At 34.5% G+C, this 68370-nt stretch overlaps 1 protein-coding gene across 1 annotated transcript; it reads left to right on the top strand.

Annotated features, from left to right (window-relative positions):
- Window positions 1–695: 695 nt before the first annotated feature.
- Window positions 696–38521, top strand: NT5C2 (Cytosolic purine 5'-nucleotidase). Its single transcript, XM_012938701.3, has 17 exons — window positions 696–1049; window positions 1089–1162; window positions 1211–1328; window positions 1782–1877; window positions 1914–2002; window positions 2037–2185; window positions 4417–4496; window positions 4607–4667; window positions 6991–7029; window positions 16183–16284; window positions 20068–20134; window positions 23527–23749; window positions 28253–28313; window positions 31399–31456; window positions 33139–33357; window positions 34144–34276; window positions 36486–38521. Exons 1-16 carry the CDS (start codon window positions 976–978, stop codon window positions 34272–34274), a joined length of 1641 nt encoding a protein of 546 aa, XP_012794155.2. The 5' UTR covers window positions 696–975; the 3' UTR covers window positions 34275–34276; window positions 36486–38521.
- The last annotated feature ends 29849 nt before the right edge of the window (window positions 38522–68370 follow it).

The raw sequence follows: 68370 nt of genomic DNA on the forward strand, positions 1-68370 counted from the left end.
CACTTCTGGACATCTCCGTAAACACCTACTTAAGTTTAGTGCCAATACAAACCTAGAAATTGGAGACACAACATATCGAAACGGACTGTAGGTGCAACTTCTACTCCTTAAGAGTTATCGACTGCTGGAATTCTCTCTCGGCCGAGCTAGTCCAAGAGTTTTCCCAGGAGTCCTTTAAGAGGCAACCTGATCTATTCTTAAGGTTGTAGTGTCAGTATTATATTAAGCCTATATATCTTATTCTAGCTTTCGGACATTCCTTTCTATTCATTCTACTTGAGTCATATTTTGACCCTGTCAATCACGTCGGGCTCACCATTTTAGTGGCCCGTGGATCTGTTTCCTATTTAGATTGTACGAATGTTTGTTATCGCCTATTTTCGTTATTCGACTTATTTAATTCCTTTGTTGAATAACGTGATTTAAGTCGAAGATTATATACGAGAATAGGCGATAACAAACATTCGTACGATCTAAATAGGAGTCAGATCCACGGGCCACTAAAAGGTCTAAGGATAGTATCATACTATGATTTACCTATTTCTTTTTCCTGTTTTATCGTTAATATAGCTAGGTTCCTGCCTGGAGTTATTCGTGACCCCTCGCTACCAGACACGGAAGCCTGCTAAGCGAAAGCTTCTTCCATTCCGTTCACAACCATTTGAACCATTTGAACCATTTGAACATTAACGGCTCAAGAGTTCGTTACGAAAGACAGTATCGCTGAAAAGTACATTTCCGGATGTCAGTAATACTGTAAAAAACATTTAACTAATGTAAATATTCATTTATGATTGATTTAAGAGCATACTGACATACGTTCATTATTGCATTTTATTTTGTTTAATCCTTCCACGACTCCACATTATCTTACTCAACACCTTTCGAAAATACTCTACATTTCCATTTCCCTCTATTGACTGTGAGAGATTCCCTTGTCAAATTATCACTTTAAATTTATTTTTCTACAATAAAATGGATACTCCTGAGTTGACTGAATATGAATCTGTACCAAGTATTCGTGTCCATAAACGTGAGACAAAGCACAGGTAACCAGTATTTTAAAGAAATAAAGTACTATTCTTCAGAATATTTGTCAACCGGAGCTTGCAGCTGGACAAGATAAAGTTTTTCGGATTCGATATGGACTACACTCTAGCACGTAAGTCTCATTCATTTTCTTTTTAGAAACAACACTTCAAACACATAGAGTATAAATCACCACAATATGAAGAGCTTGCATTTAATATTATAAAAAACCGGCTGATAAAACTGGGCTATCCTCCGAAAACTTCTGATTTTGTTTATGATCCCTCGTTCCCGCTGAGGTTAGTTGAATCGAGTATTAAGTATAGTGTTTGTGATGTTTCCCTGTTGTTAATGTCAAATTTCCTATTCACGTACTGCAAAGTCATGTGACTCATCTTGTATTACATACTCGGCTAGGTGAACGTCTGTAACTACAATAAGTCAAAGGAAAAATGTCTTATGTTGATCTCTTAATGGCCCATTTTGTGTGGAGACAAAATTCGATTTCAGGTATAGTGTATAACGATTGCACAGATTTCCACATTTTTATGGCTAGTTAGCTTCTTAGTTTGATTGTTCGACTTAGTCTTTATTTTTCCGAGTCCCATATAACATTCAAAAATGCAATAAGGTATATTCCATCGACGTCCGCAACTTTGTTTCATTCATTAAACTCTAAGTGTACTCGTAGTTGGATGATAATTACCTTTCTTTTCATCTGTTAAAACCTTTTGTATTGTCTTGTATTTTAGAGGCCTATGGTTTGATCGGCTTTATGGTACTCTGTTAAAAATGGATCAGTTTGGCAATATTCTTTCATGTTTACGTGGATTTAATTTTATCCAAAGGTAAGTAGCCAATTTAAATGTCTTTATGGCATATAGGGAAGAACTTCGATCAATGTATCCAAATAAGTTTGTGAAGTACGACGAGAAACGAATTGAAATAATGAACACTTTATTCAGTCTTCCAGGTAGGAAAATTCTTTAACCAATTTACCTTTTTAGAAACCTACATACTCTCATGTATAATCCATATGTTCGTCAACGATCCTGATTATATAAAAGTTGAGCATGGTGTCAAAAAAGGATCTCTGTATATGTCATACGCTTCAATTTATGAAGACGTAAGAACCGCTTGTGACTGGATGCATAGAGTAGGTGGAAGTATAAATTTTTCAAGTATTTCTTTCAATTACTTGTTTTTCATATCATTTTAATGATGTTTAATTGGGGATATCTTGTTTACATTTTTCATTTGTCTATGGCATTCAATGAACCTATCTCTGAGTCAATTTTTTCTGGCCTCTTGCTAGTTAGTTGTAGACTATCATCTGACCAACCGTAGACAGATTTCATCTTGTGCTGGACAGATATTTGGAAGTGTGCATACACATTGAGTAATAATATGTAGTTTTTGGTTTCATTATAATTTCATTGTCATACGTGGTAGACTGTATATATGGTTAATGCTTAGGGAATATATAATTTGGTGACTACCTTTCACATTGACTTTGATTATGAATACAGTGGGTGTGTGAAGTTAAAATTGGAAGGTGTTAAGTACCCAAGGTTAACTTTCCAATAGGGCGTACTTAAACGTCGTAGTTTCACGAGACTTCCGTTAAGAATCATTGTTCTCTTCCGTTTCATTTCAACAATAAATCAAAAGTCATTCAAGGTAATTTAGAGGAGTTCTGTCCGTTTATCTGAAAATATAAAGTAATTTCGAAATATACTTACAGGTTAGAAATTACTTGGATGAAACTTAATCGGTTTATGTCTCATAACTGCATTCTTTTTGTCTATCCTGTCCCGAAAATATTGCATATTTATTATTGTGAGTTGTCGAATCGCACGTCTTATTGTTATTTATCGTTACTAATATTGCTAATATTCCTCTGATGTTCGTCTTAATAATTCCATCTCAATGTGTTGATATGTGGCAAATTAGGTTGGTGTACATTTATACTGATGACTAGGTGACTGACTCGATAATTTAATTTTTTGATCTTGATGATTGTCTAGGATAAATATTTGATGTATGGTGTACGGATAATTTGACTTACGATGTTAGGTAAATAAGTAGTGCACATGAATCCATGAATTCTCTAAATTAAGCGTACTTCTCTATTGTATGTTATCTTTTTAACGTTTCTGTTTCAATGTCGTTGAGGAATCTCAACGATCCTGATACTATTGGTCCACCTTTGGTCAGTAATTGTAAAATCAGTAGGAAAACGTACGTTGGAAGATGTTCCAATGAGAACACGCAATTCGAAGCACAAGTAAACGTCATGTATTTATTTTCCTTATTGGATCCCCACTTTCATTCTAAAGTTCCATAATCTCCATTCTGTTGATCGATAGCGAAATTTTGGCACAAAAAAATGTTTTCCTTGTTTTTTGGTAGACTAATATATTCCATTAGTACATATGTTTATTAATTACTTCATTGAATTGTGTCGGCTATGAGACGTAAAGTAATCGTAAATAATGGTTAGGAGCCTTTTTAAAATAGTTTAAAACCATTTGTTGGTGTAGGTGTGTTCATCATTTTTCTTCCTTTGGATTTAGATATTTAGTACGTTTTTTTGTTTTTTCCTCTTCCTGAAGCTTTTATTCATGTGTTGGTGTTGTTTTTAACTACGCGTATTTGGTTTCTGTCGTGTTAATTTTTCGATATTCTCTCATAGTGTGTTGATTTGCGTTGATGCAATTCTCATCAGGTCTACATTGTTTGCTTCCCAAATAGTAAATGGTTGTAGTTAAAGCGGTCTGAAGTATCTATCAAAGAACTTCTGTTTAAACTTAAACGTCCGACACTAACTAGTGGATAGGGAAGAAGACAGATGGGTCATACTCATTTATTTTAATGAATTCTAAGTTATGATTAATTAACTTAGTTCATGAATGTATCAAATGGCGATAAGATTGGTAAAATATAGATTCTGCCAAACTCAAGTTATTACTGGAACAAAAGCTCAAGTTAACACATTTAGTGACAACTCCAAAGTACACTTTAACGTCACACCTAGTTGGAAATAATTAGCTTAGCGCACGAATATTTCAGTTGACTAGAATGAGATTGCTGGTGTAGTTCGACAAAAATATTGCTAAGGTCTTCGTATTAGGTTTAAAATAATGATAATATTTCTCGATGTGAAATTCGATCATTTTGACTTCATTCTTTAACTGAGTTTCTTGTCATATTACGCTATCATTGAAAAGCATTCCACTCAACTTATATTTAATAGTTCATCATTATATAAGTGTTCCTCGATAATAGCATTGTGGTTCCAATTTATTGTGGAATGAAACAGATTCACAATTTACTGTAATTTATTGACACATACACCCTTTAACGTTTTTGTAAATTTTGTTGCAGGGAGAACTAAAACAACGTACTTTGGCAAATATTAGTGAATATGTCGAAAGAGATCCACGTTTATGTACTTTGTTAGATCGGTAAATTTATTTCATTCTATCTTAATCGTATGCCTAATTTATTATTGAAAAGGATCGGACTTTTTTAAACGGTAAAATATTTCATTCTGTTATTTTTTTTCTTATTATAGGCTACGAGTGAATGGTGCAAAAGTGTTTTTGTTAACGAACAGTGACTTTGAATACTCTCATGTAAGTTGTTTTCCTCTTTTTTTACCATGAAAAATCAAGTATTAATTATTCTAATCAAATAATAATAGTATTCTGATGTAGTTGAAAGCTATTGGTTGGTTCTACATCATGTATTTTTATCATTAATTTTCCAATATTTTCGAGTGATGTGACTTGTCTTGGTGTATCTTAAAATATGAATACAGTGATCTTGAGTGCTGTTAGAGGTATGTCACCGGTTGTAGCTGACTGACTGATCTTAAAATATAGTCGATAAGTTATGTGCGATACGCATTTGTTCTTGTTTAATTAAAGAACAGTGATTTAGTTCGAATTGTTGTTTCCCTTTTGATTTTCAACCAAAAATGGTTGGAGACTTTAAATTTCCGTGTGAATTTCCATTTGATGTACGTTTAATTTCAATCATTAAAGAAACAATTCTATAAAGTCTTTACAGATTAATGTTTTACACCCCAATATAGACCAGCCGTTATTTTTCTACCTAAAGATACTTTAATCTACATAGAATACATAGACAGTGTGGTTCTTTTCAGTGAAAGCAATCAGCCAGTCAGCTACAATGTAGGACTAAGCACATATATGCATCACTCCGAGTTGCTACACCTTATTAGCACAACAAAATGAAGACCGAATCCACAGAAGCTGTTACTTCAATGGTAGTAATATATAAAAGAAAAATTGCGTATGAGAATATAATACAGGAAAAATGAATTAGCTCGTAGAAAGGAAGGTATAAAGCAATTCTAATCTCGCGGTTTAAGGGCAGACAAAGAGTGTATACACCTACGCCACTGTGATCGATTTTGAGTCACCTCATGCAAAGTCTCCAATTATTAGTTACGATAGTCGCGCAAACTCCAACCAAGTAGTCTGTATCTACCAACATAGCTAAAACTAGAAGTTAGTAGTTTTGTGGACTGATATCACGTTTTGGTTTGGCTGCCCCTAACTTTCTTCCAACCATCATAACACTAGTCAACATTGCGCGTCGTAGTAATCGGTGTTCAGGCATACATAACACGTGGCCCAAACATCTCAGTCTGTGAAGACTTACAACTTCATCAACTGATTTACCATCATTCTCTAATACTCTGCATCTAAATTTACCCGGTGAACCCAGAAAATGCGAGCTATATTTCTGAGACATCTGTGATCAAATACTGGTAGCTTACGAATATCTTCGACTCTTAATGGCTACGTTTCGCAGCCGTAAATTAGAACAGGACGAACTGCCGCTCAGTATACTCATTCCTTTATTGATAGACGGATATATTGACTTCGCCATAGTTGACATAAGTTGGCAAAAGCCAGTCGATAAGTGAACTTCTTAGTAGGAGATCAATGCCAAAAAGTTCAGTCAACGAGAACATTGTTTTCAGGTGTAGGTCTATAATGAAATTAAACAGAAATCAAGATAGTGGATAACCTTGCTCGACATCACTTGAGGTTGCAAAACCAAATGAAAGTTTGCCATAAGCTCTGACTCGACTAGTAGTGTTCGAGTAACGAGCCTTCACAAGGTTTATATACTTCTGAGGTACACCTTTCAACGACAGATACGTCCACAGAACCTCTCCGTCTACAGAGTCAAATGCTGCTTTTAGGTCAAGAAAAACTATCGTTGATCATGTCTGTGTTCTAAGATCTGATGAATGGTGAATATGTGGTCGATGCAGCTGTTTGGGAATGGTGGGTAGTTGTAAAGTAGCTGAAGGTTAGCTAAACTGCCCTTAAAGTGTTTCGCCCATCGTTCTAAACGTCTGGACTGAGAAAGGGATTGTGAGAATGCGAAATGTACCTTTGATGCAAATGTCTGAATGTTTTTTAAAGAAATCAAGGTAATTGAAGGTATCCCATACTAGGACGAAACGGCCGTCCAGTGCTTCCAGGTTTTCAATGGTGGTCTAGCTTCAACTGACTCATGATTTCAATCTGTGAAAATTGAAGGTATCGTCAGTTATATGCTGATGTGTAGGACCTGGGACATGTTTGGTTACAATAAGTGTAGTTCTAAGCCAAGCATGTAAATCTGTATTTGGTTTTTGAATTACATCAATTAACCAGGACTCTTACATTATTGTTCATAATTTGAAATTGCTCTTTGTGTATTTGTATCTAATTAATGAATATAGTTCCAATTTCGGATCATCATTAGATTGCTTTTGTGTCGTTTTACATAACTCATTGTTTACAATATTCTAGAAATAAGATTTGTTAAGAAGAGATTCAATTTTTGACGTTCTCATAGGAATTATAAAATAATATGTTGGTTTCCCTATAAAAAACCTTGTGAAAACTTATTTCACACACCTTTTCATTTTAGGCAATTATGAGCTTCATTTTGGGAGGTCCAAGACCTGATGTAAGTTTTAATGATTTTCATTGAGTGTTTTTTAAAGAATGACTATAGTTTAGTCAGACAGGTTTTGTGGAAATGACTCTTTCGAAGGTTGTGTTTTTCACAGATTGATATCAATTGAAGTACCATTGAACTTTCCGTGGTTCTGTGGTGGTTAAGCATTCAGTTCATGACCTGAAGGTTCTAGATTCTATCTCTGGTAGGATCGTGGTTGAATGGTGCGGAGTCTAATGCTAGAACGTGACACCTGTTTTTTCCTCCCTGATTGTGGTTTGAGTTTGATCTATGACAAACACAACCTACAAATAATAATAATAATAATATTAATAACACTAGAATAAGAAGTAAAGGTTCAAAATAGACGTGTTTTGCAAAAAGTTGTTTCAGAGATCTTTACGCTTAAGTTGTAGTTCATCAGTTACCATATACAACAATTGCGTTTACTACTCAGTTAATCAACTGATTTTTCTGTTTAACACATATTTCGTACTAACGGTTAAATAATCTAACTCCAACTTTTGCATTTCCCATGTAATATAAATTGCCACATGATATTTTATTGTCATACAGTTTATCACTCGCTTTTGACCCTAACTTAATGTATTATGATGTCATCCAAGTACTTAAATCTGAAGTAGGTGGAATGATTTGAATCATTGTCAGCGAAGTCTATAAAGTGACATCAAAGTGGTGGCAAGTTTGATTCCGTTGGAATGCCGTAACGTGTTTATTATTATTATTATTATTATTATTATTATTATTATTATTATATTTTGATCATCCGATTGGGTAGTATTATGAGTAAAGCCTATAACTGTCCGAGTGTCCTTGTTCCGCGTTAGCGTTACCATTTCTGTGGATGGTTGTAACGATCATTTCTGTTAAATATTCTCTAAAATCAAAGTATATCTAGTACGAATACGTCCATATACTTAAAATTTAAATTCGCCGGTCGCTGTAATTTATGTTGCCAATATGGTCAGATATAAATGTATTATATGATGTTTAAGTAATGTTTTTGGCGGCGTTTTCTTCTCTGAGCTAGATGGTTAAAATGTGAAGTTTTCATTGTTCTTCTAAGTAACATCATTAGCACTAATTTCAGGTAAAAATGAGTTATTCGAATTTATTCACATCTGACTGACAGCTTGTCCTACAGACCTTGATCTTGAAAGATTATTGTTACGTATTGTTTGTATATTTGTTTATTTTTGCCTGATTGAGGTCAAAGGGCAGTAAATAATATCCAATTACGTTCAACATCGGATAGTCATGCTTTCAGTCGTATGTGAGGAAGTTCGAACAATTCACTTCTGCCTCAACTATTTAATGATAATGTTGTTCAAAAGAACGATCAAAGCTTCATAAATAAACCATCCAGCTTATAAGACGATATTCTACAAAATTCATTGATCTGAGCTACAAATCTTCCCCACCTGCTATATAAGGTATTTATAAGTTCCATATACCTGTTATATGTAAATAACAATGCTTAGGTTTGTGGATGGTGTCTATAAAATAGATTAGCATTATAATTATTTTATTAACCTCAAATCAAAAATTCGCCTTTTTATATCTGAAAAACATGTGATATAACTTGAATTTTCCAACAATTACCAAAGTAAGCTTACTTATTCGATATTATGAAGAACAAAAGCAACTTGGTATTCAAATAAACATTTTCTGCACTGAACAAATGCAGATAAAGACAACTAGTGCAGCAACGGGATCACTAGGCCTCGACATACACAAAGGAAAAATCAAGATCCTCAAATACAACACGGAAAATACTAACCCAATTACACTTGGTGGCGAAACTCTGGAGTCCTTCACGTACCTGGGAATCATCACCGATGAACAAGGGAGATCAGTTGCAGACATAAAGGCGAGGATTGGCAAAGCAAGGGTCGCATTCCTACAATTGAGGAACAGATGGAACTCAAAACAATTGTCTGTCAACCAATATCAAAGTCAGAATCTTTAATACGAGCGTCAAGACAGTTCTACTGTACGGAACTGAAACTTGGAGAACTACTACAACCGTCATCAAGAAGGTACAAGTATTTATAAATAGTTGCTTACGCAAGATACTCAACATCCATTAGCCGCATACCATCAGCAACAGCCTTCTGTGGGAAAGAACAAACCAGCTTCCATCTGAAGAAGAAATTAGGAAAAGACGATTGAAATGGATAAGACATACATTAAGAAAATCATCAAACTGCATCACGAGGCTAGCCCTAATTTGGACTTTTGAAGGGAAGCGGAAAAGAGGAAGGCCAAAGAACATATTACGTCGGGAAATAGAATCAGATATGAGAAGGATGAATAACAACTGGAAAGGATTGCCCAGAACAGGTGAGTGCTGGTGGGCAGCCTATGCTCCTCCAAAAGAAGTAACTGGCGTAAGTAAGCACTGAAGTCATGAGATTTCAATGATCTCACAAACAAAACGAAACATTGTAAACAACTATTTGATCTCTTGTTTCTTTTTTTTTCTCGGAATTTTAATGATATATTGAGTTAACAATGATGTTCTCATCATAAAATATTAAAATAATGAGTTGAACATCTTCAAGCAAGTTTATTCATTTAATGATCAGTTGATTTATGACTTCTATGACCTTTCAACTAAGAGTTGAAGTCATTAAATCATATAATGAAGTAAAAGAAGAAATACTGTTTGTATTACTTGTACAATGGTTTTTTTTTTAAAACGACACCATCAAATATAAATGGTAACATTAGATGATTATGAAATATTAAAATGATTTGTATATAAAATCAAACAAACAACTGAATGGACAAATAATTAACAATAAACGATATGTAGATAGGATAAGTTGAGGTTAAAGATCAGTTGAGAAAAAGAGAAACAAAACATTCAAAGAGTACAAAGGAAAAAAAAATCATCTAAAGCAGAGGAACATGTTATACAAATGGACAAATTATAAACAGTAAAGTAGTAATAATGGTCAAAGTTAAGATAAAGACAAGGATCAAAATTGATCTAATGAATAGTTCAAAGCTTTAATTATTGTTTTATGAAGAAATGAAGAACAAAGAAAAAAAACATTTCAATGTTTAACTAAATTCTATAAACAATCTGTAATTTAATACATTAGTACTATATAAATGATAGAACGATGGGACATTTAAGTAAATCTATTATTCGGAAGATTGTTTTAATTGTCCTCATATTTATTTTCAACTTAATAAATAATTTTCTGAGAAACATTCACTTCTACTAGGGCATATTCATACAGGATAATTAAAAGTTCTATATTTAATTCACTAAAGATATGTTCAATGGTTATATCGTTAAAATGGACTTGAAATTCAAGGTGAAATCCTTAACATTGCTACACGAGATAAAGTAGAAATATGTAATCCGAATTGATGGCATTTTATTACACAGCTCTGTTATCACGGCATGTTAATCAACTATTTTATAAGAATCGAGTTGTCCTTAATAAACAATATAAGAAGAAACTAGATAAATGACGAAAGCGGCTTAGCTACAACATTATAACCATTTCGGAGTGATATATATCGTGTATTATTATATGTATGATTTATTTATTCTAATAAACATTGGTACAGATAGGCACTAAAATATATATGCGCCACACGAATCATAACGTTTTTAAATGGGCTGGGATGCTACTTGGATACCCAAACCAAAACAAGTGGTTTTCTTTGATTCTAATCTAATCTTCAAGTCAATTGACCAACTCTAGATGCCGTCTCATGGTAGCCGATGGCTAAGAATGGGTTCATACCCCATTTGTTTTCTCGGGATTCTGGAGCCCACGTTCTCCGGTTTGAAATCAGGGTTTTCTGACTCCCCTAATTCAGTCCGCCGTACCCACCAACCCGATCAAAGTGCCGGACATTCGTCCTCTCGATTTCGTAAATAATACCTCTGCTGCAAGAAGGTAAGGACTACGACTTTTGTGACTGGCTATGTACACATGACTATATAAAGGCATTTCGACAAGAGCAGACTCTCACCTTCAGCTGTACTATAGCATTCGGATGTCCTGTAGGATATATGAGATAGAAACCAGTATTTCTTAATAGGAAAACTTTAATGTTATGATTGTGAATAAACAATATAGCGAAAGGTGATTCCATTCCAGTTATAAGGTACCTGTATTCATTCCATTTTTTGTTTTCTTCATTTTCTTCAAAGCAGTAAAAAACTTTCTTACAATAATTGCTACTTTTCTAGTTTGAGTTATTATTTATCCATTTTCATGCTTCAATTATGAAATTAATACCATTTTTAGTTCCTCCTTTTCTTTATTCAAATAAATGGCCTTTAGTGGGGAGGATTTTTCCTCTCAAAAGGCCTTACCACCGGAGACGGAAATCCGTGAGGTAAGGTGAGGTGTGACATTTTTAGGGTCAATCTTTTCTAACCCCTTCCTCCCTTGTGAGAAGGCAGCATTGCTGCAGATGCTGGTTGTCCGAGCGAAACACCTTACTGTTGTTACATTCTTCTACATTCAGCAGTGCGACTTCGCCCTCAGACCTTGAGTTCCTACTTTTAGTCTTATCGTTCTCCAATCGACCTGCCTGGCATGGTAGAACTTGAAGGAACATATGTTCCAGCAAATATAGCACAGTTGGGTTATCACGATAGGCAAGGCCGACCACCTTGTCAAGGTAGCAGCTATGGTCGGGTAGTCTTTTATTTTTTCCGACATGTGCCCTTTAATATATATAGTTTAGCGTCAGTAACTGTAATTTCTTAATAATAATGATTGTTCATTATGACTACATTAGCAGGTTTTCTATGTTAACTAGTAGTGACTAGGGTTTTGAGGAAAACATAACTATATAATTTTCTTTATTAAACTAACACTATTGTGTATAAAATAGGTCATTAGAAACACAATTTGTTTTTTTTTAAATAAATAACGATTAATTGTAAATTACTTTCAGGTAGGAAATTTGTCCTTCAACAAATATAGAACATATTCTGTGATTGATTGATTAGGAAATAGTGTTGATTTTTTTTATAGAACCTATACATTGAAATATATAATCACGTGTGCGTACTTTTAAAAAATACTGAGGAGGGGAAAACTTAGTTTTTCATGAATTTGTATTGATTTTGCGGTGACATGGTGGTTTCCTTAGAGCGCCACGCCCCGAGCCTTCGATCTAAAGATTTAATCCACAAGGCAGTGGAGCAACGTTAAAGAGATGCAGTCCCGTGGTAACCGGTGACCAACGATTGGTTCATACGCCAATTGTTCCTTCAGGATACTGGAGCCTATGTGCACCATTGGTTTGGAATCTGGGTTTTTCAACTCCCCTAGGTGGATCCTCTGTATCCACGATCCCACTTAAAGCGCCGGACATTCGCTTTTTGTCCTTTCAATTTGTAAACAACACCCTTGCCACGGGAAGGGAGTCAGTAGGACTTCTCTGGCAGTGGTTGTATGCACGTGGCCACGTGAGAGCATTTCGATAGAGAGAGAGAGAGAGAGAGCTGACTCTCTCCACTCTCGGCTGTGATAGGGCATTTGGGTACCTTGAAAAGAATAGTCTTCATTTATATAAAATATGATTCGTTATTACCACTATTGCGTTTTCAGTAATTTTGGTTTAAAGTACATTAATGTTTAAATAATTAAACATTTTCTATCGTGTAATTTCTAACTCGTAGCATTGAATGAAAGCTGAATAGAGATTATATCACAATAATAATTGATCACTTTCCATTTCCTTATAGTTCCATTAGTCTTAGAAGTTTGTAGAACAAGCAATTGTATATATTAAGTAATTCTATGCAAATTGTTAGTTACTGTTATACGTGTTAACAATATTTCCATTGTATTAAATATATGTTTAATCATCTTAAGTAAATGGTCATAACTTATGTTATTATTTTGATGGGTATATGTCATGTAATCTAGCTAATTTCCTGTTCACCTTTTCTCATATTCAAATAGTTTAGAAGTGATGTAGAATAAGTTTAAAATTAAATAAAAATTATTTCATAGTTAAGAGTTGATTTTTTTATTTTCAATACAATATTGGGTATAGTTCATTTTTGACTGGCTTGTTTGAATCTTCCAATTGATATTTAGGACTACAGTTGATCGGTCTTTTATTGGCATATGTACATCCTGTACGTATCGTCTCGATATTACCTTAAGTCACAAGCATTATGAACAAAGATGTGTAGTGGCTAGCTGTGGAGTACAGGACGCGCTTTTCGTCCTATTTTGGACTCGTCAGCTAGATATCCCTGCTTCCCAAAGTGAACACCAACTTTGAAATGGCAGTAAATCCATCTGATGAGTCCTAAACAGAACGAAACGTGCGTCCTTGATTCCACTGCTGGCCACCATCCATCTTTGCTTATAATTTTAGGTATGTTATTATCTAAATTAACGATTAACAGTAAAATTCAATAATAATTTTGCTCATACGTCTATATTATTTCAGTGATAAAAATAAACTTTGAAGAGATAAAACGTAATAATTTTTATGGTTATGATATGTTTGATCATAATGTCTTTATTCTATTTTGTCAAAAGTTACCACTACTACTACTACTACCTACTTACGCCTGTTACTTCTCGTGGAGGGGCATAGGCCACCCACCGTTTCATTTTGAACTACAATTTGTTAATATTTGTTCACCAAGTCGATATATATATATATATATATATATATATATATATATATATTTAGAGAGAGAGAGAGAGAGAGAGAGTTGTGGCTTTTTTTTCTTTTCAATATTTAGTCATATATACAAAAAACACATTTCTTCCAACCTACTGTTGACGTGTTTTGTAATATATTATGGATCAGTGTCTATGTGGTTAAGGCATTCTACTTTCAACCTTTAAGTTTCATGTTCGAATCCGGTACCACCACTTACATTGGTTCAGGGAAATCGAGTGGTATATCTAGTTCCCTTACAATAAGAGTGTAACTTGATGCCTAGTATTTGAATCTGCGTCTAGTACGTAACCTAATAAAGAGGTCTGAAGAATATGTTGCACAAGAATCAAACCTTAATGACCTCATGTCTGGTGTCGCTAATCCTCATCATCTAGTCAGTTTTAGTGAACCCTCTACTCAATGCGCGAAATATGCTTTAAATAGAATCAGACTGATTGTTGCTTGGGTATATGAGGACCCAACGTTATTTCGCGGGGGAGGACGGACGCAGAAAATTTTAAAGTCCAGATATTAACTCCGGATCTTTCAAAAAAGGGGAGGTGTTAGGATAGTCGGGAAAAATATACCAATAATTATCGTGTTAAGTCTATGGTGGCCTTGGACCTTAAATGTACATTTCTTATTGGTCGATGTTTATTTCACTTGTTAAATATTTTGTAAATGTTTTTTCCTATTTTATGGTACGATGTGGTATGCTTGATTGGTATATAAACAAAGTATGTTTGAAATATAATGATTCATAACTCAGAGGCTGTGACTCGTGTTCTTGACTCAACTGGCTGGGACAGACAGCGAAGCGGGACCAATCAGGGCACTAGGTCGTCCGTTCGTGTTTACGTGTCCACTGTCACAGAGGCGATCGATAAATACGCTGCTTATCAAAACCTGCAGTCTCACACACGCGTTACAACAATAATGTACAAATCTACATGAACTGTTTGTTTCTACTGATGATGGTATGTTTGATCATGATGAACCATTCTTGAGCTACATTAGGTATACGTTTTTTGTTTAGTTTTAGTGTAATACTGTTTCACTTCAGTTGAATAGTATGAATAAGAGTAGATATGTGGAAAATTCCCAGCACATCTGAAGTTTATGAAAGTTTTTCCATTTTTCGAAAAGACTGATATTAACTAACCACCTTTTGAAACTGTAGACAGTGAACAGCTGTTTTGTTCTAATATGGAACAAGTCACATTTCCGTCAGGAACAACTGACCGCAATAATCTCAGGCCTTGTTGCATGATAGAGTGAGTTACTTTTAAGATCAAAGAATCTATTTCTACTTGTTCACCTTCCCAATTCCAATCACATTTTTACAAGAAGAAATATCTGTTCAATATTATGTGTTAATCAATGCTGATCTAGCGAGTCACTTTCTAATTATCCACTCCAACTTGAAAAAAGCTTGTTGCTTTGACTTAAGATATTTATCATTATTTTTTTTGGGGGGGGGTCATCCAATAGAGCTTAATTTATATCCCTTTTTCTTATTCAAGTTCAATGCATGTTATTTAATTTTCAATGATGTATCATATTTTTACAATCATATTACTGAGTAGTATATATCCATGAAAGACGAAATGAATTCTGTTTATGTATGTATTTTTGAATTATCACTTATTGTATAGTAAAGTACTTGTGAGTGAAAAATAATGTTTCATTTCGTTAAAAAAATGTTTTGTATTTTAACAAACTTTGTAAAACAGTCTCTGCCTATCACAATATTTTCTCTCAAAGTCTACTCTCTTTTTGGTTGTGTGTGTGTGTATGTGTCTGTGAAGCTAATCAAATTACACTTTCGAATGTCACTATTTATTCAATATTCGTATTGTATAATTGTTGCTTAGTACTTTACAAATTAACTGACTGGTGATATATTAATGTTGACATACTTGTCATTTTGAGTGACTTATCATATGATATTGCAAATGTTCTCTTTTAGGATTGATGGATAATATTTATATTTCATAATAAGGATTTTAAAGTGTTTTCTTATCTGAGCTGTATGATATAAGTTGCAAAGCTCTCTCATTGTCTTTCTAGACAACATCTTCAGTATATCCTTCATAAAAAAAGGAATTCAGGTCAGGAGAGAATGCAGTCTAAACTAATATACTAACAACCAATCGAATAACATGTCAAAAAGAGCTAGCCTTTAGTTAATTATGGGAAAAATACTAATACTAACTTACTACTTACTGATCATATTGTCTTGAAAAGATATGCTTCACAACTAAATTATTCAGCTCAGAGAACATAACATTTCTATAACGATGAATGAATTTCGTAACATTTAATATTTGTCAAACTAGTTAAAGTGTAATTATAACAAACCAACGTAGATGTATTCTTACAAAAAAAAAACTTTAACAGTATGACTAGAATAGTCGATATAAATGAATGCATACATATATTCCTACTTTGTTTTTTTTTTATTCTAAGGGTACAATTCGTAAATGGACAAGTTATTTTGATTACATTGTAACTGACGCAAGAAAACCAGCATTCTTTCAGGAAGGAACAATTTTAAGAGTTGTTTGTCAAGTTAGTTGAATTATTCTCATAATGAGTTTTTGTTTTCTTTTTCGTTTCATGTCAGAAACATTGATGATGATGATGATGACATAAATAATTTTTTCCGGTTAGCGTTTTTTAGTTAGTTAGCTTTCTACGGGATGGGGTCGCTAACCCTATGCCCAACCCTCCTCTTTTATCCAGGCTTGGGACCGGCATTATCCCAGAGGGGCTCCAGGCGGAGTTGTCAAAAACATTACATTGATAAATTCGACAGAAATCTTTAAATTACGTCCCAAAATACACTAAAGTTGTATGAGGAAAATCGTAATATTGTAAATCGTGTTGCAAAGTATACAGTAATATGATGCTTGATATAATTATGGCATTTTAGTGTTAGAGATGAGTTGACCATAACAACAATTTTATTAAAGTTATATTCACGTCATAAAGTGAGTTGTTACACTTTGTTAAATTATAAAACTTTCATACATTGAAGACTACTAAAATTTGTTTTTAGTCATCGAACATTTTAATGTCATTTTCAATATAGGGTCGTGGAAACTGTTGAATTTCATCAAAGTCATGAGCCGATCTAAGTAAGACCACCATTTAAAACCTGGAAGCACCGGCCGGCCACTTCGTCCTAGTGTGGAACTCCTCAACCGTGGCCAGTGGAGTTAATCCGTACCAAGTTTGAGGCAGACAATCGAAGATAATCGCGCAATGTTTTAGATTGATTGAGCTTAGACATTGATACTGCTGGATGCCGGCTTAGTGGTCTAGAGGTCGCGACTTCTGGATTCCATTGCTAACCGCATTTTTACGTTCTTGATCTGTCTACCCGACAATATGCAGAAGATAACTTGTATCGATCTAGATTAAGTCCTTGAACGATAGGCTAACTGGTTTAACCTTGAGGTTAGAATGCTTGTGCTTGAAGTGAGGTTGACTGCCTTGGGTAGAGAGACGAAAACCACTCTGTCACCTGACAAGAGAGAAAACACCAGTCAACCGGGGACACTACTCGATTTATTCTCAATTCCGATTCAGATTAATGCAAAAATATATATTAATTAATAGATGAGCAACATGACCACAACGTACAAATAATTAGAGAAATACAATAATTTTAATAGTTCAATCCGTGAGTTAATTGGAGCTAGGCCACCACGGAAAACCTGGAAGCACTGGACGGCCGTTTCGTCCTAGTATGGGACTCCTCAGCAGTGCGCATCCACGACCCCGCCTCGATCCAGGTTTTCCATGGTGATCTGGCCTCGATTGACTCATGAATTCAACAATTAAATTACTATAATATCCACAAAAACCCCTATTTGATTAAAACACAATTGTGCTGAAAACTGGGCATTAGTGTAGAAAAACAGGGCACCGATGGTACCGTTTAAATCACACAATAGCTTTTGAACAGAAAAGGGTATGGCAGTGAATCATACATCAAACGATAGCTTATAGTTTGCCGAATGAACCAGGGACAAAAATAAATGTTGGTATTTTACAAGCTTTAAATTAAGTGAAATAACGTCCCGAAAAACAACTCCCTTTGTTTGTCATGGCTTCTTTGTTTCTCTGTTCACATCATGCACTTTCTCTATTCTACATAAATATTGAAAGAACTAGCTTGCATTTTTTTAATTATGAAATTTAATACCATTTTGTTCGACAATCAGTTACTATTCATATTGAACGTAGAGTCTGTTGAATACAATGGTCTTGAGTGCTGTTAGAGGTATGAGGGCGGTTGTCACTTCCTGGTTGCCCACACCTTAGAAGGGTTGTTCTGGAGGTACCTGAAAAGGAAATTTGGAATAGAGGTGGTCTTAATGATCTGAGAGCGTGACCGCAGTGCCCAAGGGACAACTGCTTGAGGTCGGTCACACACGACATTTTTATGAGTAATTTTTGTGTTATCTCCGTACTTGATGAGACCTTACCACCGGAAACGGATATCCGTAGGATAAGGTGAGGTGTGCATTTTCAGGGTCGACCTTTTCTAACCCCACCCCTCCTTGTGGGAAAGCAGCGTCGGTATCATGCTGGTTGTCTGAAGGAAACACCTTACTACCGTCGCACCTTTGTACAGTCGGCAGTACGACTTCGCCTTCAAACCTTAGGTTTGTTGCTTTTTATCTTACCGCTCTTCAACTGACCTGTCTGACATGGTATTACCTTGAGGAACGATTGTTCTAGCCAGTATAGCTCGATTGGTTTATCACGACAGGTAAGCCCAATCACCACGTCAAGGTAGCAACAACGGTCGTTGTAATTGACTGACTGTAGAATCTGATACAAGATGCATAACAAAGGAACTGATTGGTATAAATATTGTATTAGTAACGTAAAGTTATAAAAATATCAGTCACTTATGTACACATTTAATGTCGGTCATTTAATATGATACATAATGGAATTATTTGCACAATAGTTTTATATAACACATATTAGTCATTATAAATGTACATGATGATGATTATTTTGTAATAAAATCAATTAATGTATTCATTAGAATTTTGTATTCATAATATAAATGGTATTTTTAAAGTTATTTCAATTATTTGTCCTCCTGTTATATCATAAGTTTTGTCCGGATTTTCTAGTTTATCGAGTTTATTAAATTGATTAATATGTTTGTTTTAAATCTCATTGATGTTTAGGATTGTATTTGATCAGTTTTTTATTGACATATTTACATCCTGTTCAGATAGCTTTGATAGTGCCTTAAGAGTCACAAGTATTATAAACAAAGATAATATCTAGCTGACAAGTTCCAAATAGGAAGAAACGTGCATCCTGGATTCCACCACTAGCCACCATCTATATTTGCTTACAATGATTAATATATTGTTTGATAATTAACTAATTAACTTATTTCACTGACATATTAATTATCTTATACAAAGATTCAATGTCAAGTTTAGATATGAGTTGATGTATAGTACAGATATCAATGAATCGTTTAAATGAAAGGCAAACAAGAATATCATCTATAATACATTTATTATAACTGATGAAATTAAATGAATTTTATAAATGAAAAAAAATTTCTGTTTTCTATATATTTCAATTTAAGACCAATAAATCGGTACTTAATTGATTAAAGCATATGGATTTTAACCATTTAGTTGCTGGTTCACAACTAGCTTCAACTATAATAATATAACCACTCATAGAATTGTAATATAGCTCCAAAACCGAATACATGAATTCATGCTTATTAATTAAATTTTGTAAGCAATGATGGATAGTGACTAGCAGTGGAATCCAGGATGCGCGTTCCATCCTATTTGGGACTCGTCAGCTGGATGTGCCTGCATCTCAGAGTTGATTTTCACTCTGGGACTCGAACCCAGTACTATTCGCTTCAAACGCCATCGCGTTATCCACTTAGCTACTGGGTCGTGATAGCCACTTGCTTGTGTAATGGGGTGCATTTCAATTCACTGCTAACCACTATCCATCATTGCTTACAAAAAGCTTGTGAATTAAGGCAATATCGAGGCATACACACAGTATGCACATATGCCGATAACAGACTGATCAATTGGGAAGATACAAGCCAAATAATATCAAGTGAATTATTAACTAAATGTTGTGTAAATAAAAATGGTAATTGATTAAAGCTATGTACATGACTAAAAACTCTACTAGATACCTTTTCAATTGTTATCAAAAGCTGTTATGACCAGTAACGTTTAAATTATTTTATGACATATTAGTCATTTTTATTTGTAAACATTTATTATCTTTTTATTTGCGTAACATTATTTCTTTCATTCAATTTATTTTATAAAGGATACTGGGCAGCCCAGTATTGGTCATCATATGGGTCCTTTAGAAACTGGTCAAATATATTCCGGAGGTAATTTGAAACTATATTAGTTTAATGCATATATATATATATATATATATATATCATGTGTTGTGGACCGAAATTGAAAGTTTTATTCCTTCCCATGTGTATATAGTTTTTTTGTAGTCCAGTAATTAAAACATCCCAAGGCTAAAATTAAGGAATAACTAATTCCGTTTGATCTATTGGATAACAAAATTGTTAACTGTTATTTTAAGTCAAGGAGTATGAATTCATTTTAGGATACACTATAGTTATAAAATGATTGTATTATTAGTCCATATCACTTATTTGTTTAACCTCTATTGAACCATAATCTATTTGAATACTGTAAAATGTATCTTTTTGTTTAAAAAAAAGAAGATCCAATTATGGAAAGATTCGTGGATAATTATTCTCAGGATGTGTGAAAGAAATTGTAATGTCATAAACAGTTATCAAGTGGATATTGTAACCGAGTTAAGCTGTTCATTGTAATAAAATTCATTTCTAGAATTTCTCAATGTGATAATTGTTGCTTTTTACATTGATATACATAACTGCTTCGACTAAATATACCTATTTGTTCCATAAATTGCTCGGAAGTGTTTATACCTCATGATTCATAATGTTTATTCATTGTTGATACTACTTACAAACAAAGTATATGTACAGTAATTTTCTCAATTACTTTCTATTTACATAACTTTATTAAAAGAAGAAAACATACTCATAATGAATTCTTGTTAGCTATTCTTTCCCGGGCTTTTGACTTTGCTGTATTGCGGAGAGTGTTGAAGGCAGTTAGCAAGATGTGTGGTGAATCTTTCGAGGTCATAATTAATATGGTTGTGGATAGACATCTAAAGTCTTGAAAACTCTTAGCAGGTGTTATCTTATCAGATACTAGCCATCCCCTTCACTCTTATCTTTCTCCTTGTATATCTTCTGGTAGAACGAGACGTAATTACATTAAAATCCATGCACGCAAGCAAAAGTATAAAAGTTCTATAATACCTTACCTAGCAAATATACTCTGTGATGAACAGGTTGTTCGAGTTAACCTAGTCAATAGCCTGCATTCTTAGCCGTCTCTAATTTGAAAAGTTGTACAGTTTTTTCGGTGCTTTTTTGAAAAAACCTTTTTCATTTTTTTGGTATTTGTTACTGTGTTTCTTTTTGTTGCGTAAGTAACTTGTTTAAATACTCTGTGCTGAGAATTCTATATTGTACCAAAATATAATATTGAATAAAGCCATTAATAATAATAATAATAATAATAATAATAATAATAATAATAATAATAAGAAACGAATACAAACTTACATTAATATGGTATAATTTACATCCTATTAGTTGTTTGTATTGAGCAGTTTATACATAATTAAATTCTGCTGTACATTTATGTATCTAATTAATTTTTCGAAAGAATTATCATTCAACCACCTGATGGGAAGTAGAATACTTCCTTCCCTCCTCCTCCGCAGGACATTTAAATTCAAATTGTCTGCCAAAGTTGTAGTATAACTAATTTTTACTATGCTTAATATATCTTAGAAAACTGTTAGTATTTCTTTAGTAAATACTGAAGATGTTCTTTCTTTTAAATCCTGATTCCTGAAAGATACCCCATCTATCTATGTTTATTTGGTCTGTGATGATAATATATTTATCTTTTTACGATAGGTTTGATTCACAATAATTAGGACCGAAGTTACATTTATTTTGATAGTAATCTCAAATGGGATGTTGACCTTGTTGATGAAGACATAATCTGATTTATTTAATAATGAAACGATGTACTTAGTGATGAACTTTACTTTTCTTAAAACTTTCTACATTTAAACTAACGTGAGAATGCATAAATATGGATGACAATTTGAAATTTATTATTTTCCGAACTACTTTTGTTTAAATTCATAATAGCATGGGGATTTGTGGAGATTGTAATATTTTCAGTTGAATTTACAAGTTGATGTAAGCTACAACACTACTAAAAACTTGGATGCGCTGGACGGCCGTTTTGTCCTAATATGGGCCTCCTTAACACTGCTCAGTGGTATAAAGGTTAAGTGTTCGCGCGTGAGACCAAAGGTCTTGGGTCCGAGTTCCGCGTGCAGGATCGTGAATGTGCACTAATGAGGTGTCCCATAGTGTGACGAAACGGCCATCTGGTGCTTCCAGGTTTTCATTATTAGTCTAGCTTAGATTGACTCGTGAATTCAACTGTTGAAATTCATAATAAGCCAGAGATCTCAGCAGAGGTGATGACCAGTAACGTTCGATCATCTCGAGTATCATATAGTTACCCACCATATAGGACATTTAGAAATGGTTGCGCAATATAACGAATTCATTGAATCTAAACATAAACTATCGGATACCAGTCAGCAGAACTTTATTACTCGTCGTAAGACCCGGAAGTCCTGAGTTCTAGCCCTAGTAGGGGAGTTGTTCTTGCTCATTGCTGAAAACTCGTCGCATTCTGGTGTAGAACCATTATCTAGTGTTTTCTGATTTTCAGTGATTGTTTAACTGAGGTCAATATATAATACAAACTATACAATTAAAAAATCTGTACAAACTCTCAAATAAAATATTTATTCATTTTCTCATTCCACTATCATAAAAATTATATGATAAAAGCGGTTCTTTCGAAATCTTATCATAACTCTCTTTATAGTAATTACATTTGGTAAATAAGAATCTGTTTCATTTTGTTATTTAACGTGTTACAAGCAAAAAAATACAATGTATTTCAATACTTACTTACTTACTTTCGCCTGTTACTCTCAATGTAGTATAGACTGCCGATTGGCATTCTTTAACCCACTCTGTCCTGGGCCTTCTTTTCTAATTCCATCCAATTCTTGTTCATTTTTCTTATGTCTACCTCCATTTCCCGGCGTAATGTGTCCTTTGGTCTTCCTCTTTTCCTTTGGTCTTGAGGATTCCGTGTGAGGGCTTGACTTGTGAAGCAATTGAGTGCTTTCCTCAATGTGTGTTCTATCCACTTGCAGCGCTTGTTCCTGATTTGTTCCTCCGCTGGAATCTGGTTTGTTCTCTCCCACAGTAGGTTGTTGCTAATAGTGTCCGGCCAACGGATCCGAAGTATTTTGTGTAGTGAATTGTTAATAAACACCTGTATCTTGTGGATGATGGATTTCGTAGTTCTCCAGGTTTCCTCTCCATACAGTAGAACTGTGTTGACATTTGTATTGAAAATCCTGACCGTGGTGTTGGTTGACAGTTGGTTTGAGCTCCAGATGTTTTTCAGTCGTAAATATGCTGCTCTTGCTTTACTGACCCGCGCTTTTACATCTGCATCAGAAATGCATTTCACTAGGGGCCCTTTTTTTTCAAAAGTACACATTTACTATTCAATATTATAAAATGTTATCATTATTATAATATTGTTTCAGGATCATGTGAAGTTTTTTCTCATCTAATTGGTGCTCGTGGTAAAGATGTTTTATATGTTGGTGATCATGTTTATGGTGATATATTAAAATCGAAAAAAACTGTCGGTTGGAGAACATATTTAATTATACCAGAATTAGCAAATGAAATTTATGTATGGAAAAAAAAGAAATCATTATTTGATGAATTACAAAAAATTGATAATAATCTAGAAACAATCTATCGGTTAGTTAATTTAATGATGATTATTTTTTCTTTCTGATGAAATTTTTCGAAAAAGCAAAAAAAAAAAACTGATTAAACTTTATTTTATACACATAGTCCCCTTTATTATATGAAAGAGAGCAAGAAAAAAGATTGATGTGGTATAATAAATGAATTCATTTTATTATTTCGTTAGGTTCTCATCAGCTGCTTCCAGTCTAAAGTATTTGAAAATCTACGTTATTACAGATGAGATGACATACTTATCTATACGAGGGTGATTAAAGATGAATAAATGTATCATGGTATAGCGAAGATTTCAATCAAGTTAATAAGGTCATAAGAATTTTGTTTTGGATAAATAAAGTTTGTTTTTTTGAAGGGGGAGTTCCAGAACATTAACATAGTGATTAGAACTCATGGAGTTAAAAAAAATTAGATGATTGTGTTACCACTAACTGTGCATGCAAATTTACATGTATCTCCCAAAGCAATTACGCTGATAGAACAGAAAGGAGAACCTACGTATTATTTAAAGAACATATTTCGACAAGTTTAAGATCAAATGGATTAAAAGCATTCAACAGTGCCATCGCAAGACATCTCCTTGACACAGAACATGAAGTCGATACACTGAAGTTTTTCAAGGTGATTAACAAACAAACTCCAACCTTTTGAAATTTGCCAAAGCGATAGCAATCAAACGTTTCAAACCAGATATATGTATATAAAAATAAACAGTAATAAATCTTTCTTTTCCTGGTAATATAACCACCCCCTTTTATTTTTTTATTTATTATGGCCTTCATTATTCTAACTCTTTCTGAAGTTCAAAATTACATCATTCATAACTGACTGATTTTAATTAATATCTTTCTTTATTACCATTAATCTATTGTCAGTTACTTCATTACATTTTTTTTTAACTCCATGAGTTCTAATCACTATGTTAATGTTCTGGAACTCCCCCTTCAAAAAAACAAACTTTATTTATCCAAAACAAAATTCTTATGACCTTATTAACTTGATTGAAATCTTCGCTATACCATGATACATTTATTCATCTTTAATCACCCTCGTATAGATAAGTATGTCATCTCATCTGTAATAACGTAGATTTTCAAATACTTTAGACTGGAAGCAGCTGATGAGAACCTAACGAAATAATAAAATGAATTCATTTATTATACCGCATCAATCTTTGTACTTGCTCTCTTTAAACTTTATTTGTAAAAAGCAAGAAAAACAGTTTTGTATTGCTTACCTGCACTAGTTTAAAAAATATTTTTAGCATTATGTACAACATAGACTTCACACAGGATCGAATCTATGAGTTTTTTCTCGGTGAGTACGTGATACATTCCGGTACGTATTTCAAACTAGTCATATTTTTCAAATTCCACTAATTCTGATATGAAGTTATCGTTGTATATTACTGTTATGACGTGTGGTGTCCGAGAGCTGATACTGATACACATACTTCTTATACCCTAATCTGACGTGCTTAAGTTAAAAGACTGAAAATGAGAAACAATTTTATTGGGTACCCGAATCAAGAAACAACTATGCACTCGTTTATGCATATATGATTTCCTTTGAAAAATTAAGAAAATATGTGATTTATGCCTAATTCATTGTAAACCAAAGTCATTCCTTGATCAATTACATGCAATATCATTTCTGCCGATTCCTGATTGGTTCACTGCATCAAATTCTATAAAGGGTTTTCAGTTTCATGTCGATATTCATGACTACAATTTATCAGGCTCCGTCGCCATATGGCTAATTATCTAACGGTGGAATCCACGACGTACATTCATCCTGTTTGGTATTTGTCGTTTAGATGTGTCTGGATCTCATTGTTAATGTTCGCACTGAAACTCGAATCGAGTTCCTTTAACTTATAACACCTTACAATTTTATGCAAGTGCATCCAATTGACGAGTCCCAAATAGAGCGAAACGGATATCCTGGATCCTATTGATAGCCACATATAAGTATACTAAACTTACTATACTGTTCTGAACTGAAATGAGGGATGGGATACTGCCCGGGCGCCCGAACTGAAACAGGAATGGCTATCTGGACTCAGCACTCAAGTCGATAACGCGATATCATTTGCAGAGAGCAATGTTGGTTTTGAGTCCTGGACTGAATACCAATTCTGGAGTGTAGTTACATCCAGTTGATGATTCCCAAATAGAACTAAACGTGTCTTCTGAATTCCACTGCTAGCCTCATCTCATCTATTTTAAACCAAAATTCTAGTAATCTCTTAATAAATTAATGTTAATTGGAATATTGATATATGTTTTAAATAAAAATGTTTTTTGATTGAGATCATGAACCGATTGATGTTAGACTACCATTGAAAACCTAGAAGCACTGTACGGCCGTCTCGTTTTATTGTGAGACTCCTCAGCAGTGCTCATCCACGATCTCACTCGCGGGATTCGGACCCAGGGCCTACAGTTTCTCGTGCAAGCGCTTAACCTCTAGACCGCTGAGTCGGCATTCGACAGTGTTAATGTGTAACCTCAACCAATCGGCGCGCTTCTGAGGAGTCCCACAATAGGACGAAACAACCGTCCAATGCTTCCAGGTTTACAATGGTGGTCCAACACCAGTCGGTTGATGACCTCAATCAAAAAGCTTAATAATCTCCACAACCCTATACTGAAAAAGTGTTTTTATTACTCAACAATGAGCTTGTAATTTTGAATGTGTTTTTACTAAGTATTAGTAATAATAATTTTAAAATAAGTAAGTATCATATGGTTTCTCTTTCGAGAATATCTTCCAGAAATTATGAAAATGTTTCCTCATGCAAATGGAATATTGTATTAAATGAGAATTTCTTCCTTATTGAATTGCGTTGAAATGTGATAAATTTCCATTGTGCTTATTGTTAAACTGTTAAACATTTTTTAGTACAATAAAAAAAGGATTAGAAATGAATGAACCACACAATATGAAACCATAGTAACGTATCAAAAAATGTAATATAATGGGAATCTATGTCAAGGCAGTTAATAGCTTCGATCGTGAATCATATGTCATAACGTGTCAAATCCGTTGACTGCCGTAATTTGTGGATTTCGATCAGGAAATAGATGATAGCTCTATGTTACTATCTTTTACATCACAATGCCATTTTATAAATTGATTATTTTTCCACATCTTCCACCCGGTTTTACAGTTCAGGCAAATAGTATATCCTATGGAATCCACTACGGGGGCATTCGTAAAATATATCCTATTCACTGATGACTAGGATGCAGTTGTTAGGAAACGGGTACTAGGTAAGGATGGAATATCAATTGATTAAGTAGTGAAACTTCATCAGTTGAGATGGCTGGGACACATGTTACGTATGCCCAACCACCGACTGCCTGACGTGCGATGTTTTATGATGTAGGAGTAGGTTGGAAGAAAGCTAGGGCTGGCTAGACCAAAACATGGCACAAATCCATGAAGTCATTGACAAGTAGACTAAGCCATGTTGGTAGGTGTAGACTATCTGGTTGGGATCCGCGAGACAATAGCAACCGATGGTTAGGGACCTTGAATCACATGACTCAAAATCGTTTGCAATGGCACAGGTGCATCCACTCTTTGTGTTCTCCAAAATTCCTCATGTCTTTATTTTTTTTCTCTTTCAAAATTTATTTCACTGTATTATACTCTTTGAATAACATCTTCAAACCATAATGTTTCCGATTATTGCTTATACTTTTACTATCTCGACCACTATGTAATTTGAATCGAAAATTGTATTTCTGTGCTAATGCAGTGTGGTACGGCAACTCGAACTAATGTAATTACGTACGAAGTTCTACATTGTTTCTTATTGACTGAGTCACTGATGAAGATTTCTTGAGATAGTGACACTAAGTCACTTATCATCGCTATGTTTGAACACATTTTGTTAAACTTAAGTATTACATAGTGTAGCCATTAGAAACCAACAATTATTTAAAGAAAGCATTGATTGGAAGCGGGGAATTTCAAGACATATCCTTAATTCATAGTAGAAAAGTTTCACAAACTTTTAGCATCAGAATCGATCTCATCATTTTACATCTCAATATAGAATGTTAACTTTGAAATTTTTTCTTGATCTAAGTTATTGTGATTTCTGTGTATATTATTACCATATGTGACTTGGTGAACTATTGTTGGGTTTTTTTTACGAAAAAATCTATCGATTTTGTCTTTTGTTTATTTATCAAACAACAAATTATGTTAATATATATATAAGTTTTATGTATTAGGGAAAATGGAGGTTGCTTCACTTCGTTATTTCACTCCACCTCGCTACATATACTCTAATCTCATCCTTTACAAAGTAGTATCAATTAACAATGATGACCTAGAATATTTTCCAATGTTATTTCACAAATAAACAAATGGATCAAAGTTCTTGTTTTGTTGTTATTGTTGCCTTATGTCGATAATAATAATAATACATGTTTTCTTTCTCATTGCATAACTTTCATTCGACTTTGCTAAATATTTTATTAGTGATTTGAATATCTCATCGAATATAAGACCGGATGTTGGAGATTTACAGAGAAAAATTCGGGTAAGTGAATGTTTGGTAAATATATATTTTAATGGTATATCAATCAGTTCTTGGATTGTAAAGCTTCCGTTTTCAATAGGGACAATCTTTTCATCATTTATTTCATGTAAAAGTGAACATTTCACAATTGTTTTTGTGGTTGGCTGTGTTTGTAAAGTTCTATGCTCGGATTAAACAACTATTCAATGCTTCCAGGATTTCAATATTTTTTTGTAACTTCATTCGGTTTTTGATCTTAATAATATCAACCAATTTCCACAACCTCCATACTGATGATTTTCATATGTTCACTAGAGATCGGCTTCAAAAGAAAGTGAGAAGCAATTGTCATGAACTCAGAATACAGTGGTCTTGAGTGCTGTTAGAGGTATGAGGGCGGTTGTCACTTCCCGGTTGCCCACACCTTAGAAGGGTTGTTCTGGAGGTACCTGAAAAGGAAATTGGATTAAAGGTGTTAGTGACCTGAGAGTGTGACCGCAGTGCCCAAGGGACAACTGCTTGAGGTCGGTCACACACGACATTTTTATGAGTAATTTTTGTGTTAGCTTCGTACTTGTTGAGATTTTACCGCCGGAGACGGGTATCCGTAGGATAAGGTGAGGTGTGCATTTTCAGGGTCGACCTTTTCTAACCCCACCCCTCCTTGTGGGAAAGCAGCGTCGGTATCATGCTGGTTGTCTGAAAAAAACACCTCACTACTGTCACACCTTTGTACAGTCGGCAGTACGACTTCACCTTCAAACCTTAGGTTTGTTGCTTTTTATCTTACCGCTCTTCAACTAACCTGTCTGACATGGTATTACCTTGACGAACGGTTGCTCCAGCCATTATAGCTCGGTTGCTTCATCACGATAGGCAAGCCCAATCACCACGTCAAGGTAGCAACAACGGTCGGGTTGTCATGATCTGTTGGAGCTTAGCTATGTCTGGTGTGTGAGTTAGAGATAACCATCGCAGGTTTTATTTTTATTATGTTATCACCTATTAGTTACCTATTGAATAATTGAAGAGGAATTCGATTTGGATTTATTTTCATGCTGTAAATAGCACATGTGATTATTTAAAAGAAATAATCGTCCATGCGGAGTTAGATCGTATGAAATAGAAAAAATAATGATGATATTAAAATTATTTCGGTTAGTTGTTACAATTTTTTATTTCCTCAACGATTATCATGCGTAATTGATGAGTGGTAAACGATCGAGATCTATGATTATTATTGTTATTGATATCATTATTGTTATTATTATTATGAAATATCAATAACCATATATGTTCATAAGTTGGTTAAGTATTAGATGAAATATAAGTAATTCTTCATGTGAGTTTTATTGTATTTACAATTGATCAACTGTATGTCTATCCCCCCCAAAAAGCAAATTAAATTAAATCATCAAAGTTTAGAAATGTATTTGTACCACTATGAATTCGATTTACCAGTATGATGTTATTCATTTCGTGATCATTATTGTTCCAATTAAGAGATTGGCTAATAGATTGTGAAACATTTCTATATACTTTATTTAAATAATCAATCAGCGAAGGGATCTCTTTTCAACGAATTTATTATCAAGCTGTACAATCGTATATATATATATATATATATATATATATATATATATATATATATATATATATATATAAAATTTTTTTTTGTTAAAGTACTAGTTCCGTGAAGAAATGTGAATACGAATAATCAAGATGATTTAATAGAAAGATTGTAATACCAGATTACATAATATGAATAATAGTAATAGATTTAATAAGTTAGTGAAAAATTATCACATGGATGTAGTAAGATGACTTAAACGTTTTTATTACAATAATTAAAGGTCATAAATGTATGAAAATAAATAAAGTGATATGATGAGTACTTATGAATAAAATAATAAGAATATGAGACAAGGAGGGATGCAGTAATAATAATAATTATTATTATTAGGGCCAAAGTATGTATATACGATTGTACACTTACTTACTTACTTACGCCTGTTACTCCGAATGGAGTATAGGCTGCCGACCAGCATTCTCCAACCCACTCTGTCCTCGGCCTTTTCTAATTCCATCCAATTGTTGTTGATTTTTCTCATGTCTATCTCCATTTCCCGGCGTATTGTGTTCTTTGGTCTTCCTCTTTTCCTTTGGTCTTGAGGATTCCATGTGAGGACTTGTCTTGTGACACAGTTGGCTGCTTTCCTAAATATGTGTTCTATCCACTTGCAGCGCTTGTTCCTGATTTGTTCGTCCGCTGGAATCTGGTTTGTTCTCTCCCACAGTAGGTTGTTGCTAATAGTGTCCGGCCAACGGATCCGAAGTATTTTGTGTAGTGAATTGTTAATAAACACCTGTATCTTGTGGATGATGGATTTCGTAGTTCTGCATGTTTCCGCTCCATACAGTAGAACTGTGTTGACATTTGTATTGAGAATCCTGACCGTGGTGTTGGTTGACAGTTGCTTTGAGTTCCAGATGTTCCTCAGTTGTAAATATGCTGTTCTTGCTTTGCCGATCCGCGCCTTCACATCTGCATCAGATCCACCCTGTTCATCAATGATGCTGCCCAAATACGTAAAGGTTTTTACATCTTCCAAATCTTCTCCGTCAATTGTGATTGGATTGGTGCATTCTGTGTTGTATCGGAGAATCCTGCTGTTCCCTTTGTGTATGTTGAGACCTACTATTGCTGAAACTGCTGCTACAGTGGTCGTCTTTTCCTGCATTTGTTGTTGCGTGTGCGATAGAGGAACCAGATCATCTGCGAAGTCTAGATCGTCCAGCTGCATCCTATCTGTCCACTGTATCCCGTGCTTTCTTTCAGATTTTGACGTCTTCATAATCCAGTCGGTCACCAGGAGAAAGAGAAAGGCTGAGAGTATACGATTGTACAGCTTGATAATAAATTCGTTGAGAAGTGATCCTTTCTCTGAACTTTGTGTTGTTAATGTTTGATGTTTAAATGGGAATTATTTGTCAATTAGTCAATAACTACTGATAATCTATGTATTACATATATAATTGTATATGCTTTTTTTTAAAAATGTTTCTCTTTTGTTCATCCCGTTTTAATGAATCTATATATATCAAGGCTGTGGCTCAACGAATGGAAGAATCTTATGGTGCATTGGGAAGTATTTTCCGAAACGGTTAGTTTTGAAATCAGTTATTTTCTCTTCTCAAAAATGTTTATCGTATTAGTTATTTAAACATCCAGTATTCTTGTTAGTACTATAACCATCATATACATTAGGTGATGTTTGTCAAAACACTATAACAATAATTTTATGAAAAACATAGTCTTTCAATAATTACCTCTGACTTAAGTAATGATGATAACGATGATGGTGAAATTAGGCAACCACAAATTTCCTACAGAATATCATTACTACCTATATGTTTAATTGTTTATAATACTTACACACACACACACACGTACACATACAAAAGCAAATTTATACTATATATCAAAGAGTAAAGATAGTTCATATTACATTATTATTTAATTTTCTTACGATTTGGTGTATTCAGTGTCTGACTTTAACCTGTATTCGTATAAATCATTCCTGTAAACTTTGTGCTTTTCTGTTCCTGGATTAATTTATTGTCATTTGTAAACTTTTTTCTAACAATTTAGTATTAATAGCTTGAATGTAGCTGAATTGAATTGATAGTAAGAATGAATTTAATGTATATTAAATTCTTAGTTGTTCTTGTTCCATTTCAATTTCATATAGATTATCGATTGTTTAATTGTATTATAATCTTGAGTTAAACCTCAATTATTATTCGTTGGTAAATATGTTACATTTATTTCAGTCTCCATGACATATATACACATCTATTTTGGGCGGTTGTTTGAATCTAATATTATAATCCACTATTAACCTAACCCAACCACATACATTACTGAGAAAATGAAGAGTGAGCAAGAAGCTTTTATTGGTCGACCACAAACAAAATATACGCACTAACTCGTTCTTTATATGTATAAGAAGTTATGAGCAATTCAGAATCTCAGAATTCGGGGAAAGACAAAGAACAGATGCACCTGCGCCACGGCAAACGATTTTAAGCCATGTCATTTAAAATCTCTAAGAGTTGGTTTTGATGCTCGCGCAGATCACAACCAAGTAGTCTACACCTATTATCATGGCTCTATTCAATTGTCAATGATTTCATGTACTGATGCCATGTATCGGTTTGGCTGCCTCTAACTTTTTCCCATCTTATTCCTGCACCAGAAAGCATCACTCGTCAAGATAGACAATAGTTGGACATACATAACACATTTCCCAACCACCTCAGTTGACGAAAATTCACTTGCTCATCAATCGATTTCCCACCTTTACCAAGAACTCTATTTCTAACCCCAAGCACTGCTTACTTCTTGATCCCAAAACTTGCAACTAGTCGGCTCAAAAATCTTGCCTGAAAATATATTAAGCATGATTATTATTTATTTGATAGTTTAGCATATATAATTGTAAAGGATTTTAGATCAGCATTATTATGCTTCCTTCTGATTGATTGATCCCCAATTAACGGCCAATATCGTATTTGTACAGTTCGTTAGTAGTGATAGAATTTCACGGATTATAAAGGATTATGGCCATTAGTCTAGGTAATTCGACATTAAGTGTCCTGTTGATAAATACGTTAGACAATTGCCATGTTAAGTATTTCTATTAGTGAGTTGAGTGTTTTGCTTTATAATGAAAATTAACGTTTAGATCATTGAAATATGAAAACACAACGTACACTATAATTACTCATTATTTATAAGTCTCTTTTTTTCTGTGTCATATTATTGATTTTTATTATATTTCAGGTTCTCGTCATACATTCTTCTCATCTCAAGTATTACGTTATGCCGATTTATATTCTTTCTCTTGTATTAATCTGATCTATTATCCTTTATGTTATATGTTTCGTGCACCAGCTATGCTTATGCCTCATGAATCAACTGTATCTCATGGTGATTCACCAAAAGATAGTTTTTCCGATTTAGATGCTTTACCGTGTGGAATTCGTCGACGTACTAAAAATGGTAATTTATACTTACATAGATTGTATATATATATATATATATATATATAGTCTTACTTATAAATAATATCAGTATTACATAAGTTTAACTTTAAAAAGTTTCCAATTCGTTTGAACTTTCTGCTTGAATGAAGAGGTTTACTATTTTACAAATCGTATATTGTAGTTGAGAAACGTTCATTATCTTTGTGTGCAATATCATTATAAAAATGAAACTCTTGATAAAATATATGGGATGGGTATGCTATTTAAAAGACTGTTTTAGCGGGTTTGTTTATGGATTTCATTAATAACAGATTTTATTTTGTAAAACTGTCGAATCGCATATATGTTTATATCTTCATGGTTTCTAAATAACATTTAGACCTTTCCAGCATCCTCAATGAATTTTCATTCAGAAATATAATTCATAGCAAATTCTATGAAAGATATGAAGAAGCGATTCATTTTGGCATGATTCACATACCCTTTCACTCTAACTTAATTCTTGTTTACAATGTGATCATGAATGTTTATAGGTTTGTTTACTGAATTGTATACCTTAGAACCATTTATTCATAGTGTTTATACGTATAGGTACGATGCATATCAAGTTTCCGGAATTGTTCTTCAGTATACCTTTTTTTCATTGCATAACTTGCTATTTTGTAACCTACAAATGAGTTTTTCCTATAATCCAACTTTAGACTATAGATCTTTTTTTTTCTAAAGAATTGAAGGTAACATTATTGTTCAATTATCAAAACTCTCATGTTAATTGATTTTCTTTGATTATTTCTATTGAAAGAAATCACTCCATTATCAACGGACATAAATGGTCTTAACTCTACTTTGGAGAGTTCACTTTATTGTAAGAGTAATAATAATACTATTTGTGAATCTGATGAAGAACAGGATGATTCACTTGATTCCGATTAAAGGTTAGTGATTATTCATTTGTACGATGAAATTAAAGGTATATAGTGAATTTTTTCTCTCAAGAGGTGGTAAAAAATACTTCAATTACAATCTGATGTTAATAATGATTGTTCTAGATGTAAGTTGTTTTTAATGTTGTATTTTGTTGTAGTAATTTTTAAGGGATTTGTAATCATTTTCCGATTTCCGGAAATTATATTACCTCTAATCTTTGGTGTATAACCAATTCTCCAAAGGGTTAGAAGGGTCACGTATGTTAACGGTATTGAAACTAAAGTAGGTATCATTAAAGAAATCTCGGAGTCAAGTAGCTAAATTGACCTCGGTCCATGAAATCATTGGCTGTTAACCTGTTACGTAATTTTATTAGTGTTGACAATCTGTTTATGATCAAAGCCCTAATCACGACCAGCGGTTGAAAATTGTGAGCAATATTGATTATAATCGATCATATCTGTGCAGATGTATCCATTCTTTGTATTTCCTATAGAATATTTTATGTTACTAGTACTCAATTAAAGATCTGTAATCAGAGCATCGTTTGTATATTTTGTGACCACCGACTTTAATCACAAAGTAATGAGTAAGGATGGCAAATCGATTGCTTAAGTAGTGAATCTTCACAAGTTGAAGCTGTTGGCAAATATTTTACGTATCCCTAACAACTGTCAACGTCGTCGGGTGGGTGATGTCGTTTCGTTTAGTAGTAGATAGGGGTAGTAAAGTGGGAAATTTCATTTTCCTTGTTCGTAATTGAATGAGGTCTGTTAAGTAATCTCAGTTGTTGTAAGAACGCTTAAAACAAAGATTAAATTATCAAAAGTCGTTTATTTTCCTGAAACTACGTTTGGTTTACACTGAACTAATGTTTCTGTCGTCTGTTAAGTCTTAAGGTTATTAAGTGTAGGTATTAGGTACTTATTCCAAATTTTCATTCATTCATCTATCTGTCTAACCTACATATGAGTATGTATATTCATATATGTTTCATTATAGTGTTTTTTCAAGAGGTTTGTTTTACATTCGTTTGATAATTGGTTCACCAACGAGGGAGTTAGAAAACCCTGATTCCAAACCAGTGATGCACATGGACTCCAGTATCCTGAGAGAAAAAATGACATACGAACCTATTGTTGGTCACCGGTTACCATGGGACTGCATCTCCTAACGTTACTCCACAGCCTTGTAGATTAGACCTCTAGGCCAAAGACTTCGAGAACCTGTTAATGAAATCTAACAATCATATAGTAAATGCTTAATTTGCAAAATGTCCATCAATTGTCTTAAAATGACTCAGACTTCAATGTTCTTACATTTCCATACAAATTGCATTCTGTTCCCATTCTTTACTGTTCGACCCTTTTGTCTCTTTGCTACCAGACATCCTGTTCCTGACTAACATCATATACTACTTATGTCGAGATAAGTAGCACACACCACAATAGTAGTAGTAGTAGTATTTGGATTCAGTCAGTCAGTAAGTGGTCTTGAGTGCTGTTAGAGGTATGAGGGCGGTTATCACTTCCCGGTTGCCCACACCGTGGAAGGGTTGTTCTGTAGGTACCTGAAAAGGAAATTGAATTAGAAGTGGTCTTGGTGACCTGAGAGCGTGACCGCAGTGCCCAAGGGACAACTGCTTGAGGTCAGTCACACATGACCTTTTTATGGGCAATTTTTGTGTTAGCCCCGTACTCGTTGAGACCTTACCACCGGAGACGGATATTCGTGGGATAAGGTGAGGTGTGCATTTTTAGGGTCGACCTTTTCTAACCCCACCCCTCCTTGTGGGAAGGCAGCATCGCTATCATGCTGGTTGTCGGAAGAAAACACCTTACTGCTGTCACACCTCTGTACAGTCGGCAGTACGACTTCACCTTCGGACCTTGGATTTGTTGCTTTTAGTCTTACCGCTGTTCAACCGACCTTTCTGACATGGTAGGACCTTGATGAACAATTGTTCTAGCCAGTATAGCTCGATTGGTTTATCACGATAGGCAAGCCCGACCACCACGTCAAGGTAGCAACAACGGTCGGGAGTATTTGGATTAATATTGATAAATTATATTATTTTGTTAGTTCACATGTATTATATAGTGTTATCCATTATTCTTAGTATGGAACTTTGGGGATTATTGAATTTCATTAAAATCATAAACTTTATCCAATTGATTGAACTTCTTCGTTTATTTATTATCTTTTTCATTTTTCTAGTTATTGAACTTCACCAAATTTTTTTTCTCTCTCACAATTGGTTCTATCATTCTTATCAATGTAAACACGCTTAAGGAATAAAGAAAATAATAATAAAAGAAAATTAAATTAGAGAAAACTGAAAAGAAAAAAAGTGTACATGCACACACACACACACCTACATACATACACATACACATACACGCTCAAACAAATAAACAAACATAATCGCTTATTATATAAATGTAAATTTGTTAGTCGAAACTTACTACCTACATTGCCTGATCATTGTTAATGTCTATTCCATTTAGTCAATATACACATACACTTTTTATTGTATTTCTAGTCCGATTCAATATGATGATTAGTAGAATGAATATGATAATTAAAGCGAATGATTTTTGCGTTGTTTTTTCTTATTATTTAATTATTTATTTATTATTTTTATTGATCATTGAACAATTGAAATCCTGCGGGTTTTTTTTTAAAAAAAAACATCTAATAACAATGAATTCACTGTTGATTTAATCATTCAATGGAATTTATTTTTAATTCAAATCATCTTGATGATTGATTGATTGATTGGTGACGACGCCTTACTTACTTACTTACTTACTTACGCCTGTTACTCCTGGTGAAGGAGCATAGGCCGCTCACCAGCATTCTCCACGCCTACATTCTTATAATTAACCATTTGATTTCATTATCATGATTAATAATTAGTATGATTGTTTTGTCACTAAGTGATGATAAGAATGTTTTACCTCCAAAAAAAGATGATTGTTTTCTCTTAATCCATCTATCTATCTATCTCCATCCGTCATTATTGTTTACCGATGAAGAAATATATCAAAAAAAATAAAAGGAAAAAAAAAGTAATCCAATAGGATGGGAAAATTTGGTGAATTTATTTCAAATATATATATATATCTATATATAAGAAATGATTAGTTATTTGGTGCTTTACATAATTGATCTCATTGTTTCAAATCATCATTCAACTCAATATATATATACATATATAAACGAATTACCTTTCACTGCTGCTTTCTGTTTTATGACTTGATATGATTGTTTCTTATTTCATTGAATATTTACAATCAGATAATTTATATGGATGAACTGCTGAATTTATTTGTTTATTTTTTTCGCAAACATTTTAATTGTTGTTATGTAATTTCTTTCTTTTGTTTTTCTTCTTCTTCTTCTTCAAAAAAAAAAATCATTTGGATATTTTGTCTAATTGCTCAGTGTTACTAATTATCCCCCCTCCTCATATGTGTTGGATGATGGGTGGGTGGGGGGTTGCTGATTTCTCGCTTTTTATATTGAGTTGTAGTGTAAGTAGAAATACACATGTTGTTGTGTTTAGCAGTCAATTGTGTACTTTAAGTTGGTTTTTCTTATTGATATATATGTTATCTATCTGTTTACATTCATTAGTATTTGTACTGGTATATATATTCTTTAGTGTGATCAACATTTCTTCCATTTTCACTTACTATAGTTATCGCTTATTTCTGTCTCTCTCTCTCTCTGACCCACTCACTTGTTAGCAGAAATCATTACATGAGCTGTTTATTCTTTTGTTTTTCTTCCCTCTTCCTGTTTCCTCGTCATATTTTGTTCTTATTCTTCTTCATTATTTTTTGTTTGTTTTGTTTCTGTTCTCTAATGATAAAATTTATTTTTGAATCATTTTACTATTTTGTTTTTGTATTCCATAGTAATGGAATATCTTCAGAATAATTCCTAATCCTTTATATGTCCCTCATCTTAACAACCAATATTAATATCGTTCAGAAAATAGGAAGCATAAACTACAATGTGTCAATATATGGTGTAGATCACAAAGTGAATACTAACACCAATACAAATGTAAGCGTATGAATTAATAAGAGAGCGAATGAGTCATTGATCTATATTAGTAACTAACTATTCAAGTTAACAAGATGAATATGTATAAGTAGACTGTAACATGTGATCAAGCCTACATGCTCATAGAAGCATGATATTGATACCATAATATACAAATTGTTACTGACCTAATGACTCTGTTAATTATAATAATTTCACAAGTTGAAATCATGAGTCAATTGAAGCTAGTTCACCATGGAAAACCTGGAAGCACTGGAAGGCCGTTTCGTCCTAGTATGGGACCCCTCAGCAGTGCGCATCCACGGTCCCGCGGGATTTGAACCCAGGACCTACCGGTTTCGCACGCGAGCACTTAACCACTGGGACACTGGTGTACGGTGGCGCAACTTCGTGGATTGGTTGAAGTTAGACATTAACACTGTTGGATGCCGGCTCAGTGGTCTAGTGGTCAAGTGCTCGCGCGCGAAACCAGTAGGTCCTGGGCTCGAATCCCGCGGGATCGTGGATGCGCACTGCTGAGGAGTCCCGTAGTTCGACGAAATGGTTGCTCAGTGGTTCCAGGTTTTCCATGGTGGTCTAGCTTCAATTGACTCATGATTTCAACTTGTGAAATTTCTAAAAAATCTCCACATAACCCATTCTGATAATTATAATAATTGTGAATAATAGCTTAACAAAGTGAAGTGTTCACAGAATTAAAAGTGGATGTTGTGCTATAATGATTCCATCCTGTAAAAGAAAATACTAGTTTCTGTATTTGTAAAAAAAATGTATTAAACAGGACAGAATAAAAATGATGTTAAAATATGAGGTGAAGCTATGGTGCAAGTAAATATATATCCATGTATATCTACGTCCGTGAAGCCATATAAAATAATGATTAAAAGAATCTGGTAGTTTTTAATAGATTATGCGTACAGTCATGAAATGATACAGAATGTGTCAAATCCAATGTAAATTTAATGCACGTACACAATATGAAAAAGTGTGGAAGATTAAGGGACACATTCCGTTAGAAATTGGAAGATGACATCAAAATAATGAATATCAACTGGACAGTGTGCATTCTATGCTCCTCGACTAGGGGTAATAGACGTTGTAAGTAATGTACAATACGAAGCGGAACATGCTCGCCAGCATGTTCTACCAACAAGTGTAAGATATAGACCGCCAATCAACTGCCCATTAGCATGGAAAATAATACGAAGCGGAAGAAATGATAATCGAAATGACTAATTCAGAATCGTTGATACTATTTTACTCTTAGACCTTATCTAGTCATTACTAGGCTTTTCATTTCTGTCGTTGATGATTGGAACTCACGTCTGGGTGGAGAGATAATTTTTAAGGGATCTAGGTGTACTGGCTGATCACTTCGATAAACGCTGCTTTGAATCTGTTGTTGCTAATTACAAACACAGCTAAAATAATTATTAATAAATCATGTATGTTACCTTAGTAGACTTTTATCAGTTAATTAAACTGGGATGATTCTTTATTTGTGTCAATCATTATGGTATAAGTTCAGTTCATAAACATTATGTAAGTCAATAGTTTCCAACTTGTGACGCCATAGGTTTCGTGTATTATAAAGTTGAGTCTAACAATTACTTTCACTGCTCAGAATAATAATCAGTTGCGTGGACATTCGGAGATTTTTAGGCCTACAGCCTAATGCTTTATTTGTGTAGTCATAGAAACTAGGGGAACATTTTATAAAGATCATTTCCCACTCTTCAAACAGATACGTTGGAGCGTTTTTCCAGGTTTTTTTTTTCGAAATACATTGCATAAATTCTGAAAGAAATGATGGAAACGATAATTCTTTTTAGTAAAATGTATTTAGATGTAATAACAAGATATTTTTCTGTTTACTAATAAGAATAACTTGTTAGTTGGTTGGAAGTAGTCGATACAGAACTCTAGCATAGGCATCGTTCTAGTCACCTTTCATCATCTTGACGGAACTGACGTACACTTTAACGCTTGAAACCGTATAACCCAGCCTGACAGTTTAATCTGATGACTAAGATATTTACAACAGATTTGTGTTTGTCTAGCTCTTATTGCTCGTTCAGTTCTGGCTATGACATTAGTTTCTAACCATTAACCTATCAATTCTAAATATTTCAATCACGTAGAAGGTTAATAGTGATCCGAATAGCTCAATGGTTGTATCAGGATTCATGGTATAGCTTCCTAAAGAATGTCATCTAACCAGAAACATAGGTCCAAGTTTACCTGCTGACTATTCCCAACCATTTAACATTACACCTCTTACACACGATGTTCAATTAAATAAAAATTGGACATCATATTGCTCCTCTTTATCTCTTGTAGTATTTATCACTAATCTGTAGTTAAATTATTGTTCTGGCATATGATTCATAGCACTTTTTTTCTATCTAGAGCGTAGACACTTGATACACCGCGTAAAATGTGAGCACTCGAACGCTAGAACTCTCCAAGTCACAAATGAGAAGACAAGTGAGAAGGAATGCTATTACAAACAGTATTAATTATGGTGCAAAACTGTGAGGCATTTATAGTTTTTCGTAAAAACGAAATCATCATTATAGTCCTCCACTCCGCATACAGGAGGTTATTAGTATTTGTCCAATAACGAAGCTAGACGTAGGGATTTTGGAATATTCTTCCAAAAGATGGTTGGATGGAATATCTTCGTCTTTTTCTGAGCTTCTTCGAGCTTCCTCGAGTTCACTCGTGGACTGTCCTCACATATTTTAATTTAATCTTTATTTATCATCATAAAAGGATCATATGAGAAAAGAAATTTCGGACAGTATAGTATCAATCATCTGTATTATTATAGGATTTTAGCTTAATATTAATTATAATTGATAATTGACATGTAACCTTAGTAACTGTTTAAAAAAAAATGGATGAAAGGTCATTCTGATAATTACTAAGTTATTTATCATCAAATATCTTTGTAATAAGTTGTACATGTTTAATAAAACTGTGTAGGTAACCGCGTTCGGTAGACAAAATTATTTAATTAAAAAAACACAACTTAAAACAGAAAAATCTATGAAAGTAGAGATTTGGAAAAATGATAACGTGAAAGTTTGAATAGACCACTATCACCTCTGTATAAGATACTTACTGACATACACCTGTTACCCGTCGTGGAGGAGCATAGTCCATTCAGCAGCATTCTCCTCCTCTGTCATAAACAATCCTTCCCAGTTACTATTCATTCTTGTAATGTTTGCTTCTAATCCTGGCTCAATGTATACCTTGGTCTTCTCCTTTCCGTTTCTCTTCAAAATTCCAAGCTAACGCTTGCCTCGTGATGAAGTTTGGTGATTTCCGCAACGGAAGTCCTATCTACTTCTATTGTTTTTTTCCTGATCTCCTCTTCAGATGGAACCTAGTTTGCCTTCTCAATAGTATATTGTTGCTCATGATGTCTAGTTAACGGATATTGAGTACCGTACGAAGACGATTGTTTAAAAATACTTGTGCTTTTTCACTGATGTTTGTAGTAGTTCTCCAAGTTCCAGTTCCTCGTGTAGTAGGACTGTCCTAGCGTTCTTATTGAAAATTCCGACTTTGATGTTGTCTGGCAGATAGTCGTTTTGAGTTCCATATATCCTTGTGATTGGGTTAGTTTTCTCCATGTTGTATTACAGGATCTTGGTTTTTCCCTTGTGCATGTTGAAGCCTACTGATTCAGAGGCTTCTGTATAAGGTAAGGATTCATAAAAACTATGATCACTATTGGTTATTATCAGAAATACGAAAGAGGTAATTTTAAAAACAGTTAAATACTTTTTTACTGAAGGATTTCCTCATGTGAAAAAAATTCGCGTTTACGTAGTTGGTTCTGAGCGAATACTTTCATTGTGCGATGTCTCGTAATATTATTAATGTGTTCTTCAACAAAGTTTGTGAGTCTACTTGTTTACAATTCTTTGAACACAACTAGCGCTTCACTCTATTAAATAACTCTACACAATTCATCTTTGAATTCTATCTTAATAGTTTGATGTTTTGGTCCCACCATCCATAGGCCTAAATGGTGTTGGTTCCATTCCTGATGGGATCGTTTATCCCTACTACTCCAGAGTTTCGTGGTAGAACTATTACTGAATTACTTACACCTGTTACTACCAATCGACCATAGATCGTCCATCAGCATTCTCCAATCCACTACGTCCTGGGACATACTTTCCAGTTCTCTTCAATTTTTATTCATTTTCCTCATATTTGTCTGTCTCCATTTCTCAGAGTAATGCGTTCTTTCGTCTTCCTCTCCTATTTCGGCCTTGAGGATTCTATATGAGGGCTTGATTTGTGATACATTTTGGTGCATTCCTCAATGTGTTTTCTATCCACTTTCAACTCTTCTTCCTGATTTGTTCCTCCAGTGGAATCTGATTTGTCCTCTCTCACTGTAGTGGTCGTTGCTAATAGTGTCTGGTCAACGGCAGAATTTAAATGGTTCGAATTATTTTTTTTCTGGTTAGCGTTTATTTAGCGAATTAGTTTTGTACGAGATTGGGTCGCTAACCCCGTTCCCATTCCTCCTTTATCCGAGCTTGAGACAGGCAGTAGCTACAGATGGGCACCAGGTGGTTTTATGATAGAACTATACAGCTTTCCAAGTCACTATCTCCGCAACATTAAGTCATGATAATTTAAAATGTATTATGGAAGATATATATATATATATCAGAAAGGACTGACAGATCCTGAGTTCTGATCTCATGAGGCGGGATCATGGATGCGCACTGTTGAGGAGTCCCATAATAGGACGAAACGGTCGTCCAGTGCTTCCAGGTTTTCCATGGTGGTCTAGTTTCAATTGACTCAACCATTGAGTTATATATATATAAGTACAGTTTTATTTTCATCAATATAACATCCGAATATTTTTATCACAATAGTTTGTCTATTTGAAATACTCTCAAGGTTATCAATCAAAATAATTAGGACAACATAGTTCATTAAAAATAATCCATCTATCTATATTATTTATTCATGTAATCCAATGTAGACAGTTTATTCAGACATATACTGAATGTTTTCAACATTCTAATAAAAGGTAATACAATGTATAGAAAGGTGAAGAATATACACAGATATTATGGTTACATTAATATGTCTATCATTAAATAAAAATATTTATTTAAATGTTGGTGATAATAAAAAATGTAACACTTATGTACATAACTAAGATTGAATAATACATACTTATGTATGCCTGCTACCTCTCGTGAAGGAGCATAGACCGTCCATTATCATTCTCCGTGTCAAACTCTGTCCTGAACAATCCTTTCCTGGATATTATTCATTTTTTTTGATGTCTGTTTTCAATTGCCAACGCAATGTGTTCCTTGATCTTTGTATTTTTCTTTTCCCTTCTGAAATTAAATCATAATAATTTTATAATTAAGAGTTGGCATTGGATCGATAGCAAAACAAAGTTATTATTCATCAATTCTAACTCATATAGATTCACTTGATATTGTTGTTTACTTGAATCTTCCTATTGATATTTAGGACTGCAATTAATCGGTCTGTTATTGGCATATGTACGCACTGTGCGTTTTGCCTTTATCCACAAGCATTATAAGCGGGACTCAGTAGGTAAGTGGGTAACGTGATAGTGTTTGAAGAAAACGGTACTGGGTTCGAGTCCCAGATTGAACATCAACTCTGAGATGCACGTACATCCAGCTGACGAGTACCAAATAGGAGGAAACGCGCGTCCCGTATTCCATTGCTAGCTACTAGCCATCGAACTAATATAGTTTACAACATAAGACTAGTCAATTAAAATGATACATCCGTTTACTGATATGTTGATATGGGACATTATGAAATGGGTAGTAGTAGTAGTAGTAGTAGTAGTAGTAGTAGTAGTGGTAGTAGTAGTAGCTGTTAACATGCACATAGTGGAAAGCAAGATTCTCGGATACAACACAGCATGCAGTAATCGAATCACACTTGACGTACAAGCTTTGGAAGCTGTAAAGAGCTTTACATATCTGGGCAGCATCATTTGATGAACACGGTAGATCTGATACAGATGTGAAGGCAAAACAAGAGCAACAAATCTACAATTGGAGGATGCTTAAAACTCAAAACAACTGTCGATCAATACCAAAGTTAGAATTTCCAAGACAAATGTCAAAACCGTTTACTGTATGGATCGGAAATCCGGAGAACTACGAAAGCCATCATCCAAATGATACAAGCATTTATTAACAATTGCCTACGCAAAATACTTGGGATCTGTTGGCCAGACACTATCAGAAACGACCACTACAGTGAGAGAGGACAAATCAGATTCCACTGGAGGAACAAATCAGGAAGAAGAGTTGAAAGTGGATAGAAAACACATTGAGGAAAGCATCAAACTGCGTCACAAGGCAAGCCTTCACATAGAATCCCTAAGGCCGAAATATGAGAGGAAGACAAAAGAACGCATTACTCTGAGAAATGGAGACAGACAAATATGAGGAAAATGAACAAAAATTGAAGAGAACTGGAAAGTATGTCCCAGGACGTAGTGGATTGGAGAATGCTGATGGACGATCTATGGTCGATTGGTAGTAACAGGCGTAAGTAAGTAAGCACTTGAATGTCGTGTACATTGTTTTTCAAAGTCTTTATCATCAAGATTGCTTCATCTAAGCATGTTTACTTATAGATAAAGAGGAAATCAAATTTATACCTCTGATACTCTTCTTGTATGACAGATTTCTCTACACGTATCTACATGAGATTAATACTTCATAATAATCTTACTTCTTGTACAGAAGAAAGAACTCTATGAATTCTTTTAAATCTATTGAATCATATTCACAAAATTAACAATCTTGAGGATATTTTAAAGGAATAACTCGAAGTAATCATAGAAGTGGTTCTGATGAATAAATAAATTAACGAAAAACAAAACATACTTTGATATACAAAACGACTCATGATTTCTGAGATGATGGGAAGAAAAGTCAAAATTCGATTGATTTACTCATTATGAGTTTTGGTTCAACATTGCTTCCGTTCGGATTCAATGTGATGATCATTCAGTGTAGTATTTGTTACTGTTATCCCCTATGACCTTTTTATTCGGTATAATATACGATATTCTTGTATTCCATTGACATGAACTATGCTCAGTATGTGATTTGTCATATATGTGATTTCATCCCAATTATTAATCAAAATGGGTATACAATCAATACATAAGTGAGTGTGCTTTCGACTATGTCGTCGTCGTCATCATAAAATTTTGGGGTTAGTAAATCTTCACTGATAACAGTCTTTCTGTTCTAACTTTCACGTCGTGGGAATTGCGGTTTTCCATGGTGGTCTAGCTACAATTGACTCATGATCTCAACTGTTGAAATTACTACAATCTCCACAAAACCCCTTCCTATACTAATCAACCTATGCTCACTAGTGACTGACTTCAAGAGGTATATCCTGGAGTTCTAGTGAAAAGTAGTGACCAGTGGAGTTCAACCAGGTCTGTTGTGAGATAGTAACTCACTGAAGACAATGGTGGATGTGTCGCTCAATTTCGTGGATTAGTTGAAGTTAGACATTAACACCGTTGGATGCCGGCTCAGTGGTCTAGTTGGTTAAGCGCCTAGCGCGAAAATGGTAGGTCCTGGGTTCGAATCCCGTAGGAGGCGAAGTCGTGGATGCGCACTACTGAGGAGTCCCACAATGGGACGAAACGGCCGTCCAGTGCTTCCAGGTTTTCCATGGTGGTCTAGCTTCAATTGACTCATGATCTCAACTGTTGAAATTGAGGAGGTCCCTCGTTTCGAGTATAAGTGATGAGAATTTCCGACACAACAATCAGCGACAACCCGATATAACAAGCAGCACTCAACTGACAAGTTATAACAATTTCATTGAGATCGAAAGTCATCGAATAACTTTGAATAGACATTGAGATTACAAAAAGTCTAGTCGATTATCTTTCATTCTCTTGCCTATTTATCACATTAAAAAGAATCTTCACATTTCCTAATCTGTCATAAAATTAAAAAAATAAGAGTTGGATTACCTAGGTCAATGAAATAGTATAGTTAGATTTAGTTATCACTAAGAACAATGTTAAGAGGATTAAAGTCAGCTGATTAATTTGAACAAAAGAAAAAACGAATTGTAAAAATGTTCTTGGTTTTTATTTTGTATTTTTGCATTAGAATTTAACTTGAATGAAGTAAATGTTTACCAAGTGTTTTATTATTAAGGCCTCATTCCTACAATTGAGGAACAGATAGAACTCAAAACAACTTTCAACCAATATCAAAGTCAGAATCTTCCACACGAACGTCAACACAGTTCTACTGTGCGGAGATGAAACTTTAAGAACTACTACAACCATCATCAAGAAGGTACGAGTATTTATAAATAGTTGTCTACGCAAGATACTCAATATCCATTGGCCAAATACCATCAGCAACAGCCTACTGTGAGAGAGAACAAACTAGCTTCCTCTTATTCCATACACACGAACAAATGCAGATGAAAACAACTAGTGCAGCAGCAGCCTCTGCATCAGCAGGCTTCAAAATACAAAAGGGAAATGCAAGATCCTCAAATACAACACGGAGAACACCAAACCATACATGTGCACCAATACATCTAATTCGGATCTATGACACCGAAAGTCTTAAATCTATAGTAACGATAGATGCGGTAACCACAAACAGGATGTTTTTACCCTAGTGACACACCTTAGTTTAACAGTCAATCGCTTTAAAGACTTGTACTATTTCATGGATTGAATACCTTTAGCTTTGCTTCAAACTACTCCAACAACACCAAATTTAACAAATCGAGGAATACCGGCTCAGTTTATCAGTAGGTTAAGCGTTCGCGCTCCAGACTGAAGGTCCTGGGTCCGAATCCCACGGGTGGGATCATGGATGCGCACCGTTGAGAAATCCCTTAAAAGGACAAAACGGTATTCTAGTGCTTCCATGTTTTCAACGGTGATCTAACACCCATTTGTTCATGATCTCAATCAACAATCAAGGAAAGCTGGCTTAAATCACTTCATTATGTTTCTTCTATTTGAGATGTTAGTTCTTCTCTCATGACTTCATCTTTATGATTGGTACTTACACTAATGAAGAATCATATACTTTAACCAAATCGATTAGTTGGAGAATTTTTCTAAACCAACTATTTCCTTTCCATACTGTCATAGATTCATTCATTTAAGACTCATAAGGCTGTTTATGTCATTTATAATTTATGAGTAATAAAATGAAATCAAGATGATTTGTTTAAGTAATTAATTTAAAATATTCTATATTTAAAGTTTCTGTTTAAGTATTATTGTAGTGTGTGCTACTGATGTTGACAGATATAAGTAGTATGTGTTGTCATTCGAAGGTGAAATACTTAGTGACAGAAGACTAAATGGATCGAAGAAAAGAGAACAATAACGGAGAATGATTGCTGTAGAAACGAAAGAACAATGATATCCGCATTTGTGTTCTCGTTCACTACATTATTACTGTAGTCGAATGTTAACGTTAACACTCACCCATGTACGGCTCTAAATGTTTTATTTCATATAATTCATATGTGTTTGTTATTTATTTTCATCATTCATGTTAACTGATTTCATCAGACTGTTGCCATAGATGGCATAATTTTAGCTCATATCCGTATAAACTACTAATAACACGTTTTAGTAGCTTGATAATTTAGTCTGAACTATTTGGGTGACACAGATGGATAGTGGCCAGCAATGGAATCCACGACGTTCACCACTTCGTCCTATTTGGGACTCGTCAACTGGATGTATCTGCATCTCAGAATTGATGTTCACACTGGAAATCGAACTCAGTACCTTTCGCTTGAAATGCCATTTCATTATCCACTTAGCTACTGAGTCCTGATAACCACTTGCTTATGTAATAGGGTGAAGTTTGAGTTGATTTGGTATTGTTTGTTTGAATCTTCCCATTGATGTTTAGGACTACTATCACGACTCAGTTACGAAGTGGATAACGCGATGGCATTTCATGCGAACGGTATTGTGTTCGAATCTCAGAGTTAACATCAACTCTGTGATGCACGTACATCCATCTGATGAGTCACAAATAGAAAGAAGTGGTGCGCGTCCTGGATTCCACTTTTAACCACTATCCATCTTTACATATAATCTTTGTGCAAATAAAAACGTTTATTCATTACTTATTTGTTATCAGTAATACTTCAATTCATGTCATTCGATGATAATAATTACCAATAATATAAAACAGTACAATAAAACTAGCTTTAAAAACCTTAATTAATCGACTATTAACTAATCATAATTCAGTAGTATATAATGAATGTACTTAAGAAACAATGTAAATGTATATGAATCAGAACAAATAGATAAAGCATTAATGTTACATTTAAACCGGAAATCATCATGACTTGGTAACAAGTAGTGTATATTGTGAATTTGAAAAAAAAAACAATGTTTCAAATCATTAAATGACAATGACCTATTATCATTCTTGATTTATATTTTTAATGGCCTGATATCTGACTTCAGTTAGGTCGGATGAATGATTGTTACTTGAAATATAATGCATGCAGTCTATCCGTGTATAACAATCATCAACTTAAACTGTGCTAATGTATAACGAAATGAATGGATGTTTGAATATGTATATTTTGTACAGTAAATAACATGCAGTGAAGATGGCGAGTGATCCAACTTGATGTAACCAAGCGTGATACAATATTTATGTTCAGACAAAAATAAGTTATAGACACATCATGAATAGAGCAAGTAATTAACACTCACACACACCCACATACGATCATATTAAAACACAGTCAGGATTAATAGGCGAATAATTGATAAGGTCAAAATGTGGCATGAGAGGAATGAATAGATTGATTTGTTCAGAGGTTAGAATAACTACAGTACCAGCTCCTACAATATAAATACTACATTGGAAATATGTATCTGTGTAGGAATCATAAGCGCATTTATTACTTCATTCAAACTATTTAGGATTCAAGTAAACATTATTATCATTCATTTGTTGATTCATACAATATTTTACTGTTGTTATCACAATTCCTGACGAATGATCATGTCACAGATTGAAACCATGAGTCAATTGAAGCTAGACCATCATCGAAAACCTGGTAGCACTGAACAGTCGTTTCGTCCTAGCATGGGACTCCCCAGCAGTGCGCATCTAAGATCCCGCACCCCGCGAGTTTCCAAACCCAGGACCTATCAGTCTCGCTCCAGGCGCTTAACCAACTAGACCACTGAGCCGGCATCCAATGGTATTAATGTCTAACTTAAAACAATCCACGAAGTTGCGCCACCGTACACCAATGTGCACTGTTGAGGAGTCCCATACTAAGACGAAACGGCCGTCCAGTGCTTCCGGGTTTTCCATGGTGGTCTAGCTTCAATTGACTCATGACTTCAATCTGTGAAATTTCTAAAATCTCCACAAACCCCTTCTGAGAATGATCATGTGTCAGACAAGAGATTTCAATGACTTCGATAAACTGTCAAACTTAACAGAAGAAATACCGACAAAATAATCCTTGTCTCTTAGAATTATTCTTAACTGTCCTTATTTATCTATTGTCAAAAAGTGACTGAAATGATGTTTTAAAAAAGTCAGAAATTCTAATTTTTACTCATTAGGAGATCACAAATATGTCGTTAATGGTTTTTCATGGGTAACCAAGTTTCTTTAATTTTCACACTAAATGATATGGGTCCAAACTTTACAGTGATTTTCAGTACCATTAAGATTAGAGAAACATCTTCATTTTGTTGTGCTATTGAGGTATGGCAACTTGGACTGACGTATATACGAGCCTGGTCCTACATTGTAGCTAGCTGACTGACTGACTGACATCTTCCTAATGGGTGTTAGCTAGAACGAGACCGTGCGATTTATTACTGATTACCTTCAAAGAATATATAAATCCTTTCCGTTACGCAACTTAATACTAAACTCTTAGTTATAATTGCTAATATTTTATATCACTGAAATATACTCACAATACTGAAACACAACAATGAAATTAGAAATCAGAAATCATGCAATATGTAGAATAATATGATTTGGGTAATGAATTAGTAAACAGGATATGCAAGGGTTATCATAATAAACATAACAATAGTGATAATAATAATAATAAAGGTATAAAAATGGGGATTTGTGGAGATTCTAGTTATTTTAAGAGTTAGATTCATGAGTTGGTCAAAGTTAGGCCACCATTGAAAACTTGAAATTACTGGACAGCCGTTCCGTCCTAGTATGGGGCTGCTCATTAGTACACATTCACAATCCCTCATGAGGAACTCAAACACAGGACCCTTGATCTCGCGCGTGAACGCGTGACCTCTATTCCAATGAGTCGGTCTAAATTCGATCGATTCATGATCTTGTGCAACCCTTCATCCATTGACTGAGGTGGATAACTGGCTCATACACGACATGAATTGACAAGGAGTTCCACACTAGAACGAGACGACCGAATACTTCTATTAGGTTAGTATGATCGTTAAAATGGATGAAAGTATCGTTCATATATGGGCAGTTCACTGAAAACTTGTCAATATGCAGTCCCAATGGACTATTCTCTAGTTTGGTGGGAGAAATGTCAATCAATATGGAACCTAGTGCTGAAGTCATAGCGAGAACATCTATTTATCCATATACTTTACCATTAGATTTGAATTTTACGTTTAAAGTAAATTTTAGTAATAATTCCTTAATGATGACTACAGGAGTTATAGTCTCTATTTCCTATCCTCTGAGTGGTTCACATATATATTCAATAGTCACTCTGAGTAGGACATTTTTAAGCAATGATGTTACATCTAAAGACATACTTGTTAGTCCTTTGGTGTTTATGTTTTTGGTCTTCTTGACGAACTGGCACTATGCTCCACTAGGTGATTGTCGAGTGGTTTTAAAATAGTTACTAACAACTATGTTACTGTATGATAAGGGGAATTGTACATGTACTAAATTGGTCTCAATGTAATACCAGGTTTGAGTATCTTTGGAAGCCCGTAATTCAATACAGTTGCCTATACATTTTTAGATGGTCATATGTGAACTAGTTATAAGTCATGTAGTTGTATTTCAAAGCAATAACAAAACATTTCTTGAATGAGGCTTAGTTTTATACCTCTTTTACTGTACACCATAGTATAAATTTGGCTAAGATGTTGTGGTAGACTAATAGTACTAGTAGTAGTAATAGTAGTAGTGTGGTGTGTGCTACTGATGTTGACAAGGTCTGTAATTTATTTTTATCTGATTATGAATATCGATTCATGTCTGACTAAATCGAGTTGGTTCATATGCCTTCTCCATTGCGTGTCATTTCGCTTCATTCTATTTTCTTTGCTTCATCCCTCTGACTATCTGTCCAGATCAATCAGCGTATTGAAAAATTCATTCTTGTATTTGGCTTATATTTAGTTCCGTTATTCAGTAACGCGATTTAAGTCGATGATTATATACGACAATTGGCGATGTGTATATTTCGACGACTCCATAGCAATATAACTGGAGTCAGATCTCGGACCATTAAAGATTACTACACTTTTTTAATAGATTCACAAAAAATAGAAAATTTTTATGGAGCCTTGTTCTATTCAGGTAGAAGTCTGATGTTTATATTGATGATATCGTTCAGAAGAACGATGAAAGCTCTACAATCAAACCATCCAGCTCTAAGAATAAAACTTCATCAAAATCATCCACCTGAGCTATAAATCTTCACCATCTCAAAATCATATGAACGTAATACGCTTCACATTATTCCAAAATGAGAGAATTTCGCCAAAAGTCAGGTTTCCACTCGAGAACAACTGTATTTTCTACACAATTGTTTTCATCAATTTAGGTGTTGTGGAGATTGTTAAGTTTTAGATTGACATCATGAGTCAGTTGTAGCTAGACCACCATGGAAAACCTGGAAGCACTAGACGGCCTTTTCGTCCTACTAAGGGACTCCTCATGATTTTAACCAAACAACACCTAAACTGATAATTACCATGTGCTCACTAGTGACTAGCTTCATGAGAAAATTCTCGGAGTTCTGGTGAGAAGCCGTGACCAGTGGAGCTAATCCGTGTCGGGTAGAAACAGGTGTCTACCTCAGTACAATGGAATATGGTCTCACAATTTCGTGGATTGGTTGAGGTTAGACATTAACAACATTGGATGGTGGATCAGTGGTCTAGTTGGTTAAGCACCTGGCGAGAGACTGAAGGCCCTGGGTTCGAATCTCGCAGGGTGCGGGATCATGGATGCGCACTTCTGAGGAGTCCCATGCTAGGACGAAACGACCGTTCGGTGCTTCCAGGTCTTTGATGATGATCTAGCTTCAATTGACTCATGATTTCAAACAATTGTTTTCATCTGTATGTTCTATCAACAACTTTAAAAGATACATACCTTCAATCAATCATCCAACAGAATGGAGAATAAACTGAGTAAAATGGAAACAAAAATTGGTACACTTAAATGAAAATGTTTATACAATGTAAGAATGTAATTACCAAGTATCAAAAAGAATTCCATCTACTAATGTAAAGGAATTTTTTATAATTGTTCAACTTCTAGACCTATTAATCAAAACAGTTAACTTAAACTATGTAGATTTTCTAATATAAAGTAACTATGATATTCACACCATGTAACCATGGTAATTAATGTTAATTAGATAGAGAAAACAAAAAAAGGGGAGGGGGAACAATAGAACAAAAAAGGGCAATGAAAAAATGGATTCGTTGAATTCAAAATCTTCACTTTTCTTTTAATCTTTAAATGTAGGTTATAGAATAATGTACATGTTTCTATGTGTACTTTAAAATTTACAAATTTGTATGTTGTCGGCATCAAATTAAGTGAAAAACATAAAATCAATAGATTGTATGGTAATACAGAATAACGGATCCATGTTTCGTTATATTCAAGGTTTCATTTTAAATGATGATCATCACGTTAGGATTTAAACACAGAACCTTTTACTATAACGCATTATCCCTTAAACTACTAATTACAGATGGCCATTATAGGCCTCGTAAGGGTTTTGTATTATCCTAATGTTGCACGATTCTGAAATATAGCCAACAGTGAACTCTGGGAAAGATCTTTCGTTTAATTTAGGTATTTCCTAGATATAATTAGCCTATTCTTAGAATCGTTATGGCAGGATCGCTATTTCGAGGCAATCATCACGACAAAAGGACTAGTCGAAATTATTCTTTTAATTCAAACGTTTACTTATGGAAATATGTTTGTTACTAGTAAAACGAAATAGTTGAATAATGTTTCCTAGCTTTGAAGAGGTACTAATAAACAGAACCTAATGAATAGTATAAGCAAGGATAGATAGTGGCTAACAGTGGAATTCAAGATGCGGGTTTCGTCCTATTTGAGACTCGTCAGCTGGATGTACCTGCATCTCAGAGTTGATGTCTACTCTTGTGACTTCAGGCAATATCGAGGTAGTCCACATAGGATGCACATATGCCAACAAGAGACTGATCACTTTCAGCCCTAAATAACAATGGGAAGATACAAGTAAACAACACTAAGTGAATACTAATGGATAGTAATTTATTTTCATCGTATTGATCGTGTAATTGATTAGCTTCGTTAATCAATCACCTTGGTAACCGTTATTATATAAACCACAATGGTGATTAGAATCAGAAGGTAATAAGAAGCGGCAACTACAGTTTATTAGTGACTAACACAAATAACAAATCTATAAGCACATGGAGCGAATTCGAAGTAGACAGGTGAATGTATGTATGCGAACAAATACAAAACCAAATTTATAGTCGAATCGAATAAGAACACAGCTAGGCAAAGTAAAGGCTAATAATAGGATTTGAGTATATATATATATATATAGGGAGGAGGATGAATTATCGAGCGATATCTTACGCAATCAACATTTTAGCTAGAGTCTGTCATGTGCTCTAGTGATCATAGTAGTACAAAGAAATATGTGAGAATCGTTACTATTCAAATAACATTGTTTGTTAAGTAAATTAATAAAAGGGTTTAACCAAAATTAACCATAATCGAATTTGAGAGTTGCTATAATAGAACTCAGTCGAAACTGTAACTGATTTCGATTTCCTATAGGCTGATCTATGTTAATGTATAACTGATAGCTGAAAAAAACTGGATAATATTATCAGCTGCTGCATAGTAACTATGGCTTTACATTACATTAATCAACTTGTTCATATATAGTTACTTACTTACTTGCTTACTCCTGTTACTTCTCGTGAAGGAGCATAGGCAGCTCACCAGCATTCTCCAACCAACCCTGTCCCGAGCAATCCTTTCCAGCTCCTTCCAGTTCCTATTCATTCTTTTTATATCTGCTTCTATTTCTCGACGTAATATGTTCTTTGGCCTTCCTCTTTTCTGTTTCCCTTCAGGATTCCAAATTAGGGCTTGCCTCGTGATGCAGTTTGATGATTTGCGTAATCATATGTACTAATTTACATAAATTAATTATTCGAAAAATCGTTTTCATATCACTAGTGTAAACAACTAAAGGTATGAAGCTAGTAAACATGTTTCTGGGGGGCATATTTATCACTTCTCTTTCTTAGAAAATTCATTATTTATTAAGATGTATTTGGAGATTGTTCTGTATGTGTTAAACTTCGTGGTTAGCTAAAATATTTTCAGGCATTATATATATATATATCACTGAATTTATCAATGTTCATTTATATTTTGTTTTGTGTTTCAAACGCTTCTTTAAACTAAATACAATAAAACTTACAAAAATGTGGGAAATCAAAGGAATTTATGATGACTGATTGTTCGAATCTCGCCGGGGGCGGGATCGTGGATGCGCACTGCTGAGGAGTCTCATACTAGAACGAAATGGCCACCCAATGCTTTTAGGTTTTCCAGGGTGGTCTTGCTTTAATTGACTCATGAATTCAACTATTAAATTAATAAAATTTTTACAAAACCCCCTTCTGATATAAATATTCACCACAGATTGGCGTCAATTTTCATATCACTAAAATCTAAATGGGTATGAATAGAAGTTTACACCCATAATTCAATCATGGCTAAAATGTATAATATGTACATGTACTCGCTTCGGCGGTACATATACTAAAATTGGAACGATACAGAGAAGATTAGCATGGCCCTACGCAAGGATTACATTCAAAATCGTGTAGCGTTCTATATTTTTTTGCCCCCAAATTCCCTGGTACGGCCGAGAATGGGGAGAGTTAGCTCTCTCTCAAAATGCTCTCACATGATCACGCGTATATAGCCTCTGCCAGGGAAGTCCCACTCACTGCTTTCTCGTAGCACTACTGTTGTCTACGAAATTGAGAGGATGAAAAGCGAATGTCCAGCGCTTCAAACGGGATGGTGGATATGGATAGTCCGCCTAGGGGAGTTGGAAAACCCAAATTCCAAACCAATGGTGCACATGGGCTCCAGTATCCTGAAGGAACAAATGACGTATGAACCAATCGTTGGTCACCGACTACCATGGCGCTGCATCTCATTACGATGCTTCAGTGCCTTGTGGATCAGACCTTCAGGTCGAAGGCTCCGGGCGTGGCCCCCTAAGAAGTCACCTGCTTCAGTTTGGGCACCCGAGCAGAATTACAGCCCCCACACATATCAAATGAGATCTGTGTGGCGCATATGTATGTGCCTCCTTGTACCAATACCTATGTGTTAACATAATAATGAATAAGGATAAAATCCAGGATATACAGTAATCTAATAGTTAAATACATGAGTAGATCAAAGCTATATCATAATTAAAAACCTACAAGCACTAGACTCTTGTGACTTATTAGTATGGAACTCTTTGCAGTGCGCATCCACAACCCCACATGTGGGACTTCATTTCGGGAAATTCGACCTCACGCACGAACGTTTATACCATTGAGCTGACATCCAGCCATGCTATGACCTAACTTCAGTCGATTCACAATCTTGTGCAACCCTTCATCCATTGTCTAAACCTATTAGAGTTATACATTATAACCATTGAATGACGTCTCAATAGTCCAGAGGTTAAGTGTTCGCGTGCGTAGACAAATGTCCTGGGTTCGAGTCCCACGTGCAAGATCGTGGATACATACTTTTAAGAAGTCTCTTCACTGGACAAAACAGATGTCTGATGCTTCCAGGTTTTCAATAATGATCTAGCTTAGGTCATTTCGTAAATTCAACTGTTGAAAATTATTATATGAATAATTATAATTTTTCATAACCCATTGGACGACTGAGCCGCCACCCAATGCGGTTAATGTCTACCCTCAATCAATCCACGAAATTGCGCAACCATTTTCCATTGTACTGAGGTAGACACCTATTTCTACCCGACATGGATTAGCCCCACTGGTCACGGCTACTCACCAGAACTCCGAGAATTTTCTCACGTAGCCAGTCAGTGTCACACAAACAAGAATAAGAACAAGAACAACAACAACAAAAGCACAAATTATATTAGTTTCCTGTTGTTTTAATAAGAATAAATTCATTGAACTAACTATAACTTTCTATTTAACTAATTCATGGATAATGCTAAATGTATTGATGCTCTAAGATGCAGGTACATCACGTTAATGAGTCCCAAATAGAACAAAATGGAGCGCATCCTGGATTTCACTACTAATCACTATTCATCTTTGCTTATAAAGCTTATAAAATTAAGGTGATATCAAGGAAATCTGTACAGTATGCATACATGTCAATAAGTGACTGATTAATTGTTGTCTTAAACATGAATCGGAACATTCAAATAAACAATACAACATGAATTTGAACTTGACCACATTGTACAAGCCAGTGTCTATGAGGACTCAGCAGCTGAGTGGATAACACAATAGTGTTTGAAGTGAATAGTATTGGATTCGAGTCCTGGAGTGAATATCAACTGTAGGATGCAAGTATATCCAGTTGATGAATCTCAAGTAGGAAGAAACGCTTGACTTGGATTCAAATGCTAGCTATTATTCATTTTGGTTATAAAGCTTGTGACTTAAGGTAATATGGAGGCAGTCCGCACATGATGTAGATATGCCAACAAAAGACTGATCAATTGTAGTCTTAAACATGAATAGGAAGAATCAAGTAAACAATAATACCAAATGAATCTAAGTTAAATTATTGAAATTTTAATCAGTTAAGATAAATGAATTCATAGTAAAAATGAAAAAAATAACGATTTGAGTAATAAGTGATATTGTAGTGAACAAGAACACTAGTGGGGACAATCGAATGTATTTAACACAAAATTACAGGACTTGTTAATAGAATCTAACAATCATATAGTAAATGTTTATTTTGCAAAATGTTCATCAATTGTCTCAAAATGACTCAGACTTCATTGTCTTTGCATTTTCATACAAATTGCATTCTGTTCTCATTCTTTACTGTACGATCCTTTTGTCTCCCTGCTGCCAGACCTTCTGCTTACGACTAACATCACATACTACTTATGTCGATATACGTAGCACACACCACAATATCAGTTAATTTACTTAACTTATTATTATTTATAATTTAAACTGTAAATATTGTACTAAGTAATTTCGAATAATTTCCATTGATGTGATTTGATTTAACGGGCATAGGTTAAAACTCTGAACGTATATTTGGTCCTCATTAACTATCATTAGTATTCTTTCACAGAAACAAATTGTTAAATATAACGACCTTCGTATTCCAATAATAATATGGGTCGAGAATGAGGTTGCTTTAATGTTAATATTATATCTATGCTTAGTCTTTAAAGAGCAAACTTTAGTTAAATACATGTATGTAGCACATTTTATATATTTAGTTGTATCTAATTACATTCATTAATATGCAACACACATACAACAAATAACCTATAAATCGATTATCCTTTGACTACGAATTATTTTCCAAATGAAAATAATGCTTACTCTCAACTTTTCACTTTCTCCTGATGATCGACTGTATTTTGAAGACGTCAATATCTGGAGGAAAGCATAAAATACAGTGAACAGATAGGATGCAGCTAGACGATCCAGACTTCGCAGATGATATGGCTCTTCTATAGCACATGCAAAAACAAATCCATGAGAAGACCACCAGTGTAGCAGCAGTCTCAGTAGCAGTAGGTATCAACATACACAAACGGAAAAGCAGGATTGAACATCATACAATCATACAACATACAACAATCGAATCACAATCGACAGAGAAAATTTGGAAGATGTAAAACCCTTTACATATCTGTGCAGCATCAGTGATGAACACGATGGATCAGATGCAGATGAGAAGGCGCGGATCGGCAAAGCAAGAACAGCATATCTACAATTGAAGAATATCTGGAATTCAAAACAACTCTCTGTCAACTGACAACATCAAAGTCACAATTTCCAGTACAAATTTGAAGACAGTTATACTGTATGTGGCAGAAACTTGCAGAATCACGAAAGGCGGCATCCACAAAACACAAGTGTTTATCAACAGTTGTCTACACAAAATACTTCGCATCAGTTGGTCAGACACTATCAGCATCAATCACTAGAGTTGGAGAGAACAAACGAGATTGGAGTGTAGGAAGAAATGAGGAAGAATTGCTGGATGTGGATAGGACACACATTGAGGAAAGCACTGAACTGCGTCAAAATGCAAGCCATCACTTGGAATCCTCAGGGTGGAAGGAGAAGAGGAAGACTGAATTATACATTACACCGAGAAATAGAGATAAACATACATAAGAAGAATGAACAACAATTGGTTGGGACTAGAAAGTGAGAGCGAGGATGTAGTGGATTGGAGAATGCAGGTTGGTGGCCTATGCTCCATTGTGAGTAACAGGCAAAAGTAAGTAAGTAAGAATTATTTTACCATGAAAACAAGAGTAGCAACATTGAGTGCGGTTTACACTTTTAATTAAACTAGGAGTTGCAACAAAGTTTATAAAACTAATACACTATTCATAGTGTACAATCTTTCATTTCAAAAAATTTCCCCCTCTCATTTAAGGCTAATTCAATCTTTAATAAAAAAACAGTAATAAGTAGTATTTGACATTGTAAATATTCAATATAAATAATTAATCACAGAGCGGTTTTGAGGAGATTGTAGTAATTTAATAATTGAATTCATGAGTCAATTGATGCTAGACTACTATGGAAAACCTGGAAGTACTGAACAATCGTTTCATACTATCCCACAACATTTCCAACTGAACTCCACTGAAATTCTACTGAGAAGTCATGACCAGTGGAGTTCAATCGGGTCTGTTGTGAGATAGTGACTCACTAAAGACAATTATGAACGGTTATTCAGTTTCGTGAATTAGTTGAATTTAGACATTAACACCATTGGATGCCGTCCGTCTGAGTGAGACCGATAGATACTGGGTTCGAATCTCGCTAGACCGGATCGTGTATACACATTACTGGTGATTCCCATATTAGGATGAAACGACCATCCAATGCTTTCAGGTTTTTCATGATGTTCTAGCTTCAATTCATTCATGAATTCAATTATTAAATAAATAATTAAGGTTAATTACAATATAATTTCAAAACACTGAATCCTTCATTTGTTTTGTTTATTTGGTTGTTTGTTATTCATATAAGGTCAACTATTTACAAAAAAAAAATTGTCTAAACAATTTATTGTTTTTTTGTCTTATCAACTATTTCGATATTTTATCATTAATTCTGTGTAAAGTAACAAAAATACAAAAAAAACACAAAAAAAATCAAAAAACACAAAAAAGCAAAAAAAAACAAAAAAATCTATGTTTCTATGTCGTTAACATAAATGAAACTGAGTAAAGGTTAGTTAAAGTTAAAATGTCTCATTTATGATTTTATTTTATTGAATATTTTTTTCTCTTAAACAAAAAAAATTCGGTGTCAAGTGTTTGAAGTTGAAAGTTTTTTTTGTTTTGAAAATGGAGCTTAAATTTGTGTTTTTTTTAAAAACATTTTTCAATCATTTGGCATTATATGTGAACAATAACAAGTGCCGAATATATATTGAGATGTTGAGATCATGAGTCAACTGAAGCTAGATCACTATGGAAAACCTAGAAGCACTAGACGGTAGGTTCGTTCTACTGTAGGACTTCTCAAAAGTGCGGATCCATGATCCCATTACGTGAGATTCGAACCCAGGACCTATCAGTTTGGCACATGAGTGTTTAAACTTTAGACCACTAAACTGGTGTCCAATGATGGTCTAGAGGTGTGTTATTCAATGGAATTCATACTGTTATAAAATAATTATTTCTTGTTTTTGTCAACAGATATAAGTAGTATGTAATATCATTCGAAAGTGAAATGTTCGGTGGGAAAAGACTAAGAAGCTCAATGAAAAGAGGATGAGAACACAAAGTGCTTGATATGGAAATGAAGGAACAGTTAAGATTGAGACAGCTGAATAATATTTTACAAATGAAGTATTTACTGTATGATTCTCAGATCTAACTAAGATGTTCGATAACTTTGTGTTCGAATACATTTGACTTTACCCACTATGGTTCTCATTCACTACCATGTAACTAATGGAATCAGTTTATTGATAAAATGAGTGGAAGTCGATCATCATTTGATAATTGTCTTAGTTAATTTATGTAATTTATCTGTTGATAGGTCCTGAGTTCAGATATCGCGGGGCAGGATCGTGGATGCGCACTACTGAAGAGTACCATACTATGACGATACATCCGTTCAGTGCCTTCAGGTTTTCCATGGTGGTTCAGTGTCTTATAAACAAAATCTTAATAAACGTATATCATAAATAATTGTTAAAAAAATGTCAATCACTTTTATGTCCTCAAAATAAAATCTTCATCATTTTTATTATTAAATAAAATAAAAGTTTAACTTAACTAAAACTTTCAAGAGTAAACTGATTGTTTATTAAATTTTTCTAAAACAATTTTACTTATTTGGATGTTTATATAGACAGTGAAGTAAATTTTAAAAAGTACATTAGGTTACATCGTAGATTTATGTAGAATTTAGTATAGGTAGCTGTAATTTTAGCGTTTTTTTTTAGAGAGTTAGTTTTCTAAGGGATGAATTCGCTAATCCTATGCCCAACCCTCCCTCTTTATCCGGCCTTGGGACCGGCAGTAGCCACCGGAGGGACCCAACTGCGTCACAAGACAAGCCTTCACATGGAATCCTCAAGGCCAAAGGAAAAGAGGAAGACCAAGGAATACATAACGCCGGGAAATGGAAATCGACATGAGAAAAATGGACAAGAATTGGATGAAATTAGAAAAGAAGGCCTAGGACAGAGTGGGTTGGAGAATGCTGGTCGGCAGCCTATGCTCCATTAGGAGTAACAGGCGTAAGTAAGCTGCAATTTTAGAGGTCGAAACTCTCATGTACCCGAACAGAATCATTGATGAATAACAAGGATCCAATGTCAACATAAGTGCAAGGATTGGGATATAAAAGACTTCGTTCCTTCAATTGAAGAATATATGGGACTCAAAACATTTTTCTGTTAGCTAATATTAAAGTAGGAATCTTTATTACGAATGTCAACATAGTTCTACTGTACAGCGAACTGAAATCGTGGTGAACTATTACAATCATCACCAAAATGGTACAGATATTTCTAAGCAATTGTTTACTCAACATACTGAATGTTCATTGACAGGATACTATTAATAATAGCTCACTATGTGAGAGAAAACATCGGCTTCCATCTGAAGAGGAAACGAAGAGATATAACATATGTTGTAAAAATCACTAAACTACATCACGAAACAAACTGTAACTTGGAATCTTGAAGGTAAACGGAAAGGAAGAGGAAGATCAAAGAACTTATTACGCTGAGAATTGGAAGCAAAAATGTAAAACATGAATAGCAACTAGAAACAACTGGAAGGGATTGGTCAAGACAGAGTTCAGTGGAAAATGTTGATAGGTGGCTTTCACGAGGGATAACAGGAGTAAGTGTGTATGTATGTAAATAAATTAGTAACTAAGCTGCAATTTTACTCCCAACTCATAGAAACATCATAGTCTACAGCTTTTAAATTCTCTAATCACTATGACAATTACTTAGGAGACCAACAAGAAAAAAATTAATAAATTCAGCTTTTAATTTTTCTATTATGATTAGTTAATTATGAAATACTTGAAAAAATTTCAATTTTTCATGATTAGCTTTTCAGTTGAAATGAGAGATTATTGTTGTGTATGTGTGTGTGTGTTTAGTTTTTTGTTTTGTCATGAAACCGGATGTCAGTGAGTGTTACCATTAGTTGGTCAGTCAGTCAATCAGTCAGTCAGCTACAACGTAGAACTAGGTATCTATATACATCGGTTCAAGTTGCCATACCTTATTAGCACAACAAGATGAACATTGGATTCATAGATGTAGTTACCATAGTTAAATGTTAAATTTAGTTATAAACATAATCTGGAATAATCAATGATTTTTTTTTCTTCTTCAGTCAAATGTAAAATTACATTTAGAACTAAGAAAAACGACAGCCGTTAGTGTTCACTAGAAAAAAAATCCTTTTTTGTTTCTATGTAGCAACAAAATAGATGATGTCGCCAAGATGCTAGAAAAAAAAAGAATCCTTAATAAACTATGTTAAGTTAAATATGTACTCACTATTATTGAAGGTACTATAAAACAACTTGATCAAACTATAGTTTAACTACATTAGTTGAAATTAACCTAATAAGGATTTACTTCTTAAAGAAAATAGGAAATAGAAATTCTTCTTTGTTTTGTTATTTAATCGGTCAACTAACAATGCAATACATAGGAGGAAGCTATTCGCACCGGCATATAACAAAACATCTTGGTTAGTTATTAATTTAATGTAGTAAACTAAATATATGTGTTGGCTAGAAATCTTCCTTCTGGAGATCTAATGGATTATGAAAATATCAATATCTGGGGGGAAGCATAAGATACAGTGAACAGATAGGATGCAGCTAGACGATCCAGACTTCGCAGATGATATGGCTCTTCTATAGCACATGCAAAAACAAATCCATGAGAAGACCACCAGTGTAGCAGCAGTCTCAGTAGCAGTAGGTATCAACATACACAAACGGAAAAGCAGGATTGAACATCATACAATCATACAACATACAACAATCGAATCACAATCGACAGAGAAAATTTGGAAGATGTAAAACCCTTTACATATCTGTGCAGCATCAGTGATGAACACGATGGATCAGATGCAGATGAGAAGGCGCGGATCGGCAAAGCAAGAACAGCATATCTACAATTGAAGAATATCTGGAATTCAAAACAACTCTCTGTCAACTGACAACATCAAAGTCACAATTTCCAGTACAAATTTGAAGACAGTTATACTGTATGTGGCAGAAACTTGCAGAATCACGAAAGGCGGCATCCACAAAACACAAGTGTTTATCAACAGTTGTCTACACAAAATACTTCGCATCAGTTGGTCAGACACTATCAGCATCAATCACTAGAGTTGGAGAGAACAAACGAGATTGGAGTGTAGGAAGAAATGAGGAAGAATTGCTGGATGTGGATAGGACACACATTGAGGAAAGCACTGAACTGCGTCAAAATGCAAGCCATCACTTGGAATCCTCAGGGTGGAAGGAGAAGAGGAAGACTGAATTATACATTACACCGAGAAATAGAGATAAACATACATAAGAAGAATGAACAACAATTGGTTGGGACTAGAAAGTGAGAGCGAGGATGTAGTGGATTGGAGAATGCAGGTTGGTGGCCTATGCTCCATTGTGAGTAACAGGCAAAAGTAAGTAAGTAAAAAATCAAAAGAGTTTGAATATTTAAGAAAAAAGGTTTCAGATTCAAAACTGTTTTATACACATAAACATATTACTCATTTACATATAAAAACTAGTTTTTCATTTGTTCTATGTTAACTTACAATGAATATGGTGAGATCATAATTTATGAATAACTGTCAGTCAATCAATCACTATCAAAGTCGAGATCTTTAATACGAACATCCAGATAGTTTCATTGTACAAGGAACTGAAACGTGGAAAACTATTACAAACATCATTAAACAAGTACAAGTATTTATGAACAATTGTCTATTTAAGATATTGAATATCCGTTGATCGGTAACCATTTCCAACAATCTACTATGAAAGAAAATATGCCAACTTCCATTTAGAGAGAAAATGAGTAAAATACGTTGATAGTGAATAGAACATACGTTATAGAAATCACTAAACTATATTATGAGAGAAGTTCAAACTTGAAATCGTGAAAGTAAACGGTAAAGAGAAAGATCATAGAATTTATTACGTTGAAAATTGAAAGCCGACATGAAATGGATGAGTAGCAACTGGAAGGGATTTGTCAGGTTCACTTACTAACTACAACTAAATAAAGGTTAGAAACCAATGTGAGGAATTAGAATTATGATTTACAGCTATAATGCCAAAACTTTATTTAGCCAAATGGATGAATGAATTTCGCGCCAAAATTCAAAACCTCTTATCTTGTACCTGATTAGTTCATCCATAAATTATAGTCTCATCATAAAACGTGTTCACAAGGGAATGATAATTAGATATGATGAATAGATTATCACTTCATATATAATTAATTCTATATTATCAGAATGGGTTTTGTGGAGATTTTTTAGAAATTTCACAAGTTGAAATCATGAACCAATTGAAGCTAGACCACCATGGAAAACCCGGAAGGACTGGACGGCCGTTTCGTCCTGGTATGGGACTCCTCAGCAGTGCGCATCCACGAACCCGCCCCCCGCGGGACCTACTAGCTCCGCGCGCGAGCACTCAACCATTAGACCACTGAGCAGGCATCCAACGGTGTTAATGTCTAACTTCAACCAATCCACGAAGTTGCGCCACCGTACACCATTGTCTTCAGTGAGTTCCTATCTCAATTGGCTCATGATTTCAACTTGTGAAATTTCTAAAAATCTCCACAAAACCCATTCTGATAATAATAATCACCTGCTCACTAGTGACTGACTTCAGGAGACACTCCTGGAGTTCTAGTGAGAAGTCGTTACCAGTGGAGTTCAACCAGGTCTGTTGTGAGATAGGAACTCACTGAAGACAATGGTGTACGGTGGCGCAACTTCGTGGATTGGTTGAAGTTAGACATTAACACCGTTGGATGCCTGCTCAGTGGTCTAATGGTTGAGTGCTCGCGCGCGGAGCTAGTAGGTCCTGGGTTCGAATCCCGCGGGGGGCGGGTTCGTGGGTGCGCACTGCTGAGGAGTCCCATGCTAGGACGAAACGGCCGTCCTGTCCTTCCAGGTTTTCCATGGTGGTCTAGCTTCAATTGGTTCATGATTTCAACTTGTGATAATTCTATATTATTTTATTCATTGCCTTATACTCTTTTGTCTATTATATACATATAATACTAGGGTTTTATCTACTTATAATCGTGCACTGTCATGATTATGCTTTGTCGTTGCTGTTGGTGTTGTTTTGATTGATACTTCTCTATGTTTTATGACTCATTTGTTTTGCTTTTTGGGAATTTTTGAATATACAATAATATTCTTACCTCCCATGAGTATAAACTATGAAACCTATCATATGATACCTTAAAGGCTACTGAATCTTCATAAATGAATATCAACTATTTCTCTACTCGATTCCTATGTCTTTCATACTATTCTTTTTTTTGGGAGCCACGTCCGGAGTTTTCGACCTAAAGGTTTTATCCAAAAGTCAGTTGAACAGTCCGATGGTAGCTGGTGACCAATAATTGGTTCATACGCCATTTGTTCCTTCAGGATACTGGAGCCCATATGCACCATTGGTTTGGAATCAGGGTTTTCCAACCCAACTAGGTGGGTCCTCAGTGTCCACGAATCCATTTAAAGTGCCGGACATTCGCTTTTCGTCCTCTCAATTTTGTAAACAACAGTAATGCCAGGAGAACGCAATGAGTAGGACTTCCCTGACAGTTGCTGTATACGTGTGGTCATGTAAGAGCGTTTCGATAGGGTGTGCTAACTCTCTCAACCTTCAACCGTACCAGGGCATTTGAGGACATTTATGAATATGCCTTTTTTCATAATAAAGTACTTTTCCATTTACAGTCATCATGATATAGTACAAATATGCTGTAAATGATTTCTATTTATTATTGTATTTAATAGTCAATTTTTTTTGCCATAAATCAGCTTACTTATTTTGAATGGGTAGTATACATTGACCATTGATATTTTCACATGTGTCCTCTTCATTTTATTATTGATAGTAAGATAATACTGTAGTGAACGAGAACACAGGTGAGAACATTCGAGTGTATTTCAATACAAAATTACAGAATATAGTAGAACATACGTCATTTGAAAAGTATCACTCAATCATTTCAGACTTCATTGTTCTTTTGTTCCTACAATCATTTTCTGTTCTCGATCTCTTTTCTTCTATCTTCTTAACCTTCTGCCACCAGATATTTTACTTTCGATTGATGATTTATACTACTTATATTTATCGACATTAGTAGCATGATCACAATACAAGTAATTTGATGAATAATTCTACTTTAAATTAATATATCAGAGTAAAAACCGAACTGAAACTTGGTGAATTATACTCATTAAGAGGTCAAGTACTAAAACTGAAGGTAATGAGTTTGAATGCGGGAGATGGGGTTATAGATGTACTCTACTATGGAGTCCTTTAGCTGAACAAAATAGCCGTCTAATGGTTTCAAGTTTTCAATGATTGGCTCACTTAAATCAGTTTGTGATTTTAATTGACTTGAACAATTTCCACAACCCCCATATTGATAAAATAGTAGAAACATTTTTAAAAGATTCCATTTTATGATTTACTATCAATCTAACTGATAGTATTCAGCTGTACCTTTGAGGTTATTCTAATCTATGAAGTTATATATTTGCTAACATGAAACTGAAATCAAAACTATACACTTTTCACCATCATGTATTCTCGCCCTTAAAATGAGCGCTTAAAACGCTTAAACCTTTTTCCCTTGTCGTATCGTAGGATGCGATATGACCTTATACTGACATTTCGTATCTTTAATTATGATTTGGGTGTCAATATGTCTTATCTTTTTGCTCCCTCCAGCACTAATATTCTCCGAGGTCATAGCAAGAAGGTCCACAAATCTGAATCTAATAAACTTAAAATAGGGTCCCGTTTTTCTCATCGAGTAGTCAATAACTAGAATGCCCTACCCGAACAAGTGGTATCAGCCGCATCAGTGAATATTTTCAAGGAGAGGCTTGACCTTCACTGGAAGGCGATCTGTAAGGATTAACACAGGTTCACCAACCTACTATCTTTATTACTGAAGACTGATCATTTGTATCATTGAATAAAGCCGTAATAGAATTTTTAAAAATGTTCATTTTGAAATTTAGAAAATACTATTGGAAAACTCATAAGTAACCATATTCTGTGTATATAAGGTAAGTGATAGAATAGATGGATTGTGTCTGTTAATAAGTTCGTTTCATCTTCTACGAGATGTACTTGCGAGGTGATTGGCATTGAACTGTATTCAATAACTAGGATGATCTGTGATTTTATCAAGTCAATAAAACGAATATCCAATTTTTAAATTTACTGGGCATTGTTTGTTTGAATCTTCCCATGGATGTTTAGCACTGCAATTGATCAGTCTCTTATTTGCATATGTGCATACTGTCTGTATTGCCTCGATATAGCCTTAATTCACATTCATTAAACATTAATGGGAAGATTCAAGCAAACAACACCAAATGAATTCAAACTTCATCCTATTGCACAAGCAAGTGGCTAACAGGACTCCGTAGCTCAGTGGATAACGCGTTGATGTTTGAAGCGAACGGTACTGAGTTCGAGTCTCAGAGTGAACATCAACTGTGAGACGCAGGTACGTCCAGCTGACGAGTCCCAAATAAGATGAAGTGGCGCACATCCTGGATTTCACTGTTAGCAACTATCCATCTTTGTATCCAATTTTTTGTCTAAAGTGTTATAAAATCGATAAGTGTTGATTCCTTGTTTCAC

Source organism: Schistosoma haematobium, chromosome 2 (assembly GCF_000699445.3).
Source record: "Schistosoma haematobium chromosome 2, whole genome shotgun sequence".
Lineage (NCBI taxonomy): Eukaryota > Metazoa > Platyhelminthes > Trematoda > Strigeidida > Schistosomatidae > Schistosoma > Schistosoma haematobium.

What these genes read in the sequence shown, in the direction of transcription:
- NT5C2 (XM_012938701.3), top strand. Translation starts at nt 976, where the DNA reads ATGGATACTCCTGAGTTGACTGAATATGAATCTGTACCAAGTATTCGT. An exon ending in TGGGAGGTCCAAGACCTGAT is followed by an intron (nt 7,030 to 16,182) that starts GTAAGTTTTAAT and finishes TTTTATTCTAAG; the next exon opens with GGTACAATTCGTAAATGGAC. An exon ending in ATTTACAGAGAAAAATTCGG is followed by an intron (nt 28,314 to 31,398) that starts GTAAGTGAATGT and finishes ATATATATCAAG; the next exon opens with GCTGTGGCTCAACGAATGGA.